Source organism: Triticum dicoccoides, chromosome 4A, assembly GCF_002162155.2.
Source record: "Triticum dicoccoides isolate Atlit2015 ecotype Zavitan chromosome 4A, WEW_v2.0, whole genome shotgun sequence".
Lineage (NCBI taxonomy): Eukaryota > Viridiplantae > Streptophyta > Magnoliopsida > Poales > Poaceae > Triticum > Triticum dicoccoides.
The window spans coordinates 430,274,693-430,346,781 of record NC_041386.1 but is presented as its reverse complement, the minus strand read 5'-3'; the positions used below and the strand labels follow the sequence as shown (position 1 = coordinate 430,346,781).

The following is a 72,089-nucleotide window of genomic DNA, read 5'->3' as shown; positions in this document are numbered from 1 at the left end:
CTGGTCATACGAATAATCAAGGACATGTGTGGCCAAGTTATTTCAGTAAGGTATCCCAACAAAGAAAATCATGACCGTTAAAAGGTCAGACTGACAACAAAGGTATGATGAGTTTTGCACGACCATCAGGGTCCGGATACCCAAATCAGTCGGAGGCTGTAATTCCATATGGATCCACAAAGGCATACTCTCAGCGGCGTACTCTTTTTTACAAGGATTTCATGTCCCGCTGACCCGGTTGGGATGGTTAGTGTGGAAAATCCAAATGGGTATACCGACAATATGAGAAAATCAAAATCCAAACAACCAGCTCAGACCTAGTATACTCACCAACGGAATCAAGCACACGGCCAGTCTATCAGGAAAAGCATTGTCCGTCAGCCCCTGTCAGGCCAGTCTCAAGATGAAAATATTTGAGGTATGACACAGCTATAACTCCATACACCATTATATTGCTCCTGACGAAAGGCAGTCGAATCATTGGTACCTATCTCATGCTCGAACCAAAGGGGCAAATCAAAATAAATCAGTACCACCTATGAGCAGTCAGATCCCGCCAAAAGATGTCCATGATTCTCGACATTTTATTGAAACCAAAAGGTCTGCATTTATTTAAAGCAACCCCATGACAGATGTAAAAAGGTTTTCATGACCAAAAGAAAATGTATACTCAGATCCATTGGATATCACCACAGGTATGGAGAATCAACGTCAGTAAAAAAAGAATTGGTATATGAGCAAAGATCCGTCAGAATCTGGGAAAGGTGAAGCAAACCACCCTAGAGCAAGGGAAAAAATCATATGAAATTCTTGTGGGAACAATAAATAAAGGAAAAAAGGATACCCGAGTTGGAAACGGTGTCCTAAAGTCATACTTGTTTCCTGAGCAACCAAATCTCGAGGACGAGATTTCTTTAAGGGGGGGGGGAAGGTTTGTAACAGCCTGGTTTTTGGCCCTTTTCTTTTTATTTTAATTTAATTGGTTTTTGCTCTGTTTTTCTTTTTGGAGTGGTTATGTGGCCTTGTCACCTGGGAAATCATCTTCATTTCCTCTCCCAAGTGGCTCATCATCCTAAAAACTTTGCCAAGATCATGTCAATCCACTCCTTGACCAAACCCTAATTTCTTTTTCTAGGGAAAATTCCTTTTTTATTAAAGGAATAACCCTATCTGCCCTAAGTTGTGAAGCAACCTATATTTCTGCCCGTCCAAAAATCCCCAAGTAATTCTTATAAATTTTTTGGGTCATATCTTCCTCAAATATGGCCAAATATTTCATTGGCCATATTTCTCATCATGCTCAATAAATTCATTTCCTCTTCTGTCCTAAATGGCACATTGTGAAGCAAGTGCTATTTATCTTTTCCCATTTTACCCCAAACTTTTTGGACATCTTTTCCTGTCCAAATAATTGACCTGTGCCAAAATTCACTTTATTTGCCTAGCAAAACTTCCTATCTGAGGGAAACCTTTGTGAAGGAAGTGCTAGTTAGGGTTATCCTAATGAGTTCAAATTTTGCACCCCCTTCATGAACTCATATTAGCACGTTCCTCCAAATTTAAGCCCCATCCAATTATCTATGTGAGAACAGGACCAAATCTTTGGTTCTGGCAATATTTTCAGATTGTGAAGCAAGTACAGTTTATATTGCTTCATTTTGCCTGAAAGTTTTCCAGAGTATTCTCATGACCATAAAACCTCTCTCTACCATATTTGGGACCAATTCATCAAGAAAATATTCCTCTGGAATTTTTGCAAGTTTCTGTCCAGAGGAGATGTTTGTGAAGCAAGTACCACTTTGGCTTATCCAATTGGTATGAAATTTTTACAGCATCTTACTATGTCCCAATCCCTAAGCCTTGCCAAATATCAGATCAAGTTGATGCTTCATGTGAGTGCATCATCCAAATCCCTAATTCTGGCCATTATAGTGGTTTCTACAGCAACCACTAGCTAAATTCCTCGTTTTGTGCTTAAACTTCGCCATTTTAATCTCCTTAGTGTGTGATCATCACCAGGCAAACTATTTACTGCGTTACCAAGCTGGTGTCCCCACTACACAGCACAAACACTTGGCTGTTGGCTTGCTTTGGGGCCATCTGCAAACCTCTTCTTTGCCACTGGACCGATTTATTTCTTCATTTTGACTAAGGACACTAAGGTCTATCTACTGTACATGGTCGGCCCGGGCAGAATGCGCCATTTGCACCAGTTCGGTGGTGATCACGCTGACGTCACACATAATGCAAGCTCTGGCTCGGTCCGGCCACTATGCTCGTCTCCTCCCTCCTCGTCTCGACCTCAAACGTTGTCCAGGAGCTCGCCCGTGCTCGACTGCATCTCCCTGCGTTGGTGCTTCATCGCCGGTCGCCATCAATGCGCCGCTAGAGCCGTGCCCGTGCCGCGTCCACCCTCTGCCCGCCATTAAAGCTTGGTTGGGAGCTTGTCCGTGACATCTAGAGCCCTCCTCCGTGCCTATGTAAGGACCCCCGAACCCCTCCGCACCTCACCAGCCTCTCCCCAAGCCTCCTCGGCCACCAGAGTGCTCCGATCTCGTCGTTGGTCACTGTCATTCTCCATGGCCACCTCGGCCTCGGCTTGGGCCCGGCCACCGCATGCCTCCCCTCGTCTCCCCACCACCTCCACTAGACCCCCCTCGTCCCACTGAGCCGCCCCAACCCCTCACCCCTCGCCGGAGCGCCCCTGGTCACGCATCCCCATGGCCAGCGCCACCGCCCGAAGCTCTTTGTACCCTCCCGTCTCCGCGCCCTCCACTCCTCCCCGGTGGCAGCCTTTCCTCTGAACGGGTGCGGTGCAGCCCTGCGGTCCCGCCGGTACCCTCACCCGGGCCGGGGATCGCCGGAGCCGGCCGGCCCCTTGGCGGCTTCCTCCCCTGCTCCTCCTCTGTTCACGCTAGGAACAGGGCAAGCGGGAGGAAGAAGACAGCGCCCGTGGCCCCTTCCCCCTATGCCTGGACCCCACGTGCCAGTCACACACCCCCGGGCCCAGGTACGTTAAGTGGAGACGTATTCTTGAGAATACGTTTTCCTCTGGGGTAAGTGTACTTTCGTTCTACTTCAGCCTAGAATATGTTTTCTCAGCTCTGAAAACGTATTCCTCTGAAAGGCGTTTTCTATTTTCAGCCGCCAGGGACTTGTTGGTGATGAAAATATTCACATATTGGTCCCTGGACTTCAACCCTTTATAACTTTTCAACCACAACTCCAAATCCGGTGAATCCAAAGCCCACTTCTTCCTTTCGTCGAGCCCGTTCTGTTGGTAACATTTTCATGATGTTTTGACATTCTGAAAATGTCCTTTTTTCCCTTGCACGTAAACAGCCCCTCCAAGAGAGAACTATTTCCGGCAAATCTTTCCGCGTCTTCAGTGCACTTCTCCCCGGTGCCTTCTTCATCCCCAGGCAAGACACAACCACCATTTGCGTGATAGCCATGAAATAGCATTGGTTTTTCAACTTGAATCTTTAATAATTGTATGTTTGTTTTGCTACTGCTGTCGTAGTTTCGGTCATGCTTGTGGATCAGTGATTATCGTCATGCTATGTTTCTTGCACCTTGTTATCATGAACTACTTGTTAGTATTACTTTCATATTGCTATGCTTGATAGTAGTACATATTGGGTTGGTCATGTTCTTCGGTGCATGACTAACGTCGGTTACCGAGTACTGTTAATATGCATTGTTCCTTTGTTGTTAGTTGGTTAAGTGTTTACTCGATAATGTTATTGATGAGTTCTTGCATGTTATTGATGGTTGATGATAATGGTCATCTTATGCTATGAGTAGTGTTGTACTTGTAATATGCATGCTCATCATTATGCCATGCTCAGTTGGATATGGTTCATTGTTGATATGGTGGATAGTTATGTTGTACCCTCATGATTATGTTGATATCATGCTCATGCATTGTAATTGCATCATGTTATTTTATCATGGCTCAGCATATTGCATTCAAGTTTAATCGGATTAAATTGAACTTGAACAACTGTTGGCTGAGTCATGGTGCCACCATATCGAACTGACCAGTGCAACCACGCTTACCTTTATGGGAAGGTCCTAACTGGGTCTATTGTCGTGCCTCTCGCTGGTGCCTCCAATGAGGGAAGGTTATGGGCGCGCGCTACCCTGATCAGGTAGGCGGACATAAGCCTTGTGTGCCCGTTGTTGTTGTTATGGATCCGGGTCCCCGTTTGGGACCGTTTATGTTTGGCCACGACGGTGGTCATTGGTGTCTTTGGTAGACACGGGGCCACCCAGGACTAGCCCAGTGAGGAGTGAGTCGGAGTGGCCGGGAGAGTGTGATGGCAGTAGATCGGTTTTGTCGAAACACCGTTGGTCCACCTGAATGGGAATGTGAGGCCATGGATTCCGTGGTGTGGGTACAGTGTACTAACCTCTGTAGATTTTATATTAAACCTATCGATAGCCGTGCCCGCGGATAAGGGCCCGGTTCATAGTTGGTCACACTGTCAGTCAACGGTAATTAATAATAATGTGCTAAATAATAACCATGGTTCGATGATGAGATAAGTTGGTTGTGATCACCGGAAAGATCATTGTTTGAGACCAAGTGTTGGTCATGGTTGTGATCACCGAAATGATCACCGTTTGGTTATGAGATAACCCGAGTAGAGTAAATGCTGCATATAGTGTCATCATGTTGCATGCTAGTATCATCAGATTTATATGTTCATGCCATGCTCGTATTGTTCTAGCGGTATTATGTTCATGTTGTTCATGCTATGTTATTCTAATGATCTCATGATAAATTCCTGCTTAATCTGTAATTGCCATGCTATTGTTTGTCTTGAATGCTTCTGGTTATTGTGAGCTTGCAAGTACATTCAATGTACTGACCTGGCATGTCATGCCAGTTTGCAGGTCATGCCGTGATTGCTCGATTGCTTGTCGTGGTTTCCGTTCATGCGAGCTAGGATAAGCGTTCCAGCCAGAGTCCCTGCGGAGTAGAGTTCACCACTGTCGTCATTTTTTCGCTACTAGAAGTTTTTCTGCTGCTTCGAGTTGTTCTACTACTTGCATAGAGTAACTGAGGATGGCGAAGTGTCACCGTACCGATGTTGTTCATTGTAATATCGGAGACCTTGTATTCATATTCGTGTAATAATAGAAAGTTGGTTGTTCTATGCTAAGTAGTGCCATATTCCAGAAGACTTCTCCTCGATCTCTGGGCTGGAATACGGGGTGTTCTGGTTTCTCTGAGCAGGGGTGCCACACGGGAGTGTGCTCGTGCACACAAATTAGCTTTTGGTACTTCTCGGTGGTGCAAAACTCAGAGTCGAACTCATGTTGCGGGAGCCTGGAGTCATGCTCCGGATCCGGTGGCTGATCGCTTTCTAGGGGGGTCATTCAGAACGGATTCAACAGGGAGCTACTTTGGACATGCTAAAAAAGATCGAGATAGGTTGGAACCTGACATGAAGATTCAGATCCATAGTATACATGCCTTCTGATGATCTTAGGCAAGTGCTCGGCGGTGACTGCCGTCATGGCGGCACTGCCGAGAATGGCGATACGAGTAGGAGCAGCCACACCTAAACCATCAGCACCACTCGCCCGCATTCCCCCAATGTCAATGCCATGCGAGGGAATTTGGAGGCTATCTAGGGATTTGGGGAAAATGGGGAAACTGTGGGGATAAGCTAATGGTCGGGAACTTCTTATCGCACTATGTTGTATACGGCACACTGTTTAAACATGTCGTTTATGTTAGGTATTACAACTTCACACACGATTTCCGCACCAAACCGTGTGAGAAGACAACGTAGGTGAGACACGGTTGCCGTGACATAACTGTATGTGATATAGGACCCTGTACATATGGGGGCTGCAATAATTGATTTATAATAATACTTAGTTTAAACAGCCGCTCAACGGATATTCGTCAAAAACAAAACAACCACTCTGCAGATAGAGATGGCGGCGGCGGCTGAGGCAGTGGCTACCGGATAAGAGGTCAATCCTCAGTCGATGGGTTGTGGTGGCATCATAGGAGGTCAATCCTCGGTCTGCGGTGGGAGATAGGAGGAGCTCAACCATCGAGGTCAGCGGCGGTGTGATTGGGGCACATCCATCGCAGTCAGTGGTGGGATTGTGGAGGTTGAACTTCAGGCGGTAGCTGCACTAAGCTTTGCTCTTCGACCCTACTGTCCTGGCGTGCCGCTGCATCGCGCTTCTCTGTCTCCTGCGTGGGGGTCACCGCGCGGCTAATTAATTAAGGTATTATTTTCATGACTGGCTTAATTAAGGTATTCAATTCCTAAGGGTAGTGTTGTAGTACTCTGCATGTAAATTTATTGGCCATTAATTTTTGTCATCGCACAGCTGCATAACAATAATGAGAGCCCTCGGTAATTACGAAAATAAAATCTTGTGATTTATGCACGCATCTTTGGGCATCAGTTAATCCATGTATTAATGTTGTTGTTTTGTTTTTAATTACCCTTCATGTGGTGCAGCTGGAATGATCTGAATGGATGAAGAATCGGAGAAGCTCATATTTTATCAGTGGCGTGACGGAGTTCATGAATTTTGCTGAAAGTACAAAGAAGAGAATTGGTCATGAGGATTACATCCTGTGTCCATGCAGTGGTTATGCCAATACAGAGTGACATAAAGTTACATATGTCGAGTTGCACTTATTCACTTAGGGATTCCTGGATGGATATACATGTTGGACTAGACACGATGAAGAGCAGGTCATGGATGATTATACCCAGGGCTATGAGATGCCAAACCCTGGGTACAAGGATCTGCCAACCATTGATGCGGACTCCAAGAAAGATTTGTATCCAAGTTGCAAAAATAAATATTCCAAGTTGAGTGCCACACCGGCGCTTCTCTGATTTAAAGTAGCAAACGGTCTATCAAACAAGGGCTTCACAGAGTTGTTAGGTAATTTCAAGGAAATTCTTCCAGAAGATAATGTGCTCCCCAAAAGCACGAACGAAGCGAAGAAAATTGTTTGCCCATTGGAACTTGAAGTACAGAAGTAACACGCTTGTGCGAATGATTGTATATTGTCTCGTGGTGAATACAAAGAGTTGTGTACAATGATATATACAAGCGCATGAGAGCAAAGGACAAGTACAAATTGGACTATGAGATCAAGATAGGAATCCCGTTCAAGGTTGTTTGGTACTTGCCTTTAATTCCAAGGTTGAGGCATTTGTTTACAAACCCTAGAGAGGCAAAGAGGTTGAAGTGGCATCATGATGAGCAAACTATGCATAAATATATGAGGCACCCGAAAGATGGGGCTTAGTGGGAATTAATCGATAACAAGTTTAAAGACTTTGCCAAGGATCCTAGAAGTATAAGGCTCGGGTAGTATACTGACGAGATGAATCCTTTTGGCGATATGAGCACCAATCACAACACATGGCCGGTGCTTCTATGCATATATATAACCTAGCTCCTTGGTTGTGTATGGAGAAAAAACTACATTATGATGTCAACGATTATCCAAGGCCCAAAGAAACCTAGAAATGACATCAACATTTACTTTCAGTTACTAGTAGAAGAACTGCTGACAGTGTGGGTAAAAGAGCCTGCTGTAAAATATTATGATGCTTACAAAAAGGAGATTTTCGATCTACATGCGATGTTGCTGCACACCGTTTAAGATATGCCGACATTAGGAAACACATCGGGCAGAAAACAAAGGGAGATGTAGGGTGTGTCACATGCATGGATAGGACAGCTAGCAGATTTCTTCCCAACTCGTGCAAAACCATGTATTTGCGTCATCGTAGGTTCTTGCAGACAAATCACCCATACCGAAAGATGAAAGCTGAATTTGATGGTACGACAGAGGTAAGTTTGGGCCCAAGACCTTATGATGGGGAGGTGTTCCACAACATGGATAAAAAAATTAATGTTGTGCTTGGCAAGAACCACGCTTTGACGGTGAAACAAACACCCAAGGATCAAGTGTTTAAGAAGAAATCAGTGTTCTAGAAATTATGTTACTGGGAGATTCTACATGTACATCACTGCATCGATGTCATGCATGTAGAGAAGAACATATGTGAAAGCATCATTGGTACTCTGATCAAGATTAAAGGTAAAACAAAGGATGGTGACGGTGCCCGACTCAATATGCTTGGTGATCAATCAAAACGTGAGAGTGAAGCAGAAGATGCTAACAAACTCCTCCACGCTTACCAGAGTTACAATTCCAGTACAAAAGAAGCAACAGAGTTCTTCAACTATTTGTTGTCAGTTAAGACACCCTCTTCCTACTCCACAAACATCTGAAGTCTCATGGATGTGAGCTCAGGTAAAATGAAGTTGGGACACATGAAGTCACATGATTGCCATGTAATGTTGACACAAACCCTCCCGGTGGCCATCAAGAATCTGATGGACAAAGATATAAGAAACACACTCATTGAGCTCTGTGACTTCTTCAACAAACTATGGTAGAAAGTTGTAGATCCCGAAGATTGGATTATATGCAAGATATTGCAAGAATATTGTCCAACCTAGAGATGTTTTTCCCACCGTCATTCTTTGATGTCATGGTCCATCTCACTATGCACCTTGTCAACAAGATAAAGTATTGTGGTCCCGTGTTTCTTCGCAACATGTATCCCTTCAAGCGGTTCATGGGAATACTGAAGCGCTATTGTCGGAACCGAAGCCATCCAGAGGCAAGCATCCTACAAGGTTATACCGCAAGGAGGTGGTTGAGTTTTGCACTAAATACATGAAATAAAGACCTATAGGTTTGCCCCTCTCTTTCCATGAGGGAAGGCTGAAAGGCAAGCCGATCCTTGCTGGAATGCAAAAGGCTGCACCCGGAGATTTGGCTGACAAAGCCCATTTGACGGACTGCTTAAAAACCCAGTTCTCAGCGCTTATGCTAACGAACACTTGGCGGAGATACGCCAAAGCTTCTTACCAATGGTGTATCCATTAGATGTGGAGATGAATGAGCACACTAAGAACTATGCCGGATGGCTGAAGAATCGTTTGGCACGAGGATCCATGGATGACACTGCTACATGCACTACTAGGGAAAACCTTATACACAGAATGTTACCAGTAGCGCTTGTTAAAATGAGGCGCTACTTCTACTTAGCAGTAGCACGTCTGCTAGAACGGTGCTACTGTTACCCGCTTAGCAGTAGCACGGCAGGAACAGAACGTGCTACTACTATAATTGCTACACCGTTCCCAACGTGCTAGGTATAGTAGTAGCGCCCTTCTACAAACAACGCTACTACTACGGATTTTAGCAGCAGCGCGTTTTGCCTCCCCACGCTACTATTAAATCTATTTTCACCTAACCCCCCGCGCGGCCTGATTCCCTCTCCTCTGCTTCCTCCCCCAATTCTCCTCTACTATTCCTCGTCGCCTCCGCCTCGCTGCCGTCTCCCCCGACCCCGCCTCGCCGCCGTCTCCCCCGACCCAGCCTCGCCGTGCCTCGGTGCCGCCATCTCCCCCGACCCCATCTCTCTCCCCGCCCTTTGTAAGCACTCTCCCCTTCCAATCCCTCTTCTCTGCTTAGTATGAACCCTAGCTATTTAGTGCTAGTTAGTATGAACCCTAGGCTATTTTTAGTGCTAGTTAGTTAATTACTTACATGGTAATTAGGGCAGTAGTTCCTAGGTACTAATTAGTTAGTAAGAACTATGTACTAATTAGGTATTAGTTTATTTTTATTTATAGTAAGTTTATTTTTAGTAAGAACTAATTGAATTAATAGAACTCGTTAGTAAGAACTTGTTGCTATTTTTTTAGTTAAAGCAATTTTTCTCGCATCGACGTGGACGATGCCTATCCCGCATCCTCGTCGTCGAGTCGGCGGAGGAGACACCTGCTTGACCAGATGGGCCATGTCCGGGACTGGGCTCCGCCGGGGTGGTACTGGGAGGCGCTACCTACCGGGGGCGCAGGTTGGTGAGGAGCCAGCCTGTCGTTGACCCGAACCTTCTTTGGTGGCGGTCGCGTGGGCCAGTGACGGTCCAGAGGCTCGAGGACTCCACGGAGGTGGTGCGTCACCGTGTCAGTGAGGAGGACGCGCACGTCCGTCGCTACTTGTTTGCGTTGGAGCACATGTTCTCCAATACCTGGCAGGTTCTCCAGGAATCTCACTGGAGCTATGATCCCGTGATGGTTCCTCCTCTGTGGGTGTCCACCGCCAATGCCGATACCCGTCATGTGCTAGGGTTTTAGTTATATTAGTGATGTTATATGTATGACACTATTTGGGATGTATTAGTGATAATATTCGACGATGTACGGATGCATGAGATGATTTACTTTTGCTTATTGAATGCATGCTAATTTGAGTCCTATAAGATATTTTGAAATGTATATCTTGTGTTTCTCAATATCCAAGTGGCCGGTCATGTTTGCAGGTTACACCTCCGAGTGGCCTATGTTTTGCCAGAGTGTTGATTCATTTCCGTTCCGGCAAATTTCAGGCGCTCGATATGTCCGATTTTAGCAAAGGTCATGCCGGATTTTTCCGTGAATTTTGGCATGATTGTGCCAGAATATGTAGGAAATATCGAGTGCCCCAGATATGTGTGTTGAGTATCCTGGTAGTTGTCTTTGATCGATTTTCAATTAATGATTTAACTATGAACATAGGAAATGTCTGATGACGAAAAGGATTTCGGTATTTGCAAATACTGCAAAGACGAGCGCGGCCTGTGCGACGGAATCTTCCTAGATGATGATAGGCGCTTCAGCATCAAGCTGGACGAGAACTTCGAAGTGGATACAGTAAGTCACAACGACAAGTCTTTTTTCGTAATTAAGCATGACATCTGCTTCATTTGCTTCAACTTATATTTTTTTAATATTGCACTAGTGTATCCCCTGCCATGCAAGAGTTTTTGTATTGGATAAGATAGGTTTCAGTCATACTATGGAGGTAAAGAAAGTTTACATGAAGACCGAGCATGGTTATATTTTCCGCGCAAAATTATACAATTCAGGCGACTACACCTATTTTGGATGCAAAACATGGCGAGCACTATGCAAGACTTATGCATTTGAGCCTGATATGGTTATCACCTTTGATATTCGTCCGGAAGATGATATTGAAGGTAATACCGACATCTGGGTCGATGTGCAGACGCCTCCAGTTATACCATTATGTAAGTTTCTCAACCATATTTATGTCTATGATATTGTTTATTCAAAAATAGTTGACAACTAATTTGTATTATCAGCTTATTTTGGTGCAAGCAAACATGTCCAGGGCTTGGTAGACAGGACCTACTACTGTCCCGGGGCTGAACTCAACTGCGAGGAGCTAAGTCATTATGTTTCACGGCTTGAGGATCTTGATACTGTCAAGACAAATTTTCTTCCTGCATTTAGAAATGTTAGTACTGAAAACGTGCGACCAATAGTGTTCGTAATGAACTATGGTCACATCTATTTAGGAAGGATGGTAAGATTTTTACTATTTGTCCTCAGTGCATCTTTTCCATACATTATTTTTGAAGCTAAACTTCATTGCTAAGTATGTTACCATACGATGTTCTTCAACAGGGACTCCCGATGAATGTTGTGCCTTATGGGATCGAGACTAAAGGTACCATGAGTATTATTAGCTTACGGCCAAGATATCCTACAGATTACTTTAGTGCATTCAAGATTAGCGACGGATGCTTAATAGTGCAAGACTGGACCAAATGTGTGATGGAGAAGCGCAGAGAAGTACTAGGGGGCAGCAAACAGATGCGCTACCCACGATTAGGAGACAGGTTCATCTGCATGCTCCAACTTGATCAAGGAGGAGAGCTACACATGTTTTATGTTATTTTACCTAAGAGAGAGCAGCAGGAGTGATTAGCTAGCTAGAAATGAGTTTGAGGATGATGATGTGCTACACTATTACTATGATGATAAAATAGCTAGTGTTGGTGGTAATGACTATGATGGTTATTATTAGCTAGTGTTAGTGGTGATTAAATAAATATTGTTGGTGGTAATGACTATGATGATGATTAAATAGCTTGTGCTGGCGGATTAGATTCAAGTGGAGGCAACATGTGGTGCACATCGAAAGTACTACTAGTCCAAACTAGATCAAGTTTGGATTAGTAGTATACTTTTGACATGCACCACATATTGCCTCCACTTGAACCTAATCCACCTTCATTTGACACTGTTATGGACATAATGACGTAAACCTCATAACTGGTATTGTACCAATATTTGTCCTATGGTGCATAAATACACTAAAAATAAAAAAAATAAAAAAAGAATACTAGTAGCGATGGCGAGAAAACACGCTGCTAGTAGTTACATTAGCAGTAGCGCGGGAGTGAACAAACGCTGCAGCTATTTGCCCTAGCAGTAGCGCGTGCGGGCACGCGTAACTGATAAGCAATAGCTGTAGCGCCTTATTAGTAGCGCGCCTACCCGCGCTACTAGTGAGCACAAAACCCGCGCTGTTGCTAGCCTTTTCCCTAGTAGTGGTGGTTTGCACAAAAGCCATCCCCTACGGTATTGATGTACCAAGCATACGACATAAATGGCTACACATTCTACACTAAGGAATGTGATGAGATGACCTCAAATCAGAATAGCTCTGTTTGAATAGAATGCATGAATATAGATGAAGTTGATAAAAGGGTATACTATGGAACCATCAAAGAGATTTGGGAGCTTAACTATGTGAAAGTTAAGGTGGCATTATTTAGGTGTGCATGGATCCCTCTTAGTTAGGTAAAGATTGATGATTACAGGAAGACCTGTGTTAATAGGACAATGATGGCATATCACGCGGACCCCTTCATTCTTGCCAGCGATACTACCAAGATTTTCTATGTGGAAGACCTCTTGCATAAGAACTGCCATGTAGTGATGCATGCAAAGAGGAGGGTACTGGCGTCGAGGATGTTGCCGATGAGGACGAGTACGATGAATTTGGTGGGTTGCCAGCCAAGGGATCACACACCTTTCAAACATAGAAGCGCAAAATCATCAGAAAACCTAAGTTTATTCGGGGTCAACGTAATGATCCCAGTTCCCCCTTGTACATGGGAATTAAGTCATAAGACTAGTTTTTATGCCTACCCTGCAACTTAATTCGTTCAATTTAGAACTGTCGCATGTACTGAATTTGTGAGTTATGCCCGGTCTTCTGCTGATGGTTCGGAGATTTATCAGTGACTTCTTCTTGAATCACTACATCAATCCCACTAGTGGTAATGACGATTTTAGCATGCCTTCTCCTGAAACATTGAGTAAGAGTTAGCCGCTAAACATATACGCATGGATCCATTGTTTTCCATCTAATGAGGTCTTCGTATTTCGTACACTATGATTAATTATGTAATGCATATATATGTTGACAAATCATTGGATTTTATCTACCATTTGTTCAATTGCAAGTGTTGTGAAATCTGATGAATGTTCTACCCGTGGACACTATTTGTTCAATTGCATATTGTGGCGAATTTGGTTTTTGCATGCCGATTCAAATGGGATATTTTTGCTTTAACCTAGCAGTCGCTCCGCGCACGGTTCAACTAAATGAGTGTGTGTGATCCACATCGGAAAGCATACGTCGATCGTGACGGAACCGTCGGTGATGCATAGCAGATCGCAGACGATTTGCAGCACTACTACGTGTGTGTAGGGGCTCCAGAACCGTTTGTGATACCACATTATCACACATGAGAGCTCGGAGTAAATGCCCAATGTAAAATACAATCCCAGTCGTAAATTTTTCAGGAAACATGTGGGATCCCAAACGAAAAGCACACGTCACTTTTACCGCAACCGTTGGTGATACACAACAAATCACAAAATGGTCTGCAGTACTTGTATGTGTGCGAAGGGGCTCTTGAACCATTTGTGATAGAACATTATCGCACACGGTAATTGTTCAGAACCGTGTGTGATGGAGTCATGCATGGAAGACGAGTTCCGCAGAAAAATCGTGTGCGATGGGGCACATATCACACATGGTTCATATGTTGGCCCGTGTGCCTTAGATACTGTTTCCCAAATAGTTTATTATGAGACACTGTTTGGTTTCGCTATGTCATTAGAAACATTTAATCACCGATCCCACACGTGTGACAGAATTTGGTGTGTGATGCATCACATATGATTACGTTTGGCAAGGCGTCTGCATCATGGCTCCCTACCCCCGACGGTTTTTGGGTCCTGTGGGAAGGACCCCCCCCTACCGCACACTCTCTCTTGGCGACGGTTTAAAATGCTTGTTGCGAAAAGGGGTTAAAAACCGTTTGTATAGCAGCTCACTGTACCAGTGCTAGTTTCTAAAAATGTTGCCATCTTATTAGGGGTGCCCTCAGAAAATTATTTGGCACCGCTTCAGCAGTTTGTGCAACCAACTTTGCTCCACACACCGGAGCAGCCAAGCAGTAAAATATTAAAACTTTAGGGCACAAAGGAACTGGGAACCAGAGCAACTAGGTGCTCCGGAGTCTGGTTCCCTGAATTTTTCCTCTGGCATCAGATCGGCAGTGCAAGGCACCGGTGCCAAATGTAGCAACAGTTATCTTGACACCGGTTTTGTCATACATAGTGAACGGCCTTAGTGCTATTAGTTCCATGTTACTAAATTTATGCATGTACACACCTGTTAGTATTGATTTGATGTCATCCAAACACTGTCGCTATGTTGTTGCAGTTATATTTAGCTTCCTCATAAAATGCTCAATTTGTTATTTATAGTACATGACTAAGAACATGTAGCGTTGTTGTGATTAATTATAGCTTGTGATGTTTCTGAATTTGGTTGTTGTCTCAGTAGAAATTAATTCATTTGCACATTGATCTTTTTGAGAAGATATGTCATAATTAATGTGTTTCTTCAGTTTTTCAAAATATATATGTGTTGATTTTCTATGTTGCTAGAAATCCAATTTACTACAACTGTTACTGATTTAGTTTTTAATATTATAGGATGAATGGAAGTTTTCTTACCCTGAGTGGATTGATCAAGAGTGGCCACAGTCTCAAAAATTATGTTTTTATCATTTACCTACTGAAGGACGAGGAGAAATTAAGCTTGGGGGTGTTGATATGTCTCAACGTATCTTAATTTTTGATTGTTTAATGGTATTATAGTATCAATCATGTATGCTTTTATATCATTTTGGGGAACTAACCTATTAAGTCAGTGCCTAGTGCTAGTTCCTGTTTTATGCTTGTTTTTGGTTTTTCAGAAAATCCATACCAAACGAAGTCCAAACACGATGAAACTTTTTGAAAAAAAATCTAGAAAAAAAACCCTGGAAGCTTCGGGAGGAGACGAGACACTACACGAGGGAGCGACAAGGCAGGGGATGCGCCTAGGAGGGTAGGGCACACCCTGGTGCCTTGTGACTCCCTGTTGCTCTGTTTGATCTAATTCCAGCGCTATAAATTCCCATATTTCTAGGAACCCTCAGGCGAGGTTCCGAAGAAATTTTATCGTTGCCGCAAGTCTCTATTCTTCTGAGATCCCATCCAGAGGCCTTTTTCGGTACCCTGCCGGAGGGAGCATCCATCATGGAGGCCATCTTCATCAACCTTGCTGCCTCCCGAATGATGTGTGGGTAGTTCCCACAGGACCTACGGGTCCATAGTAGTAGCTAGATGGCTCTCTCTTTATCTTCAATACATGTTCTCATATGAGATCAATCCGGTGTAAACTTCGCGGTGTGTTTTTTGGAATCCGATGAATTGTGGGTTTATGATTAGACAATTCAATGAAACTATTTGAGTCTTTTCTGATATTTATCAATCTATGATTTCATAGCCTTGTATTTCTCTCTGATCTATCTATCTCTTTTGGCCAATTAGATTGATTTATCTTCAGTGGGAGAGGTGCTTGATAGTAAGTTCAATCTTGTGGTCTCCTTACTCTGTGACAGGAGAGTTTCAAGGCATGCATTTTTATTGTTTCTACTAAGGGCAAAACAATGGGGTTCGAACATATTAGTTGGTCGTACTTTGTCTATATTATGTTATCATGCTTCTAGCATTACTCTATTTGTTATGAACTTAATACTTTGAGTTGCATGTTGGATGGCGATCTTGGGGTGGAGTAATAGTGGTAGACGTAGATGGATGTCGGTCTACTTGTCTCGGATGTAATGCCTATATATTGATCATGCCATGAAGAATGATCATTACTATGTGTTATTCTACCAATTGCCCAACAGTAATTTGTTGCCTCTAGTGAATGCTATGGCCCCCCGGGTCCATTCACTTTATATTACTAAAACCCTGAAAAGTACTTGCTGCAATTTATTTACCTTTATTTTACTTTTTATTTTATCTATCTACCAGCATCATATTTAATCCTTGCAATTTACGAGTACAAGGGGATTGACAACCCTCTTGCCCGCGTTGGGTGTAAGTATTTGCTTTGTGTGTGTGTGTGTGTGCGGGTACCACTTATCTTATTGCCTCGTGTCTCCTATTGGTTCCATAAACCTTGGTTCTTAACTGAGGGAAATACTATCTGCTACTATACTACTTCACCCTTTCTCTTCGGGGAAATCCCAACGCCTATCACAAGTAGCACTACCTCTATTGTGGCGCTTGTTATTCCTATTGTGTCGAGTTTTCCATTTCCATTGCGCACCTCGGAGGTGTCGGGATCGCCACTGTGGTTTCTCTTCAAAGCCAACCAGTTGTCCTCACCAGCGCAAAACCGAGTCATGAGGTGTGTGAAGGCTGCCATTGTTTGCGGCTTTTCTTGTCTGAGCTCTATGGCCAACCATTCGTCACGAATGTTGTGCTCGGATGCGGATATCACCTCGACGTTCGGGAAGTCGGTTTTTCTTAGTTAAGAATCGATTCCAGAATTTTCAGGCTGATTCCCCCCATTTTTTGTGACATGGGCGAGGTCATCAACATCCTAGGGTCGGACGTAGGTGCCTTGGAAGTTTGCTCAAAATACATCTTCGAGGTCCTCCCAATTACCGATAGCGTCCTCTGGGAGGCTGTTAAGCCAGTGCCGAGCTGATCTTTTGTGCTTCAAGGGCAAATATTTGATGTCATGGATATGATCGCCTTCGGCCATGTGTACGTGCATGAGGAAACCCTTAATCCATACGACAGGGTCCGTTGTTCCGTCATATTGCTCGATATTAATGGGTTTAAACCCTTCTGGGAACTGGTGCTGCATCTCCTCGTCTGTGAAGCACATGGGATGGGCAGCTCCTCGGACCTTGGTTGTAGCATGGCGACCATTGGACATGCTTACATTTTGTTCATGTGTATAATCGCGTATATCACCATTCTTGGCTAACCAAGCCATCTATCCCGCATGTCCAACATGTGGGTGTTCCCTGGATTTGTAAATTGATTGAGGTGGAGCCATTGGCCTTGGAGGTAGCTTCTCTCTTAGATCGTATTTCTTCAGGGCCATGGTGGATCTAATCCTCCTCAGCGCCAGGAGGCTTCAAGGACATTCTGCTTTCCACAGCCTATCTCGGCCCTGAGGTGGGCGGTCTTGTTGCTCGGCCCAGCCGCATTTAGATAGCATGCTGTCCTCGCCCTCCTCGTCAAGCTCTGGAAGTAGATTTTTTCGGGGGTAAAATTTATTGGCCCTGGTTTTCGCAAGCTTGTCCTCAAGATCCTGCTCGGTGCTGAGGAGCTCGTCCCATCTACCGGTAAGCTCATCATGTTTGTCTTTAAGCTACTAGGTTTTATGCTTAATGCTCTTCGCCATGCTGGCAAACCGCATGTGGAAGGTTTCAAGATGAGGCATCTCAAGGGGCTCCTCAATAACATCAAATTCATCAGGACCGAGCTTCTATCCTCCTCGGATTCCGGATAATAATCGACGTCCTCGGGGTTGTCGTCACCGTTGATTGGATCGTCACCGTTGTTGTTGGTGGTGCTAGCATCACTACCATCATTCTGGTTATTGTTGTCATCTCGAGTGGCATCATTGTTGGCAGTATCGTCATTTTTGGTTCCGTCATGGCTTGCTTCCCCATTGTCAATGCCTTCATTACGGCAGCCCTTACGTTGGCGCTTGGGGAGGGGGGTCTGCTTCCTCCTCCGTCATTGGGGGTATCCACCATGTAGACGTCATATGTGGAGGTGGCGGCCCACTTGCCGATATTAGTGATGGCGGAAGGCAAAGTGGAGTCTGACATCTCGCCGACATCTTCATCCATGTCAGCGAGATGTCACAAAATTGCCCGGTCACAAAATTGTGACCGACCCGGACTCCCCAAACCAGACGCGGATGTCTGTATTGACCAACACCCCTTGAACCAGTCCAAATCTGGGGCGGTTTGGGGAGGCCCGTACATGCCCGGGCGCATTCACCACTTCAGACCGACCCACCCTGGCCCACCCGGACCCTACATAAATCCCCATCCGTACAAACCCTAGACCACAGTCAAACCCTCACTCCACTCCACTTCTCTCTGTCTCATCCCCTCCTAGTTCACTCCCATTCTGAGCGACGGCAGCAGCGCAGCGTCCGACGGCAGATCCGATGCCGCCGACGACTAGAAGTCGCTGTTGCGTGACGTAAAGCCGGACGACGTGGAGGACCTCATTGTCTGCATCACTTTATGCCGCTTGCGGCTTGACCGCGCGGAAGCGGAAGCAGAAGCAGAAGCTCTAGCTCCACGTCATCCCCTGTCGGCAGGCTTATGATTGACGGTATCATGTGATTTGGTACATGGGAAGGCTTATCGTTCGATTATATCATGTGCAACAATAAATGACAAGCTCTAATAGGAAGAGAACGTGCCTGCAGAGAGAATTGTCATGTTGGCCATGTTATAAATAGTAGAACATGGCAAATGGTGTACTCCCTCCATTCACTATTATAGGATGTTCTAACTTTTTTCTGATGCGGATGTATATAGACTTTTTCTGATGCGGATGTATATAGACACATTTTGACGTGTTTGTTCACTCATTTCGGTTCTTATGTAGTTCATATTGAAATATCCAAAATATCTTATATTTATAAACAGGCCTCAATATCCAAAATATCTTATATTTATAAACAGGGGAGTAGCAGATAAAACTGTTAGAAGTTTGCCACATGATCATGGTGTTAAAATAATTTGAGGCGCACATCGATCCATCGAGGACAAGCAATCACGCAAGCACGACTCATCCCCAGGGCATTACGGACGCTCCTCCCATGTACTATGGGCACCCAATCTTTAGCAAAACCTAGAACATATTTTGTCAAAATCTATACTCCACACTAGTCTACATCACGAAACAGAGCTGAAATTTCTTGTAATTCCTAATACATAGACAAGAAAGGAAAAAATAATACCAAGAGACTTCTCGAAGATCAAGTTAACCGAAAAAATGACGTGGCAGAGATCTGATGCACACATGGAACACATTACTCAACCATTACAATTGATTTGCATTCGATTTGCTTTTCAGTTTTAACCGAAAAGGAAGAAGACCGATGCGATAGCAGCCTTCCTTCGGGCATGCAAATGATGGTACACGTTCACATCTAAAAATGCATCCGGTTTTCAAAAGATCAAAATTTGTATAATCCGAGCACCTGCCTTCTTCAATTGCTCTGTTTTGGTTTGGAGTTGGCTTCTACCCATACTCCAAGCCTTAAATCCTCCATATATAAAGGGAAATGGCATGACACTGTATGATTAACTCTATGTTGGACGGATTAGAAGTTATATGCAAATATTAATATAATTACACTTGTCAGGACCAAATAGAGAGGGAGCATTTGTCGACTCCGTTGCACTAGGCATGTCACTTCGGTGCCGAGAATGAAGTACACCACCTTGAAACCTAACGACGCCACTCTTCCAAGGTTGGTGTTTCCACGCCGATAGTCTTCATATCTCTGATACTTGTTGGGTAACATAAAGCAAAGGCCTTCAGTCACGGCTTAAACTAAATCATAGGAAACAGATTAAAGAGAATTAACAAGTATATTCATTTTCTCTCGACTATCAAAGATGACAAAGATTGCATTTAGCAACACGAGGCATCATTATGCTTGTGTTCTTTACAAAATACCATGTTTTTTTATTTGGAAACAAAATAGTCTGCTTACATTTGTAGAAACAACTCAAAATTTTCTTTTAGTAAATTATGGTGGACACAGATCAACACTTTGAGTGAGTGTGTTCTGGTAACAAAGTGCTTCGATTGTGCCACTTAAACAAAAAACACCTATGCAATAGGGAAAATCAATTGGACAACGCTACTATACATACCATGACTTCAACTGAGTGTAGCTCTTAGTGCATCCCTATGAGAGGAAACAAAGGATCTTGACACGTGAATTTTATTAACATGAAAAAAAATTACATTTCAAGCTTTTCCGGTTATGTCAAATAACATGTTAACATTAGTTTAAACATATGTATAAGGAATCACCAAGAGCCAGCTCTACAAGTATTTCACGTGAAGAGTAAAATAGAAGGGCTAGCATGAAAGAAGAGTATTAAATTCATGCTCCAACCAACTCATCCAAAAGTCCGAATTGATGGAGGAAGACAAGCAATATATTTCAACACTCACCCTCACGTCTAGATTTATTTAGTCCTTAAACGTGGGATCGATGTAAGCCGTAGAACCTTTTTTCAATACTGCGCTAGCAGGGTCTTCAACTCAAGACCTCTTGGCTCTGATACCATATTGAATTCATGCTCCAACCAATTGCTCCAAAAGTCTGAACTATGGGAGAGGGTGGAACATCATACTCCAACAAAGAGTACTCACCTAAATGGATATCTGGCCTTGCAGCAGCTGTTGCATCAGTAAGGACCATAACTTTCTCATAGTCCAATGCCACAGCGTCATAGACAGTCTGTCAGATGAAATTTGGTGTTTGAACACCTAAAAATCATCACATATACACATCTCAATAAATGCAGCTGCCCAATGTGATATTGGACAATCATCAAGCATAAACAAAGGGATCAATATTTGTTCTAAAACCAGGCAATGGAAACAATCTTTGTTCCTTGCAAATTTTAAGAAGATTGTTGCATTGCACAAATTTTCCCTTATGGGATTCATGCTCGTAAGAGCAGAGTTATTGCCATCACATGCAATTTGAAAACATGAGATAAGTTATAAACAGGAAAAGGAGTCATAAGAAACAAGTAATGATACAGTTAAAGAAAAGAGACAGACATTACAGCAATCGATTACCGTTGTAACAAAACAAAAAAAGACTAAGAAATAACTTCTATATCAGTCAGTGTGTATCAGTGCTTACCAACAATTACCAAGTTCTTCATTCCTAGTGTTTTAAGAAGAGAATCAAGGTGTGTCGCAAAAAAAGCACTAAATCTCGTCTTCACCAACTTATAGTCGCCCTCTTTGATAAAAAGCCCGCCAGCCAGCTCTGCACCTTTCAAGCCTTTCACTGTTGGACCCTTTCCTCCAGAGTACAAGTGTCTGCAAAAAAGTTCGACATCCCTTCCAGAAGGGTCATGCTCTCTGACAACCTACATAGTATAGTTCATCGTCAATTGATGCCTCAACTCTAAGAATGGTGGCAGGGCCTAGACATTAAAATTACTCTAGCCTACTTTCTAAAGCACGCTAGTTTGTGAAGAAAGAGGGGAAAGTGTGTGAGGGAGTCCTGGATTAGGGGGTCTCCGGACAGCCGGACTGTTGGACTATGAAGATACAAGATTGAAGACTTCATCCCGTGTCCGGATGGGACTTTCCTCGGCGTGGAAGGCAAGCTTGGCAATACGGATATGTAGATCTCCTCCCTTGTAACCGACTCTGTGTAACCCTAGCCCCCTCGGTGTCTATATAAACCAGAGGGTTTAGTCCGTAGGACAACAAACAATTATACCATAGGCTAGCTTCTAAGGTTTAGCCTCTACGATCTCGTGGTAGAACAACTCTTGTAATACTCATATCATCAATATCAATCAAGCAGGACATAGGGTATTACCTCCATCAAGAGGGCCCAAACCTGGGTAAACATCGTGTCCCCTGCCTCCTGTTACCATCCGCCTTAGACGCACAGTTTGGGACCCCCTACCCGAGATCCGCCGGTTTTGACACCGACATTGGTGCTTTCATTGAGAGTTCCACTGTGTCGTCATCATAGGGAAGGATGGCACGTCTCGTTGTCAAGGACAACATCACCTCTGGGGGAACCCTGGCTGTAGGCCAAACTCTCCGACTAGGCAGCTTCGTCATGACCGCCCGCTCGGCCGCTGCGCCGACGATGACTTCTTGGGTCATCGAAAATAGCCTCCAAATCGGCTAGAAATTCACTGAGCAGATGGATCCAATGGAGCTCTCATCTTTGAACGAGCTCTTGAATCGCATCGCTGCTCTGGGAGTCGCTACGGAATACAATCGGATTGGGCTTAAACCCGACCAAAGGGAAATTAACTCTCCACCGGTCACCCATCAGATAGCGGTGGTGGAAGAGCAATGCGGCGATTCCCCCTGTATCCCGAGGGCGAACTATGTCCGGATTCCCGAGATCTCCGAGTCGGATACCCGCTCACGGGAGGACATCGCCCTAACCATGAACCTAGAATCAGGTTGCATATCGAACCTGCGGGGCAACATCCCGAAGCCCGAACTTGCAAGATCAGAAACTCCCCCGCCCCGGGGTCTCAGATTGGGTCGAGGTCCAGACTTAAATCCACCCACCCACCCATATACAATCGATCTTTCCCACATTAGGCAAGAGCCCAAAGAGACAGTACATCACTATTGGGCCAGATTCCTCCTTGTAATGAACAAGGTCAAGGACTGTCGCGAGGAAGACGCAATTTGTTCTTTTGCAACAATTGCACGGACAAGGGAATCCTCAACGCCATAAGTCACCGTGACATAGCGCACGTCGCTGACCTGGCGGCCATAGTACGAAAGTACTGTGCGATGGAAAGTGCTTGGAAAACCCAAACAAAATTTTGGGATAATCCGTCTCTGACAAAACCCCCAGTCCGAACTAAAAGGGTGCACTCTCATAAGTCACCCGACTCAATTACAAAGAAGCAAAATCCCACTACAGGGCGTGGAACCGTATTGGAGGGATGGCTTAACGAGCCCTGCAAAATTCATAGTACAGCAGATACCATACCAACACATAGCCTTAGAGCATGTTGGGTACTCCGGCAGGTGGCCAAGAGCGGTGAGGATCTCCTCATCCAAAACACCTCAGAGCACCCTCCCGTGGATAACAATACAGTATTGACAGTTGATACGTCTCCAACGTATCTATAATTTTTGATTGCTCCATGCTATATTATCTACTGTTTTGGACATTATTGGGCTTTATTATCCACTTTTATATTATTTTCGGGACTAACCTATTAACAGGAGGCCCAGCCAAGAATTGTTGTTTTTTGCCTGTTTTAGGGTTTCGAAGAAAAGGAATATCAAACGGAGTCCAAACGGAATGAAACCTTCGGGAACGTGATTTTCTCATCGAATAAAACTCAGGAGACTTGGACCCTACGTCAAGCCACGCAATAGGAGGCCACGAGGTAGGGGGGCGCGCCTACCCCCCCAGGCGCGCCCTCCACCCTCGTGGGCCCCCTGTTGCTCCACCTACGTACTTCTTCCTCCTATATATACCCACGTACCCCCAAATGATTAGATACGGAGCCAAAACCCTAATTCCACCGCCGTAACTTACTGTATCCATGAGATCCCATCTTGGGGCCTGTTCCGGAGCTCCGCCGGAGGGGGCATCGATCATGGAGGGCTTCTTCATCAACACCATAGCCCCTCCGATGAAGTGTGAGTAGTTTACCTCAGACCTACGGGTCCATAGTTAGTACCTAGATGGCTTCTTCTCTCTTTTTGGATCTCAATACAATGTTCTCCCCCTCTCTTGTGGAGATCTATTCGATGTAATCTTCTTTTTGCGGTGTGTTTGTTGAGACCGATGAATTGTGGAATTATGATCAAGTCTATCTATGAATAATATTTGAATCTTCTCTGAATTCTTTTATGTATGATTGGTTATCTTTGCAAGTCTCTTCGAATTATCAGTTTGGTTTGGCCTACTAGATTGATCTTTCTTGCAATGAGAGAAGTGCTTAGCTTTGGGTTCAAGCTTGTAGTGTCCTTTCCCGGTGACAGTAAGGGCAGCAAGGCACGTATTATATTGTTGCCATCGAGGATAACAAGATGGATTTTTTTTCATATTGCATGAGTCTATCCCTCTACATCATGTCATCTTGCTTACGGCGTTACTCTGTTTTTAACTTAATACTCTAGATGCATGCTGGATAGCGGTCGATGAGTGGAGTAATAGTAGTAGATGCAGGCAGGAGTCGGTCTACTTGTCTCGGACGTGATGCCTATATACATGTTCTTACCTAGATATTCTCATAACTATGATCAATTCTGTCATTTGCTCAACAGTAATTTGTTCACCCATCGTAGAATACTTATGCTCTCGAGAGAAGCCACTAGTGAAACCTATGGCCCCCGGGTCTATCTTTATCATATCAATCTCCTACTACTTAGTTATTTACTTTGCCTTTATTTTACTTTGCATCTTTATCATAAAAATATCAAAAATATTATCTTATCATATCTATCAGATCTCACTCTCGTAAGTGGCCCTATAGGGATTGACAACCCCTATTTGTGTTGGTTGCGAGGATTTATTTGTTTTGTGCAGGTGCGAGGGACTCACACGTAGCCTCCTACTGGATAGATACCTTGGTTCTCAAAAACTGAGGGAAATACTTACGCTACTTTCCTGCATCATCCCTTCCTCTTCGGGGAAAACCAACGCTGTGCTAAAAGAGGTAGCAAGAAGAATTTCTGGCACCGTTGCCGGGGAGGTCTACGCAAAAGTCAACATACCAAGTACCCATCACATACCCTTATCTCTCGCATTACATTATTTGCCATTTGCCTCTCGTTTTCCTCTCCCCCACTTCACCCTTGCCGTTTTATTTGCCCTCTCTCTCTATCCTCCCTCTATTTGCCTCTTTTTGCCCGCTTGCTTTTTGTTTGCTTGTGTGTTCGTTTGCTTACTTGTCGTTATGGCTAGTCCCTTATCATCTCCATTGTCTCCCGAGAATGAAATTCTAAATTGTAAGCAAAGGGAGGGGGAAATCTAAAAGATGCTTGGTATAGAATTTGCAATGCTCAAAATAAATCTACTAGGAAGCAATCTACTACAGTTCTCCTTCGCAATTTTTATGTAGGCATTACTCCTTGGCACCATTATGTTCTTGATACTATTACCGGAGGGAACTTTTTGGGTAGCCATACTTTTGATTCTTATAATGCTATGTTAGATTTATTTGGATCACCCCCTCTCTTGGTTAATGGAACTATATTAACATTGGATCATGTAATGCAAAGGCTTGATATTATTGAAAATAAGGTTTCTACTATAGAGTTAATTGAAAATTTCGATAAAAAGATCAACAACTGAATCTCTCAATATGGATCTAAAGTAGAAGTTACTTTGAAAGATATTAAAGAAAAGGAACCCATAGTTAATGAGAAAATAAATCACGATTCCGTTAGGATTGATAAACTTGAGAATATTATTACCAACTTGGGAACCGCTTTTTATTCCGTAAAGAATACTCCGAATCCCTCCACTAAAGTTGCCAAACTTATGTACGTTCCTAAAAATAAGAGTGAATAATCTAGTAAGGAAAATGCGGATCTCAAATCTATAAGTGTTCATCCCAATCTTTTTGCTATCATTAAGGAACCATTTGTTACAAATGAATTTTTCGATCTTGTGCCTAAAAGCTTGATAATTAATGAAAAGAAAGAAATTCCTAAAGATGGTAGATGCCTCATTGAAGAATTGCCAACCAAATATGGCAATACCTAGATCTATTCTTGCTTGTTATGCCTAGCTAGGGGCGTTAAACGATAGCGCTTGTTGGGAGGCAACCCAATTTTATTTTTATTCCTTGATTTTTGCTCCTGTTTAGAAATAAATAAATTATCTATGCTCTGTTTTGGTTGTGTATTTTGTGTTTAATTAGTGTTTGTGCCAAGTAGAACCGTTGGGAAGACTTGGGGAAAGTCTTGTTGAACTTGCTGTAAAAAACAGAAACTTTAGCGCTCACGAGAACTGCTGTATTTTTTATTTGGAAAGTGATATTTAGTTAATTCTTTTTGTAGATGATTAATAGATAAATTCCTCACGTCCAGCAATTTATTTTAGAATTTTGGGGGTTCCAGATCTTGCGCTAGCTACAGATTACTACAGACTGTTCTGTTTTTGACAGATTCTGTTTTTCGTCTGTTGTTTGCTTATTTTGATGAATCTATGGCTTGTAAAATTATTTATAAACCATATAGAAGTTGGAATACAGTAGGAATAACACGCATATAAATAAAGAATGAGTTCATTACAGCACCTTGAAGTGTTCTTTTGTTTTCTTTCGTTAAAGGAGCTCACGAGATTTTCTACTTTAAGTTTTGCGTTGTGAAGTTCTCAAGTTTTGGGTAAAGATTTGATGGATTATGGAACAAGGAGTGGCAAGAGCCTAAGCTTGGGGATGCCCATGGAACCCACAATATAATCTAAGGACACCAAAAAGCCAAAGCTTGGTGATGCCCCAGAAGGCATCCCCTTTTTCGTCTACTTCTATCGGTAACTTTACTTGGAGCTATATTTTTATTTGCCACATGATATGTGTTTTGCTTGGAGCGTCTTGTATTATTTGAGTCTTTTCTTGTTAGTTTACCACAATCATCCTTGCTGTACACACCTTTTGAGAGAGCCATACAAGATTTGGAATTTGTTAGAATACTCTATGTGCTTCACTTATATCTTTTGAGTTATATAATTTTGCTCTAGTGCTTCACTTATATCTTTTAGAGCACGGTGGTGGATTTGTTTTATAGAAACTATTGATCTCTCATGCTTCACTTAGATTATTTTTAGAGCCTTAATAGCATGGTAATTTGCTTAAAATCCTAATATGCTTGGTATGCAAGATTAATAATAAAACTTTCTTATGAGTGTGTTGAATACTAAGAGAAGTTTGATGCTTGATGATTGTTTTGAGACATGGAGGTAATAATATCAAAGTCGTGCTAGTTGAGTAGTTGTGAAATAGAGAAATACTTGTGTTGAGGTCTGCAAGTCCCGTAGCATGCACGTATGGAAAACGTTATGCAACAAATTTGAAACATGAGGTGTTATTTGATTGTCTTCCTTATGAGTGGCGGTCGGGGACGAGCGATGGTCTTTTCCTACCAATCTATCCCCCTAGGAGCATGCGCATAGTACTGAGGTTTTTGATGACTTGTAGATTTTTGCAATAAGTATGTGAGTTCTTTATGACTAATGTTGAGTCCATGGATTATACGCACTCTCACCCTTCCATCCTTGCTAGCCTCTTTGGTATCGTGCATTGCCCTTTCTCACATTGAGAGTTGGCGCAAACTTTGCCGGTGCATCCAAACCCCGTGATATGATACGCTCTTTCACACATAAACCTCCTTATATCTTCCTCAAAACAGCCACCATACCTACCTATTATGGCATTTCCATAGCCATTCTGAGATATATTGCCATGCAACTTTCCATCATTCCGTTCATCATGACACATTCATCATTGTCATATTGCTTAGCATGGTCATGTAGTTGACATTGGATTTGTGGCAAAGCCACCGTTCATAATTCTTTCGTACATGTCACTCTTGGTCCATTGCATATCATGGTACACCGCCGGAGGCATTCATATAGAGTCATCTTTGTTCTAGTATCGAGTTGTCATCATTGAGTTGTAAATAAATAGAAGTGTGATGATCATCATTTTTTAGAGCATTGTCCCAAGTGAGGAATAAATAAAAAAAAGGGGGAAAGGCCATAAAAAAGAGAAGGCCCAAAAAAGAGAAAGGCCATAAAAAAGGCCCAAAGAAAAAAAGAAAATGAGAGAAAAAGAGAGAAGGGACAATGTTACTATCCTTTGCCACACTTGTGCTTCAAAGTAGCACCATGATCTTCATAGTAGAGAGTCTCTCATGTTATCACTTTCATATACTAGTGGGAATTTTTCATTATAGAACTTGGCTTGTATATTCCAACAATGGGCCTCCTCAAGTGCCCTAGGTCTTCGTGAGCAAGCAAGTTGGATGCACACCCACTAGTTTCTTTTGTTGAGCTTTCATATATTTATAGCTCTAGTGCATCCGTTGCATGGCAATCCCTACTCGTTGAATTAACATCAATCGTTTGATTAGCCTCGTTGATGTGAGACCTTCTCCTTTTTTGTCTTCTCCACATAATCCTCCTCATTACATTCTATTCCACCTATAGTGCTATGTCCATGATGATAGCATTCTTGTGTGACAAAAATGAAACATGACTAAACCATATGATTTTGTAGGGATGAACTTTCTTCAGCCATGTTATTTTGAGAAGACATAATTGCTTAGTTAGTGTGCTTGAAGTATTATCATTTTTATGTCAATATGAACTTTTGTCTTGAATCTTTCGGATCTGAATATTCATACCACAATTAAGAAGAATTACATTAAAATTATGCCAAGTAGCACTCCGCATCAAAAATTCTGTTTTTATCAATTACCTACTCGAGGACGAGCAGGAATTAAGCTTGGGGATCCTTGATACGTCTCCAGCATATCTATAATTTTTGATTGCTCCATGCTATATTATCTAATGTTTTGGACATTATTGGGCTTTATTATCCACTTTTATATTATTTTTGGGACTAACCTATTAACCGGAGGCCCAACCCAGAATTGCTGTTTTTGCCTGTTTTAGGGTTTCGAAGAAAAGGAATATCAAACGGAGTCCAAACAGAGTCCAAACGGAATGAAACCTTCGGGAGCGCGATTTTCTCATCGAATACAACTCAGGAGTTTTGGACCCTACGTCAAGCCACGTAACAGGAGGCCACGAGGTAGGGGGCGCGCCTACCCCCCAGGCGCGTCCTCCACCCTTGTGGGCCCCCTGTTGCTCCACCGACGTACTTCTTCCTCCTATATATACCCACGTACCCCCAAACGATCAGATACGGAGCCAAAATCCTAATTCCACCGCCGTAACTTTCTGTATCCACGAGATCCCATCTTGGGGCCTGTTCCGGAGCTCCGCCAGAGGGGGCATCGATCATGGAGGGCTTCTTCATCAACACCATAGCCCCTCCGATGAAGTGTGAGTAGTTTACCTCGGATCTACGGGTCCATAGTTAGTAGCTAGATGGCTTCTTCTCTCTTTTGGGATCTCAATACAATGTTCTCCCCCTCTCTTGTGGAGATCTATTCAATGTAATCTTCTTTTTGCGGTGTGTTTGTTGAGACCGGTGAATTGTGGGTTTATGATCAAGTCTATCTATGAATAATATTCGAATCTTCTCTGAATTCTTTTATGTATGATTGGTTATCTTTGCAAGTCTCTTCGAATTATCAGTTTGGTTTGGCCTACTAGATTGATCTTTCTTGCAATGGGAGAAGTGCTTAGCTTTGTGTTCAATCTTGCGGTGTCCTTTCCCGGTGACAGTAAGGGCAGCAAGGCACGTATTGTATTGTTGCCATCGAGGATAACAGGATGTTTTTTTTCATATTGCATGAGTCTATCCCTTTACATCATGTCATCTTGCTTAAGGCGTTACTCTGTTTTTAACTTAATACTCTAGATGCATGCTGGATAGCGGTAGATGAGTGGAGTAATAGTAGTAGATGCAGGCAGGAGTCGGTTTAATTGTCTCGGACGTGATGCCTATATACATGATCATACCTAGATGTTCTCATAACTATGCTTAATTCTGTCAATTGCTCAACAGTAATTTGTTCACCCACCGTAGAATACTTATGCTCTCGAGAGAAGCCACTAGTGAAACCTATGGCCCCCGTGTCTATCTTTATCATATCAATCTCCTACTACTTAGTTATTTACTTTGCCTTTATTTTACTTTGCATCTTTATCATAAAAATACCAAAAATATTATCTTATCATATCTATCATATCTCACTCTCGTAAGTGGCCCTATAGGGATTGACAACCCCTATTTGCGTTGGTTGCGAGGATTTATTTGTTTTGTGCAGGTGCGAGGGACTCACGCGTAGGCTCCTACTGGATTGATACCTTGGTTCTCAAAAACTGAGGGAAATACTTATGCTACTTCGCTACATCATCCCTTCCTCTTCGGGGAAAACCAACGTAGTGCTAAAAGAGGTAGCAACAGTCTTCGAGACCTTCGCCTCAAATAATAGGCGTAAGCGAGCACTCCGCAGCCTTGCCGAAGTCTGCCATGTGGCAGTAGTGAATCCATGAAGTGACACGGCAATCACCTTCAATGCCAGTGACGAACCTAAATTCCAAACAGCCCGAGCACCAGCCGCCTTGGTCCTTAGTCCAATTGTGGACGGCTTTCGGCTGACTAAAGTGCTCATGGACGGCGGCAGTGGATTAAGCCTCATTTATGAGGAGACTCTTCAAAAAATGGAAATAGACAGAAACCGTATTGAGCAAAGCACCACGACCTTCCGAGGAATCATCCCTAGTCGGGAGGCACGTTGCGCTGGGAAAATCACACTAGATGTGGTATTCGGCACTCCGGAGAATTACAGGTCCAAAGAAATTACATTCCAAGTGGCCCCGTTCATTACCGGATACCACGCCCTTCTAGGGCGGGAGGCATTCATGATCTTCCAAACCATACCCCATTACAGGTACATGAAGCTCAAAATGCCTAGGCCCAACGGAATCATCACTCTAGCTAGTGATCCGGACATAGCACTCTGCACCGAGAACAAAACAGCCGCACTGGCCCTCGAGGCATCATCTGAAGCCCTTGTGGCAGAGGAATTAACCGCGCTGCGTTCCACAATGGACAGGGACGACGTGATACTAGACAAAAGATTCAAGTCCACTTCTTTTAAACCAGCGGATGAAATAGTCAAATTCCAAGTCCATCCAACGGACCCCATAAAAAACGAATCCATCGGGGCACACTTAAACCCTGCTGTAGATGCCGCACTACGGGAGCTCCTGCGCGAGAATTGGGGTATATTCGCCTGGCACCCTTCAGACATGCCAGGAATCTCATGCAGGCTAGCCGAGCATAGCCTCAACAGTTTAAAGGGATTCAAGCCGCTCAAGCAGACTCTTCGGCGTTTCTCCGAACCTAAGCGACAAGCCATGGGAGAGGAGCTAGCCAAGTTACTGGAGGCCGGATTCATTAGAGAAATAAAGCATCCGGACTGGCTCGCAAACCCGGTGATGGTACCGAAAAGGGCAAATCCTGGCGCCTATGTGTCGACTTAAAGGACCTTAATAAGGCTTGCCCAAAGGATCCCTTCCCCCTCCCTCGCATCGATCAAATTATCGACGCTACCACAGGACACGACTCATTGTGCTTCCTCGACGCATACTCCGGTTACCACCAAATTAAGATGGCGGAGTCCAATCAAGCCGCAACGGCATTTATCACTCCATATGGCCCCTTCTGTTTTAACGCAATGCCCTTCGGGCTCAAAAACGCCGGCGCAACATATCAGCGCATGATTCAGACATGTCCGGAAAAGCAGATCGGAAAAACAGTGGAGGCATACATAGACGATGTGGTCATTAAAACCAGACACGTCGACTCCTTAATAGACAACTTGAGGCTCACGTTCGACAATCTCCGAACATACGACATTAAGCTCAATCCGGAAAAATGCATTTTCGGCGTACCCGCCGGAAAGCTCCAGGGCTTTATCGTCTCTAGTAGAGGAACTGAAGCAAATCCGGCTAAAATCCGAGCTCTGACGCAGTTGTCTATCCAAACTGACCTCAAGCAAATCTAGAAGTTAACTGGATGCATGGCGGCCTTTAGCCGCTTTATCTCCCGATTAGGAGAAAAGGCACTCCCCCTTTATCGCCTTCTTCGGCGCACCGAACACTTCGAGTGGATCGACGCAGCCATAGCCGGATTGGAAGAAATAAAAGCCATCCTGGCCACCAACCCAATCTTGGCCGCGCCAAATGTTGGTGAACCAATGCTGTTATATATAGCGGCAACTCAGCAAGTTGTAAGCGCAGTGCTCATCATCAAACGAGAGACAGGCGGACACAAATTCCCACTTCAAAAGCCGGTCTATTATGTGTGCACTGTCCTCACTCCATGCAAATCACGGTACCCACATTATCAAGAGATAGCATACGCAGTATTTATGGCATCGCAGAAATTACGACACTACTTTCAAGAGTGTTCAATCATGGTGGCTTCAGAAGTACCACTCAACGACATAATAAATAACCGCGATGCCACGGGCCGGATTGCCAAATGGGCTATCGAGCTCCTCCCGTTCGACATAACATATAGACCACAGTGAGCCATTAAGTTGCAAGTACTGGCCGATTTCGTCGCCGAATGGACAGAAGCCGAACTCCCTAAAGAGTACGGCGCATACTCCAATTGGAGCATGCACTTTGACGTCTCTAAAATGCTGGCTGGTCTGGGGGATGGCGTCGTCCTGACGTCCCCCACCGGAGATACAGTCCAATACAAACTCCAAATACTATATACAGACTCCAACAACGCAGCCGAATACGAGGCCCTATTACATGGTCTCCGGATGGCAGTTTCCATGGGCATTCAACGCCAGGAGATGCGTGGGGACTCGAACCATGCAATATCTCAAATAAATGGAGACTTTGATGCCAAGGATCCGAAATGACGACATATCGCAACGCCGTCCTCAAAATGTCAGCTCGGTTCGAGGGGCTTGAATTCCACCATGTGGCTCGGGAAAACAATCAAGCGGTGGATATCCTCACCCGTATCGGCACTAAGCGCGATCCTGTCCCACCTAACATCTTCTTGGAAAGGCTGTTTAAGCCATCCGTGGTATGGGAAGGGGACACCGGTAACAATAGTATGGACACGACCACAATACCAGATACCGAACATTCTGACACAATCGGAGGCTCTGCCATCAAAATAACATCTTCATCCCACGTGATAATGGTCGTCATCACCCCATGGACAAAACCTTTCCTGGCCTACCTAACCAGGCAGGAACTACGCGAGGACCAAAATGAGGCACGCTGCATAATGCGGCGATCTAAAGCCTACAAGGTCCACGAGGGAGAGATTTATAAGAAAAGCACTACCGGAGTCCTTCAAAGGTGCATCTCCAAAGAGGAAGGGTGGAAGCTTTTGGCAAAAATCCATGTTGGACTCGGCGGCCACCATGCCGCAGCCCGGGCCCTTGTAAGCAAGACCTTCCATACAGGTTTTTATTGGCCGACGTCCCGAGCAGATGCACTGTATCTTGTCCAACATTGCGTCGGTTGCCAGCTTTTTGCAAACCAAAGTCATATGCCGCCCACCGCTCTCCAAACAATCCCCATTACATGGCCCTTTGCGGTCTGGTGGCTTGATATGGTCGGACCCCTTAAAGGGGGAACCCATAAGAAAAATACTTACTGGTCATGGTGGATAAATTCACCAAATGGATAGAAGCCAGACCTGTTAAAACGGCTGAATCCGTACCGGTGATAGACTTCATATCTGGGGTTGTACACCATTACGGCATCCCCCATAGCATCATCACTGACAACGGCACGAACTTTACAGCCGACGAGGTAAAACTTTGGTGCAGCAACATGGGCATCAAGCTCGATTATGCTTCTGTCTATCACCCACAAACTAACGGTCAAGTCGAGCGAGCAAATGGTCTCATCATGAGCGGCATCAAACCCAGATTAGTGTGATCCTTAAAGGAATCAAACATGCACTGGGTAGAAGAGCTCGACTCTGTACTATGGGGGCTGCGGACCACGCCGAATCGCACTACCGGATACACACCGTTCTTTATGGTGTACGGCGCAGAGGCGGTTCTGCCCTGCGACATAATTCATGACTCACCTCGAGTGCGCATGTATGAAGAAAAAGAGGCCGAGCTCGATCGGCAGGATAGTTTGGACGCCCTGGAGGAGGAGCGCGACGTGGCAAAAGCTCGTTCCGCATTCTATCAGCAACAGGCTCGAAGGTATCAAAGCAGAGAAGTATGGGCCAGAACCTATAACGTTCGCGAACTAGTTCTACGCCTACCGGAGAAGAAAAAGAACAAGCTCAAGCCAAATGGGAAGGTCCCTTCATTATTGACCAGGTTCTGACCGGTGGAGCATACCATCTGGGAGATGCATCAGACAATCGACTCGAGCCAAACCCATGGAACGTAGCCAGACTCCGAAGATTCTACGCCTAGTGCCGGACTCTATGTTTGTCTCCTTATGTTCGTCAATTTTTTGCATATCAATTATCTGTCTTTTCTCTCTTTCTCTCTTTTTATTCTCCTCAAGGCCTTAAAAGGCTAAACTTGTGTCTTGGTTACACAATCTTGACGCGCTAACCGCGCTCATTATACCTGGGGGCTTCTTATACAGAAGCTTAATATAACTATTTTTATGGGCTTTATGCCCCACACATGTGTTACTCTTCCGCATGTACCTTTTTTCGCCATTATATGCATCGATATGACTTAAGTTTTGGCCAAGCTGGGTTGCCTGGCTCTTGTATTTATGCCCTATGTTCCCGTTAATTCGGCTAGGGCATACGGGGAGCACCTCTGCGATTGTTACTGCCGGGTCAGCCGGATGTGTACCTCAGACTGGGTGAAGCCGAAAGCTAGCGTTCTTAACGGAATATTCGGTCGGTGAACAAAAGATGACTTTTATTTAATTTGACACATGCCTCCAGATGTTTATAGCATGCGTATCTTTTCGCAGTTCGGATATGCACATTAGGGCATGCGTACCCAGGGAAAGGAGCCCTTAAGGGAACTATTCTCCCTGGAAGATGTTTCTTACTATCCATGTAATATAACATAGCTAGTTGGGTACTTGTCTGTTCAAGCACTTATGACCCCTATGCCTGGTTTCCATGCATACCACGGTTTTTACATAACCAAGTGGGTATTCGGATACACTCCGGACTATCGGGTCTAGAGGTCGAAGCGAAAAGGTCCGCCATGACAAATGATTTACAATCCGGCTAGGGACATTATATATGTCACTTGAAGTACACAATCACTAAGACTTATTAAATTCTTCTTCTATACCATCCAATAGTTTGTCTAGCCTACAATCCTGTTGAGAATACTTTGCGGCTAATTCTACTTGGTCATACACCAAACTGACGGGGATCTCTTTCCCATCGGGCCCCACAGGTCCGACCTCGGCCATGTGGTTTGGGTAAGCTTTGGTATATCGCGTCTTCACTATAGCCGAGGCTTCCCTTGCACCTTGACGGCAGGCTGATATCTTCCATAATTGGAAGCGCCGCCACGCTCCCTTGAGCTTCTCTACAAGCTCCCCCATGCCTCCTGGCGGGGACGCGGAATGCCGCAAGGCTTGGGCAATACCCTGGATCACCTACCGAACTTGTTCGTGTAGTTGTGAGAGCTCCGGTAGAAGATCACCCGCAGACCCGGGCATCTCCTCCGCGGGACGACCCGTCAGCATACCTACAGACATAACTCTGTTAGCTGGCTTCTCCGCCGAACTCGTTCAAAAGTTCGTTCAAGCACTTACTAAAAATGCCGCGTCGAAATCGCTTATTCTCCTTGACGGAGTCTGCAAGCTGGGCTTAGACGTCTTTCAGTTCCACGTCCAGCCGGATATTGGCATCTTGAAGATTATTTTTCTCCTTCCTGACCCGCATAAGTACGCGCTCGCCAGCATTTAGCTGTCGATTAGCACGTTGCGCATCCTCTGGCACGGCCCCCGGATTCACACCGGGGTCATATGCAACATCTACTGTTAGATTTGCATGCATGTCGCATACTATCTGGTACCTGTAATTCTTTGCAATGGAAGCAAATGTTACCAGAGGGGGCCTTCTCGGACTCCTTCAACGCGGCCATCGCAGCCTGTAGCTGGGCTTTGCACTCTTGCAGCTCTTGAGACAATAGGGTATTCTTCTCTGTAAGAACCTGCACAAATAATGATCCTTAAATCAGTTGTGTCAACTGTTTCAAGTCTCAGGGGCTACTGATATATATAATCATCAGATTTTCCTACCTGTATATCCTTTACATACTGGTTCGTGGCTCTGGCAAGACCATTTTGAGCATCACGGATGTACGCGTCTCCTGAGTTGAGGGCATCGAACGCCTCCTGGGAGAAACAAGCGTCACAGAGTACGGCCTGACGACGCCTGTGATTCATGGCACTCTCCACTTCGGAATTTCTAGCGGATAGTCTATCTACATCCTCTGTAGGAGGAGCATCCGGCGTACGCCCCGTGTTAGCTTCTGGCTCTATATCCGGCCCTGGAACCCGACTGGTGGAGGCGTGATCGGCGGCCTCTCCGGATATATTCCGGCGAGCGTTTTTCCTGCTAGGAAACATGGACATCATTATATTTTAAAGAAAGACGGCAACCACTGAGTGAGGTTTTGTGTCATACCTCTGCGCCGACGTCTTAGTCCTGACCGCCTTCCTTTTTGGCCTACCCGGCTTTGCTACGTCTCGTGCTAGCGTTGGTTAGGAGGGGGTGATGCAGCACAGTAGCGTAAGTATTTCCCTCAGTTTTTGAGAACCAAGGTATCAATCCAGTAGGAGGTCACGCGCAAGTCCCTCGTACCTGCACAAAACGGTAGCAACTCGCAACCAACGCTTAGGGGTTGTCAATCCCTTCACGGTCACTTACGAGAGTGAGATCTGATAGAGATAATATTTTTGGTATTTTTGGTATAAAGATGCAAAGTGAAAAGTAAAAGAAAAACAAGTAAAATAAAGTAATGGAGATTGATATGATGAGAATAGACCCAGGGGCCATAGGTTTCACTAGTGGCTTCTCTCAAGAGCATAGATATTCTATGGTGGGTGAACAAATTACTGTTGAGCAATTGACAGAATTAAGCATAGTTATGAGAACATCTAGGTATGATCATGTATATAGGCATCACGTCCGTGACAAGTAGACCGACTCCTGCCTGCATCTACTACTATTACTCCACTCATCGACCGGTATCCAGCATGCATCTAGAGTATTAAGTTAAAAACAGAGTAACACCTTAAGCAAGATGACATGATGTAGAGGAATAAATTCATGCAATATGATAAATACCCCATCTTGTTATCCTCGATGGCAACAATACAATACGTGCCTTGCAACTCTTTCTGTCACTGAGTAAGGACACCGCAAGATTGAACCCAAAGCTAAGCACTTCTCCCATTGCAAGGACTACCAATCTAGTTGGCCAAACCAAACGGATAATTCGAAGAGACTTGCAAAGATAACTCAATCATACATAAAAGAATTCAGAGAAGATTCAAATATTATTCATAGATAAGTTGGATCATAAACCCACAATTCATCGGTCTCAACAAACACACCGCAAAAAGAAGATTATATTGAATAGATCTCCACGAGAGAGGGGGAGAACATTGTATTGAGATCCAAAAAGAGAGAAGAAGCCATCTAGCTACTAGCTATGGACCCGAAGGTCTGAAGTAAACTACTCACACTTCATCAAAAGGTCTATGGTGTTGATGTAGAAGCCCTCCGTGATGGATGCCCTCTCCGGCGGAGCTCCGGAACAGGCCCCAAGATGGGATCTCGTGGATACAGGAAGTTGCGGCGGTGGAATTAGGTTTTTGGCTCCCCCTTTGGTCTAATGGGGGTACGTAGGTATATATAGGAGGAAGGAGCACGTCGGTGGAGCTCCGAGGGGCCCGCGAGGCAGGGGGCGCGCCCTCTACCCTCGTGACCTCCCCGGAAACTTCTTGGAGTAGGGTCCAAGTCTCCTGGATCACGTTCGGTGAGAAGATCACGTTCCCGAAGGTTTCATTCTGTTTGGACTCCGTTTGATATTCTGTTTCCTCGAAATACTAAAATAGGCAAAAAAACAGCAATTCTGGGCTGGGCCTCCGGTTAATAGGTTAGTCCCAAAAATAATATAAAAGTGGAAAATAAAGCCCAATATAGTCCAAAACAGTAGATAAAGTAGCATGGAGCAATCAAAAATTATAGATACGTTGGAGACGTATCAGGCATCCCCAAGCTTAATTCCTGCTCGTCCTCGAGTAGGTAAATGATAAAAAGAGAATTTTTGATGCGGAGTGATACTTTGGCATAATTTCAATGTAAATCTTCTTAATCATGGTATGAATATTTAGATCCGAAAGGTTCGAGACAAAAGTTCATATTGACATAAAAATGATAATACTTCAAGCATACTAATTAAACAATTATGTCATCTCAAAATAACATGGCCAAAGGAAGTTCATCCCTACAAAATCATATAGTTAGGCTATGCTTCATTTTCGTCACACAAAGATGTTCCCAACTTCTATACCCCCGATGACAAGCCAAGCAATTGTTTCATACTCAAATAATCTCAAACTTTTTCAACCTTCACGCAATACATGAGCGCGAGCCATGGACATAGAACTATGGGTGGTATAGAATATGATGATGGGGATTGTGTGGAGAAGACAAAAAAGGAGAAAGTCTCACATCAACGAGGCTAATCAATGAGCTATGGAGATGCCCATAAATTGATGTTAATGCAAGGAGTAGGGATTGCCATGCAACGTATGCACTAGAGCTAAGAATGCTCAACAAAATAAAACTAGTGGGTGTGCATCCAACTTGCTTGCTCATGAAGACCTAGGGCATTTTGAGGAAGCCCATCGTTGGAATATACAAGCCAAGTTCTATAATGAAAAATTCCCACTAGTATGAACAAGACAACTTATGAGACTCACTATATAAAAATCATGGTGCTACTTTGAAGCACAATATATGAGACTCACTACATGAATAACAAGGTGCTACTTTGAAGCACAAGTGTGGAAAAAGAGATAGTAGCATTGCCCTTTTTATTTTCTCTTTTTTTTGGGCCTTTCTTTTTTCTTTTTGGTCTTTCTCTCTTTTTTTTTTGATTGAGCAATGCTCTAATAATGATGATCATCACACTTCTATTGATTACAACATAATGATTACAACTCGATACTAGAACAAGATACGACTCTATATGAATGCCTCCGGCGGTGTACCGGGATGGTGCAATGAATCAAGAGTGACATGTATGAAAAATAATGCATGGTGGCTTTGCCACAAATACGATGTCAACTACAAGATCATGCAATGGCAATATGACAAAAGTAAAGCATGTCATGATGATGATGATGATGGTGGAAGTTGCATGGCAATATATCTCGGAATGGCTATGGAAATGCCATGATAGGTAGGTATGGTGGCTGTTTTGAGGAAGATATAGGGAGGATTATGTGTGAAAGAGCGTGTCATATCACGGGGTTTGGATGCACCGGCGAAGTTTGCACCAACTCTCAATGTGAGAAAGGGCAATGCACGGTACCGAAGAGGCTAGCAAATGGCAGAAAGGTAAAAGTGCGTATAATCCATGGACTCAACATTAGTCAAAAGAACTCATATACTTATTGTAAAAATTTAGAAGTCATCAAAAATCAAGTACTACGCGCATGCTCCTAGGGGGATAGATTGGTAGGAAAAGACCATCGCTCGTCCCCGACCGCCACTCATAAGGATGCACAAGCCAGGTACACTTCATGCTTCAAATTTGTTACACAACTTTAACCATACGTGCATGCTACGGGACTTGCTAACTTCAACACAAGTATTTCTCAAATTCACAACTACTCAACTAGCACGACTATGATATTATCACCTCCATATCTCAAAACAATTATCAAGCATCAAACTTATCTTAGTATTCAACCCACTAAAAAGAAAGTTTCACATATCTTGAATACCAAGTATATTAACATTAAGCAAATTACCATGCTATTAACGACTCTCAAAATAATCTAAGTGAAGCATGAGAGATCAAGTTTCTTTAAAACAAGCCACCACCGTGCTCTAAAAGATCTAAGTGAAGCACTAGAGCAAAGATTATCATGCTCAAAAAGATATAAGTGAAGCACATAGAGTAAACTATCAAGCTCAAAAGATATAAGTGAAGCACATAGAGTATTCTAACAAATTTCAATTCATGCATGGCTCTCTCAAAAGGTGTGTACAGCAAGGATGATTGTGGTAGACTAACAAGAAAAGACACAAATAATACAAGACGCTCCAAGCAAAACACATATCATGTGGTGAATAAAAATATAGCTCCAAGTAAATTACCGATGGAAGTGGACGAAAGAGGGGATGCCTACCGGGGCATCCCCAAGCTTTGACTTTTTGGTGTCCTTGGATTATCTTGGGGGTGCCATGGGAATCCCCAAGCTTAGGATCTTTCCACTCCTTGTTCCATAATCCATCAAAAGAATTCACCCAAAACTTGAAAACTTCACAACACAAAACTCAATAGAAATCTCGTGAGCTCCGTTAGAGAAAGAAAACAAAAAACTACTTTAAGGTACTGTAGTGAACTTGTTCTTTATTTGTATTGGTGTTAAACCTACTGTATTCCAACTTCTCTATGGTTTATAAACTATTTTACTGGCCATAGATTCATCAAAATAAGCAAACAACACACGCAAAACAGAATCTGTCAAAAACAGAACAGTCTGTAGTAATCTGTTACTAACGCAAACTTCTGGAACCCAAAAAATTCTACCAAAATTAGAAGACCTGGGAAATTTGTTTATTGATCATAAGCAATTGGAATCACTATTTTATCAAGTTTTGGTGATTTTTGACAATTCAGGCACTGAGCGCAAAGATTCTGGAAATTACAGCAAGATCAAATAACTATCTTCCAAGAAGATCTAATAGGTTTAACTTGGCACAAACACTAATTAAAAGATAAAACCACATCTAAACAGAATCTAGATGGATTATTTATTCCTAAACAGAACCAAAAACACAAAATAAAATTGGGTTGCCTCCCAACAAGCGCTATCGTTTAACGCCCCTAGCTAGGCATAAAAGCAAGGATAGATCTAGGTATTGCCATCTTTAATTTTCAACTTTTTAGTGGAGTCATGCTCGAATCCGGGGGGTTCTTCCCTCTTCCCTTCATACTCGGAAATTTTTAGATCTAAAGAATCCAACTGTTTATTGCAAAGAGTAATCAACATATTCATACGGTTAAGATTTCCGCTAATATTTTTAAGAGGCTCAAGAGACTTTTGTAAAATCTTTGTTACTTCACAAATCTTCTCAAACACTTGGGTTTCTTCCTGGGTAGGATGAGATCCTCCCTTTTGGGGTGGTGTTCCCACTATTCCCTCTATAATCTCATGCGCAATACCGGGATCAATATTAATGAAATTTCCCTTGGCCATGCAATCCAAGAGTTGTCTATGCGTCATGTTTAACCCAACATAAAAATTGCGAAGAAGAATTCTAAAGTTCACCTCTAGGGTGCACTTACGATAAGATTCCATCATCCTATACCAAGCATCTTTTAAGTTTTCTCCTTGCCGTTGCTTGAAGTGAAGAACTTCAAACTCGGAGACATAGGAGCGGATAAGGAATTCGACATAGCGACAGGTAAGCAAACTAACACACGAGCAAACAAAAGGCAATGGGAAAAAGAGGAGGGCGAATAAAATGGCAAGGGTGAAGTGGGGGAGAGGAAAACGAGAGGCAAATGGCAAATAATGTAATGCGAGAGATAGAGATTGTGATGGCTACTTGGTATGTTGACTTTTGCGTAGGCTTCCCTGGCAACGGCGCCAGAAATGGCTCGTTGACGGGAGAGTAAATCTTAACTTGACTTGGCATAGGCCTCCCCGGCAACGGCGCCAGAAATCCTTCTTGCTATGTCTCGTGCTAGCGTTGGTTTTCCCCGAAGAGGAGGGGGTGATGCAGCACAGTAGCGTAAGTATTTCCCTCAGTTTTTGAGAACCAAGGTATCAATCCAGTAGGAGGTCACGCGCAAGTCCCTCGTACCTGCACAAAATGGTAGCAACTCACAACCAACGCTTAGGGGTTGTCAATCCCTTCACGGTCACTTACGAGAGTGAGATCTGATAGAGATAATATTTTTGGTATTTTTGGTATAAATATGCCAAGTGAAAAGTAAAAGCAAAACAAGTAAAATAAAGTAATGGAGATTGATATGATGAGAATAGACCCGGGGGCCATAGGTTTCACTAGTGGCTTCTCTCAAGAGCATAGATATTCTACGGTGGGTGAACAAATTACAGTTGAGCAATTGATAGAATTGAGCATAGTTATCAGGTTATCTAGGTATGATCATGTATATAGGCATCACGTCCGTGACAAGTAGACCGACTCCTGCCTGCATCTACTACTATTACTCCACTCATCGACCGGTATCCAGCATGCATCTAGAGTATTAAGTTAAAAACAGAGTAACGCCTTAAGCAAGATGACATGATGTAGAGGAATAAATTCATGCAATATGATAAATACCCCATCTTGTTATCCTCGATGGCAACAATACAATACGTGCCTTGCAACTCTTTCTGTCACTGAGTAAGGACACCGCAAGATTGAACCCAAAGCTAAGCACTTCTCCCATTGCAAGAACTACCAATCTAGTTGGCCAAACCAAACGGATAATTCGAAGAGACTTGCAAAGATAACTCAATCATACATAAAAGAATTCAGAGAAGATTCAAATATTATTCATAGATAAGTTGGATCATAAACCCACAATTCATCGGTCTCAACAAACACACCGCAAAAAGAAGATTACATCGAATAGATCTCCACGAGAGAGGGGGAGAACATTGTATTGAGATCCAAAAAGAGAGAAGAAGCCATCTAGCTACTAGCTATGGAACCGAAGGTCTGAAGTAAACTACTCACACTTCATCAGAAGGGCTATGGTGTTGATGTAGAAGCCCTCCGTGATGGATGCCCTCTCCGGCGGAGCTCCGAAACAGGCCCCAAGATGGGATCTCGTGGATACAGGAAGTTGCGGCAGTGGAATTAGGTTTTTGGCTCCCCCTTTGGTCTAATGGGGGTACATAGGTATATATAGGAGGAAGGAGCACGTCGGTGGAGCTCCAAGGGGCCCACGAGGCAGGGGGCGCGCCCAGGGGGCGCCCTCCACCCTCGTGACCTCCCTGGAAACTTCTTGGAGTAGGGTCCAAGTCTCCTGGTTCACGTTCGGTGAGAAGATCACGTTCCCGAAGGTTTCATTCCATTTGGACTCCGTTTGATATTTTGTTTCCTCGAAATAGTAAAATAGGCAAAAAACAGCAATTCTGGGCTGGGCCTCCGGTTAATAGGTTAGTCCCAAAAATAATATAAAATTGGAAAATAAAGCCCAATATAGTCCAAAACAGTAGATAAAGTAGCATGGAGCAATCAAAAATTATAGATACGTTGGAGACGTATCAGGCTTCGATGCCCCGTATTGGCGAGTCACTACGGGTTCGGCATGGCGTCCCGAAGGCCTTCCCTGTAAAGCACCATATGTGTACGGTAGGTGAAGTGCATAAAAGGGGATCCTTATTAGAAGTTGGGACTCCGGTTTTCCCTTACCTGCGATGCAGGGAGTAGCCCAGGATAGTCGGCTATGATGGCCACCATGGCGTCATCGCAGCTCAATTCATAGAACGTCCTGTCTATCAGCTCCACAAATATGTCCGGATCCTCTTCAAGTCCGGGGTCGAGGGCCCGGTCAGGGTCCTCCGGTTGTGGAGGCGGGTTGTTGACCTCCCTTACAGCTTTTCGCAGTTCATGCCGTGAAACGGCAAGGTGAGTATTTACGACAAAGAATGCAGGAAGGTTGGGAGTAAAGAGTGACACCTCACCCAACTTGGAGGGTTGTACATGGAGAATCCATCCCGTGGCTTAATACGGATGAACTCCTCTTCCTGTCCCTTGAACAACTCGGACATAATTTTTGCTAAAGTAGCAGCGGAGTCCGGTCCCTTACGCCCGCAGCGGGTGGCATCATCTTCCCCGTTAAAGCACCACAGGGGGTGCCCTAGATATTGAAGTGGCTGCACCCCCCGCATTATGCATATTCACATAACCTTGATTATTGTCAATCTTGATTGAGCCAACACTTTAATCTGGTCCATCAGGTAAAGGACTTCTCCATTATCTTCCTCCCGGGGCTCCGTGGGCGCCAGCTTCGGTGTTTCTGCAGAGGAGCATTGTGGAACTCGGGAACACCCCTCCGAATAGGATCTGGAAGGGGGATGTCCTCCATGTAAAACCACTCCGAAGGCCAGTCTTCGGACGTCTTCTTCGAGGTACCGGACATGTATCCGGTCCTGGCGATGCGCCATATTTCGGTTCCACCCACTTGATATAGTGACCCCTCCTGTGTATGGGGCACAAGGCAGAATGGCCTCTTCCACAGCTCGAAATGAGCCTCGCAGCCCAGAAACAGCTCACAAAGGGCAACATAACCAGCGATGTGTAATATGGAAGCGGGGGTAAAATTATGCAACTAGAGGCCGTAAAAACTGCAGGAGCCCGCAGAGGAACGGATGGATCAGGAATCCAAGTCCCCTAAGTAAATAAGGGACAAGGCATACCCTCTCCCCCATGGAGGGATTGGGGAAGCTCTCCGCTTGCTCCCCGCCATTATAGGTGGCGAGCCCGTCTCGAACGGGGACCATATATGCTGGAGGGAGAAATCCCTGGGTCTGCAACTCTACTAATTGGCTATGCGGGATGGAACACTTCTCCCAGTCACCGGGCTTTGGGCTACGGGAGCGGGAGGAGGAGCTGCGATGGCCGGCCATGTTGGAATGGATTTTTTCCGAGCGCGCTCCGATGGAAACTCGCCGTGGGAGGATGGTGTGGTTTGGATCTAAGAATCCTCGTTCCTTTAATAGACAGTTTATTTACATGGCTAGGATGGCGAATGTAAAAATGCCCTGACTCCTCACATTCGCTCGACACGTGGAAGATAGCCCTTATTGGGCGCAGAAGCCAAGAAGTGCAACATTTATGGGGAGCCGGACACTACTCAGCAGATATTCAGAATTTGGAGAGGAACCCACCATGCAATGCCGAAGACGAAACTGCGCGCCGGACTCATCGTCATTGAAGCCCAGTTCACGGGCTACTGAGGGAGTCCTGGATTAGGGGGTCTCCGGACAGCCGGAGTATATCCTTTGGCCGGACTGTTGGACTATGAAGATACAAGATTGAAGACTTCGTCCCGTGTCCGAATGGGACTTTCCTTGGCGTGGAAGGCAAGCTTGGCAATACGGATATGTAGATCTCCTCCCTTGTAACCAACTCTGTGTAACTCTAGCCCCCTCCGGTGTCTATATAAACCGGAGGGTTTAGTCCGTAGGACAACAGACAATTATACCATAGGCTAGCTTCTAGGGTTTGGCCTCTACGATCTCGTGGTAGATCAACTCTTGTAATACTCATATCATCAATATCAATGTCAGGACCCCGATTCCAAGTCACATCGATCTAGCCGGTAACACCTCATATCACATTGCGGCCTCACGCACGGTATCCCCACGGGTGTCGCCTTACCATGGCTCGGGACCGTTTGCGCCTTTTGGCTCACGTATATGATAGTGTCGCTAGCATCCCTATGACAGAGAACCCGGGCCGACATGGCTAGTCATGAACCCAAAGCGGCACAGACCTATGGAGACAGGCATACATGAATCACATCGAGCATGTCGGTCATCAGCGAGTGAATCCGGGCTGTAGCACTGGGCTAACAGGACTCCGGGGAACCCAGCTGTAGCAGGCTAGGCAGGACTCCGGAAGTCACGGCGTGACATTTCCGCGAAGGGACAGACATAGGAACGAAGTGAAACACATGCCGGCCAGTCAAGTGTCCTGAGCAGTAGTGCTGGGCTAGCAGGACTCCGGTGAACCGGGCTGTAGCGGACTACTATGGCTCGAGGAGCACTAGACTACATTTCCCCATAAGAAAGGCTGCCAAGGATAAACAACTAGATTGTCGGATCCCACACATACCAAGCATTTCAATCATACACACAATATGCTCGATATGTGCAAATACAACATGGCATCACAACAAAACTCTACAACTCAAGTACTTTATTTAAAGGCTCCAGAGAGCCATACATAACATGTTCATACAGGTAGGGGTCACATGACTCGACACTCAAGTCATACAAGCATACAAGCACATGCGGAAGCAAATAGTTTGAGTACAGACACTAGAAAGAAAGAAGGCTTCTCGAAGCCTGTCTATCTACATAGGGCCCTCCGTGGCCAGGATCACCACCTGGGTGGCAAGTCACTCATCGACACTGAGATCTACATAAAACCCATCGGAGGGGGCGGTGTTGTCGTCTGAAAGCAGTAATTAAAGCAAACATGAGTACAAAGGTACTCAGCAAGTCTTACATCAGAACCGACAATACATGCTCATTCTCAAGAAGGTGGTGGAGTTATTGCAGCAAGCCAGCTTTGACTCTTGGCTAAGCTATCCTACGAGACACCACTAGTAAAATAGTTTTCACACACGAGTCCACTAATCACCAACACAATACTCCACCGGGGATCCTCCCTCGTCATCCTACAAGAGAGCCATCCTCGGTACTCACACTTATCTTGAGTCTTTTAGTAGTAACCATTAACTTGTCTATGAACTGTATAGGCAACCAAGTAGTCCTTTACCGCAGACGCGGCTATTCGAATAGTTTTATACCCTGCAGGGGTGTACTTCGTCACACATGTTTCCACCACTTAGCGTCTGCACAAGACATGTTCTCGGCAGACTTCAAGTGAAAGCCGACGTGGGTGTAGACCACAACCTGACTAACTGCACAAGTCTCTAGTCTAGGTTTATCGCCTATTCGGGTTCCATCCGCAAGGAAATCCGGCCAGGGTGTCCTCAACAGCTCCGAACGATGTGTGTAGGGTTCCCGAGATACCAAATGGGCGACTCGGTACACCGTGCCACGATGTATCTACCGCATCATAGCCCACCCCTAGGGTCAGCACTACGCACGGCCGCCAACGCATAACCTACAAACACCAGAAACTAGTTGCAACTCCTGGACAGAGGACGAGAGGGGTCAGTAAGTCGAGCAGGGTCATATTTCAGGGCCCAGTGTATGGTAGTAGCTGAATCTTAAATCACGCATACAGATCTCAGTTCTTATGGACGGCCTCAATGAAACAACCCACCATGTACTCCTACATGGCCTCTCATCGATACCTTTACCAAAACATGTTCAACACATCCCTCACATTACCAACATAATCATTTCACTCTAGCCCATCACCCAGATGAACCAGACCTGACACAACGCAAAGCATAGCAGGCATAGCAAGGTAGGAAACACATACATGGCTCAATCAACTCCTACACATGCTAGTGGGTTTCATCTAGTTACTATGGCAATGACAGGTCATGCAGAGGATAAGGGTTCAACTACCGTAGCACACAACAGTTTGAAACATTGTTGTCTTAATGAAGTAAATGAGAGTAGAGGCGAGAACATGGGATTGTATCGATATGATCAATGGGGATGCTTGCCTGATGGAGTGGTAGTAGGGTACTGCCCTTCAGTTGGATACTCGGAGATATCCTCGGAGGTAGAACCTACCACGAAGGACACACAGAACATAATGAACACATGGCAATATGCAACAATGTGATGCATGCTATGACATGGCAAAATGATGTGTCCTGCCTAATGCAATGTGAAACAAGTTGAAATGGTTCCATTTGAATCAAAGATTCAAATGAAAGCTTAAGCTCTTATGCATAATAAGTGTATTAGCTTGTTTCACCTAAACATCAAGGTTAAAGTGTTTTGTCATGCATGAAACCATTAGACATGGATAGATTGAATTTTTCTGATCATTTTTCATATATAATTTGTTTGATTTGGAGCTATGGTTAATTTTTTATGATTTTTAGAAGTTTAGGCTATTTTCTGGAATTTCCTATATAAAAATAAATCCAGAAAATGAATAATTGCATCAGCACTGCATCACAGTGATGTCAGGGAGTCAAAGGCGCCAGGGGCCAGTCAAACCTGACCAGTGGGGCCCACTGGTCAGTGACTCTGTGCACTAACTACGTTTAGTTAGCCTAATTAACTGGGCAGGGCCCACTAGTCAGTGACTATACTAATTAAACTAACCTAGTTAGTTAGCACTAACAGAGTAATTAGTCGGGCGGGGCCCGCATGTCAGTGAGATAGAGGGGGAGGTCAACCCGTGTTAGTAGAGTCAACCTCGCCGGTCAGCGGGTCAAAGCCCGCCAGCGTTTAGCTGCCGGCGAGGCCAGACGCGGCGGCGCGCTGCGGGAATCGCCCACAGGGCACCATTTGATGCGCGGAGAGCAGCTACGGGCAGCTGGTGCTCGCCCGCATCCAGCCATGGTGATGGCTTGGCCGGGGAGTGGCCGGAGCATCGCCGGCGACGAGCTTGGCGGAGGCCGAAGCTCGGGTTAGCTCGTGCGCGTGGCTGCAGTGGCCTAGGCGATTCAGCGAAAGCGCCTACCGCATCTACGCAGCGTGGGGAGTGTGACGGGCACAAGCCCGTGACCAAATGGTCACCGGAGCATCGTCGGCGACGTGGTCAGGCAGCGGCGCATTCGGGCACAAGAGGCGCGGCGTCTACGGTATTCTAGGGGCAAAACGGAAAGCACGGGGAGGTTCAGTAGCTCACAGGGAAGCCGCATGGAGGGTCAGTGTGCTCAGGGAAGCTCGGGTGCGGCGGATCGACGATGACGATCAACGGCGGCCGAAGGTTGAAGACGATGGTGGCGGGGACGATGCAGGGGCTCCGGCGTCGTGCAGTTCGGCTGGTCGACGTAGTCGACGACGGCGAACCGTCGGGACACGATGAGAGGGCGCGGGGACGGCGTTGGACGCGGCTGCGGCGAGCAGCGGCGACAGTGACGTCTCGGGCGACGTCGGGGAGGGTGAGAGAGAGGAGCCAGAGGGGAGAGCGAGTGTCTGCGAGGTCGGGGAGAGATAGGGGGTTCGTCCCACGTCGATAGCTCGACGAGGGGAGCGGCGAGGCGGCGGGCAGCTGCGTGGCACGCATGCTGTGCTCGTCGTCGAGCAGCTGCTTGCCTGTGCTGGCGAGTGCAAGCAGCTCGCTGGCGCAGGAGGTGGGCTGGGCCAGTAGGTGGGCCGGCTGGTGGGCTTCCAGGTAAGCCTTTCTCTTTCTGCTTTCTGTTTTCTTTTTTATTTATTCTGTAACTTTAGGGCTTTAATAAAAATACTAAAACATTTTCAAAAATCCTGAAAATAATTGTGGGCTCTGTTGGGATTATTCCTAACAGCCCTCACTTAAATCCAGAATTATTTGGGCATTTAAAATATTTTATAGTATTTAAATGCCCAAATTCAAATACTTATTATTTAATCCAAAAAATCCAGAATGTCCTAAAAAAGAGTGCACCATTTTTCCCAGGGGTTTTAACCCGAACCAGAAATTATGAACATTTTGTGAAGGGCATTTTGGGTTCGTTGAAACCAATTTTAGTAAACCCTAGTTGGTTTAAGGGGGTGCTGGGGGTTCTGTCATCCTCATTTCACCTTTCTGGAAAATTTGAACATGATGCAAGCACTCTAATGCATGAACTAGCTAGGGTGTGACAATCAATCAAGCAGGACGTCGGGTATTACCTCCATCAAGAGGGCCCGAACCTGGGTAAACATCGTCTCCTGCCTCCTGTTACCATCCGCCTTAGATGCACAGTTCGGGACCCCCTACCCGAGATCCGCCGGTTTTGACACCGACAGTGTGACTAGACAAAGAGAGGTTAGCTTGCAGATTGCAAAATGCATGATCCAGTTAGTATCACAAAGCATGTTCAGCAGAATTTAGAATTGCATGTGCTTTCAATACAACCAAGAAGAAATTAATTCAGCAGTTGCACTTGCACATACACCATACCAAAGCAAAAGAGAAGTTATTCAAAATTGAAGTGTGTGCGGCATATTACCAGAAATGAGAAAGACATGTTAGTTAGAGTATTCGTTTTGTATCAGATTTTAATATAACACCATACCATTGCAAACATGTGACAGCAATCAACTTTGTGCTTTTTCTAGATGAAACAAATAAAGCATGCCAGCAACTACTTAATTCAGCAACCCTCTAATGCCCTGATTGGAAACTTCGATTAGAGAGAGTAGTACTATGTCTATTGCCCCACATCAAATTTTGTGTTTGCAATGCTATCATTCCAGTTGTTGCCCTACATGAATAGTAAAAAAGGAAATTGCTCGAATTTGTAACCAAATCAGGGTAGGGGCCAAAGTGAAACATCTCACCATCTGATGAAAAATTGCTGACAGATGGTGGAGACCCAAACAGTGGCAATTGCTTTTGTGCTAGAAAAGTGTTGGAGAAGAAACAGTAATTTATTATGTACTTATGCAAAGCAGGATACTCAAAAGACCAACTGAGTGGATTCTGGAAAGAACGAGACCATTATTTACTACTTCCTCCGATCCATAAACAAAAGCTGTACTAAATTAGTCACAACTAATAGGGAGTGTTTGTTATGAAAGCAGGATTACTTTTTTAAGTGAGTGGATTCTGGATAGAACGAGACCATTTGTTTGGCACAAGGAATTTGTTAGGTCTCATACTGCCATAGACCATTCTTGAACTTGCCAAAGAACTAGCGCACAGGGACTTGTACATTGTTAGGTGTGCGCATGCGAATTCGTCCTTGTTAAGCATACATGGAGAATTGCAAGGCTAACCGAACGGAAGCAGCAGAATAGGAACCGTAGGTAGCACCACGCCAAGAAGAGATTACATAGAACACGAATTAAAATGGACCACTCCTGAATGGACCAAGAAATCACTTAGGTCTGGCTGCATTGAGCCAAGATATTAGACTCGTCTTACAAAAAAATACTCCCTCCGTTCCAAATTACTCGTCACAGAAATAAATGTATCTAGAACTAAAATACATCTAGATATATTCATATATGCGACAAGTAATTTGGAACGGAGGAGTAATAATTAACAATAAATTCGATTCTCATATGCATGTTGCTGTTTAAGAAGAGCCAAACTAGTACTCCTACTAGAAAAGAAAATTACCAAACAAGAAAGATTCCTCCCTTCCGCGCCACGGCGACGGCCTCAACGACGGCGGGGATTACGGCCTCGCCGCCAGTGACCAGCAGTGGGCTGCGCATCTCCGGGTCTACGAAATCCTTCTGCAAGCCATCACCGTTTGCAGCAATAATTCACAAGTAGAGTGGATAGGAAACCCACCAAACAAGAGGAAAAGAGACCCCAAAATAAGAGAATTCTTTTACAAGAGGGAAGGAAACCCCACCTGCATGTCGATGACGAGCATGGTCGTCTCGCTCCACTTGGCGGCGGCCGCCATGGATCGCTGCGACTTGAAGCGGCTGGTCGGGATCCTGGGGATTATGGCAGCGACGCCACCTCCGGAGAACCAGCGCTTCCTGAGGTAGGAGAGGAGTGTTGGAATTGTGTCCTGCAACTATATGCAAATTTCTTGGAACTAATAATATTCAGAATACCTTATTATGGAATTATACATGTATTTATACATGGAATTACTTTACATGATTATCATGGAATTATCACTTGTTGGAATGTACTTAAGTAATATATATGCTTAAGGAAGCTGGTCGATTATCAGTGGAATACAATATACTCCCTCCGTTCCTAAATACTTGTCTTTCTAGGCATTTCAACAAATGACTACATACGGAGCAAAATGAGTGAATCTACACTCTAAAATATGTCTACATATATCCGTATGTAGTAGTCATTTGAAATGTCTAGAAAAGACAAATATTTAGGAACGGAGGGAGTACTATTTATATTGGAAAGACTACCCGCATACACAGATGATTGGAAGGAGCTACATCATATAGTTAGGTTACAGCCCTAATGTTGATCTACGTAATTAGAGGAATTTACACTCTATTATGGCGCGTTGCTCACAAGCGCGTGCTCCGGGGACATAACATGTAGAGTCCGTTAATAGACAAATATGATTGTGGTTGGTAATTTGATCTGGACTCTATCCCGGAAACTAGTGGAGAAGACTAGGAATCTTATATCTGTATAAGAGGTGGACTCTTTGGAAAAACACTATAAGAAGGTCCCTACCCCCTAGCCTCACATATGCGATTTGTGAGCGACACCACGGATAAGCGCAGAGGAATAGTGATTAGACCACAAACCCTGAATTTATAACATTGGTATCAGAGGCTAGGTTCCATCACTGCTGATCGGTTGCTATTCTGCACCGGCGCCGGTCAGGGAAAAGATTCTCCGCTACGCACTCTGCCACCACGTATCTGCTTTGCCGCCCACTTGTCCACGCTCGTCGCGTGCTCACCTTCCCGCTGTATCCGTGACGCGTGGTGCTGCATTGTGTTGCATCCCGTGCAAGAACGCACGAAATCGGTCAAGGCTTCGCCCGATCTGAAAAAGTATTGCAAGTATAATCCTTTTTTGGGGCAGATGGATCAAGGAGGCACATCAAGTAAATCACGAAAGTAATACATCCACGTGCAGTATGTGTTTTTTTTGTTTTGAATAAAAAGGTAGAGCACTTTCTACCTTATACCCGGATGACCGTAGTCATTTACATGAAGGTGATGTTAACGCCGCACATTGTGTGTGGCAGGCCATCACCAGGCCTGAGGAAGGAAACAAAGAATAAGTTGGGGAGGGAAGAGTCGATTTCTCTAAGAGCTAATTAGGAGCAAGGGTATTTGCCCACAAAGAAAAGTTGTTTCTATCTTGCACGCTAGCTCGGAAGCTCCAAAGTCTGAAGAGATCGGCGACGTTGCTGTAGAGCTCCCTCTCCTTCCAAGAAGATCCATTGAACACCAGATCATTCCTGGCATTCCAAAGGGCGACTGCGCATGCTATGAATAGGACATTCCACTTCGTGCCATATCGAACCCTTGCCGTCTGCGAGCTCATGAGATCTTGTGCCGTCAGACAAGATGATGCAAGGTCTTGCAACCCTAGCTCGGCACATAGGGCTTGCGCTAGCTTGCAGCGTAGCAAGAGCTGGTTCATTGTTTCCGCGGTCGGGCAAAGATTGCATCCGTTATGTGATACCAGCCTGTCCCAATGCTTTCTGAGCATATTGTCTCTTGTGTTGTGCCCGTCCTGGAGGGCAATCCACATGAAAACACGGTTCTTGTGCGGTATGATCCTGTCCCAAGTGTACTTGGCTGACAGACAGAGGATCCTGCGGAAAGTGAACAACTTGTAAAAGTATGCGGTGGTGGTAGCCTTGTCTCCCAGGAGAGGTTCTCTGTGATCAGGCGTACCTTCATGTAGCTGAATATTACTCAACAGCACAACTACGTCTTGAAGCTCCTGTGTTGCTATGGCAGAGAGGTTTGGGTGAAGCTGAATATTCCATTGTCCGTCTGTAAACTGGGAAGCGACGGTGCAGCACTGTGATGTAGAGAAAGAAAAAAGAGTGGGAAAGCATGTCTTGAATCGACCACATTCGACCCAGTGATCATGCCAGAAAGCAGTGCCTCGGCCATCACCAACCTTGCATTTGGTCGCTTCCATTACCACACTTATGGTGGATCGAAATCCTCTCCAGATGGCAGTGTCCCGATGCTGTGGAGAGCAGGAGATTTCTCTATGACAGTATGTGCGTGCAAACCAATCATAGTAAGGCACATCGCGTTGCTGCAGGATCTTTGCTGTGAATTTGCATACGAGGGCCCTGTTGTGTGCTGCAATGTCTCTCACTCCCAACCCGCCATGTTCCTTTGGCAGCGTGACATTTTCCCAGGCGACAAGGCATTGCCCTCCTTTTGCTTGATTCTTACCCTGCCATAGAAATCCTCTCAGAATTCGTTCAACCTGGTCGAGTGATTGTTGTGGCCAAAGAAAGCAGCCCATGAAGTAACTGGGAATCGCTGCCAAGACAGCATTGACCAATGTAAGCCCCCCCCCCCAAGACAGATAGCTTGCAAGCCAACCTGATAGTCGTTTGTCCACCTTGTGAATCACCGGCATCAACAACCCATGAGTGATCTTGTTAAGAGAGAGGCGTAGTCCCAGATACGTGCATGGGAAAGCTGTAAGTTGACATTGCAGAAGATCAGCAACAATCTGACTAGTCTGTGTGTCAAGGCAAACTGGCATGAGAGTGCTCTTATGGTAGTTGATCTTAAGTCCTGTGAAATCACTGAAGGCCTGTAAGATCCGTTTGATAATCTGTGCTTGCTGTATGTCCCCTTGCATCAAAATCAACGTGTCGTCCGCGTACTGTAGGAATGGGAAGGGGCCATCACCACCAAGCGGGTGTTTCAGATTCCCCGCTTGGTATTCCTTCCTGCAGAGCTGCTGCAAAACATCGGCTGTCAGGATGAAAAGGTAGGGAGAAACTGCGTCCCCCTGCCTTAGACCACTTTTCGGAATGATCTCATCTCCAACAGATCCGTTGATAACTATCTTGGACGAGCTGGTCGAAAGGATGTCATGTATCCATCTGACCCATCTGCATCCAAAACCCCTGGCAGCCAAAATGAGCTTCAGAGCATCCCAGCTAACACTATCGAAAGCTTTCTGGAAATCTAATTTGAGCACTAGCATTGGCCTGTTTCTCTTCTTCGCTTGTTGAACCAGTTCTGCTGCCAAGGCAAAGTTTTCAGCTATGCACCTCCCAGGCAGAAAACCAAATTGTAGAGGGTGTATGAGGCTCGGAATGAAACTTTGAAGCCGGATTGCTAGAACTTTTGTTGCGAGCTTGGGTATGCTGTGGACTAGAGCAATTGGCCTGAAATCCTTAATATCAGTTGGGTTCTCTTTCTTTGGTAGCAGCACAACGTGTGTAGTGTTGATGCCGCTCAGGTCGCAGGCATGGTCATAAAAAGCCTGGAAGAACCTCATTAAGTCCTCCTTTAGCAGCCCAGCAAAGTTCTTGTGGAATTCATTAGTGAAGCCATCCGGCCCTGGACTCTTATTGTTGGGAGCTTTCTGTATAACTGTTGCTATTTCGGCCCAGGTGAAAGGCAATTCCAGCGCGTTCAGGTCTGCATGGTCATATAAGCTGCTTGGGTCCAAGGTGGGCAGTGACATAGATTGCTCGCCAAAGATACCAGTGAAGTTGGCAATTTGCAGCTTGTCCTGGTCTCTGTAAAACTCAATGCCATCCTTAACCAGCAGTTTAATCCTGTTTTTTCTATGTTGGCAGTTAGCGGCTGCATGAAAAAAAAATAGTGTTTTCGTCTCCCAGTGTGCAGCCTCTAATCTTGGCTCTTCTTCTCCAGAAACTAGCCTGCCATATAATTATTTCCTAGGCCTTTAGGTTGGCATGATTCCTGAGAGTAGCCTCTAGCTTGGATAGAAGTCTTCTTTCCTCCACAGCATTAAGGTATTGAACAACATGGTTGCAGTTAGCTAGGGTTTCCTGCAAGGGTGATTTCTTCCGTTCCCAAGCCCGGATAGCAGCTCTAGTTCTTCTGAGTTTGAAACTTATCAAAGTAGCAGCTGACGCGAGCGGCCTAGTACCCCTCTCCCAGCTCTGTGTTATCAGATTTTTAACCTCCGGGATGTGCAGCCAGTGGTTTTCAAAACGGAAGAAAGAACTTTTGGGTGTTTCCCTTGAGAAGTCAATGCCAATTAGCACGTGGTCAGAGGTTGTAGCAGGTAGTGCAGTAGCTGAGGTGTTGAGGAAACTCAGGTTCCAGTCTATGTTGATGAGTACTCGATCAAGCTTTACATGGGTTGGTTCTGCTCTCTTGTTGGACCATGTAAAGTTTCTGTTAGCAATCTCAATATCATCAAGAGCGTTGTTCGAATCCATGCATTGAACCTGTCCATTAAGGCCCAATTCTTGCTTCTTGACTGAAAACTGGCAGTGATGGTGAATCTGTGCTTGAAAATCTCCAGACCAGAGACGGCGTTATCGTCCCAGGCCAAGATTAGACCTCCAGAAGTTCCATTGGCCGGCATGTGCAAAAAGGATTTGTGAGTTGCAGGGAGGAAGGAGGCTGCCTTGAATGCGTCCACCAGGTGCAACTTAGTCTCCTGCAGGCAAACAACACACGGGCAACAAGCAAGAAGTGCATCTTTGACTAACGAGCATTTGGCATAGTCTCCAAGCCCTCTAACATTCCAATTAGCAATCCGCATGGTGGAAAAAACAACACTGTACTTGGGGAGAAGTAGCCATGGACATGGGAGAAACCAAACCATAATTTTGATTGAAACAAACGGCATGTTGCTCAAAAGAGCTTACAAAGTTCAGAATGCAGATGACAGTGGAAAGGAAACATGTGGTGCAATGCAGATACATAGCCCAGTAGGACCAAACACTAGGTGGATGAACTACAATACTAAGCAAAAGCAGCAGCAGATAGCCCCTGGGGGTGGGTGATGGCATGCATTTGACCGAGACATCAGTACTCAACCTCCTAGCATACCTATTCATGAGCAGATCCGATTGACTCGGAGGAACCAATGGCAGCACCTGACGCATCAGAAGAGGACGAGCTTGTATCTGTGTGGATGGCCTCAAAATTCAGGTCGCAGCATTTTGCGAGCAGCTTGGCCGTGCCCCTGGTCATCGGCTTTGGGGTGTCCTGCAGTGGCACCTGAACGATCGATGCGGCCTTGACGGCCTTGCTCCTCTTTCGCCCGGAGGCGCGGTGGCTGCTTCCCTCCCCGGCAGCCGGGCTGGCGGAAGCCTTGCGCTTGGAGGCGCGCTCGATGGGGTCGACACGTTTCCCATCGTGGAGCTGCCGAATGCGCGGGCTCCGACGGGGAGAGGCGGCAGAGGCGCTTGGGGCCAGACCCGCCGCCGCCTCTACTGCCTCGGCCGTTGCTGCCTTTGCGGCTTCTGCAGCTGCCGCCGTGGGCTCGACCAGCAGGAGTACCTTAGGAGGCCCTCCTGGGGCTGCATGAGTGGCGGCGGCAGCCGTAGCCGGGGGATCCAGAAGCTGCAGGGTGGGTGGGTGGTTGCGCAGGTCGGTGGCCACGGGTGGAAGGGATGGAGTGCGGCAGTTGCAGAAATGATTGGCTATCTCTAGGGGCAGGATTGCGCAGGCCCCGTGCTGCATATCAGTGCATGTGACGGGCGAGATGAAGCCCATGGGCAGCAGGCCAAAAAACAGGCTAGGCACAGGACGAACGGGCCTCGTGCAGATCGGCCTGGAGACCATAACTTGATGGGCATGTGCCTTGATTTGGGCTATGGATCTGTCAAGTCTAGGGAAGCGGTTTTCGCCTGTGAGCGATAGCAGAGGCCCAGTATCTGGGATAAGCGAGTTTGGGACGAAGGCTTTGGGGGGGGGGGTATCTGCAGTCAACAGAGGGTAGTAAGGGTAGTGTGCGGGAACAGAATTCTCCTGCTAGGGTTTTAGGCCATAGCTTGAAGAGGATGGATCTGCAGGTGTGGTGTTCGATCTTTCCAAGGGTGAGATCAAAGCAAAGAAAGTGGTTTTGGTCTGTGCTGGTCGGGCCGACCACCACGACGCCAGAAGCTGTGTGATTATTGCTTAGCTTGACAGAAAAAGTGAAGCTTAGGGTGTCGGCGTCGAAGGCGGCCTGCACATGCGATCGCTGGACCGCAGTGCCGAGGAGGACGGGTTTGAGACAAAGCCGGTCCTCGTCCTCGTGTGCCACCTCGTCGATGGTGGGGATGACGAAAGTGTCTACCCTCCGGATTCTTGGCTTGGTCGAGAGCTTGATCATGGCAAGGATATCGCCAAAGGTGGTGAAGCGAGGGTACTGGAAGGCTCGGAAGGCTCGGTCGGCCATGGTTTCGTTGGTTGCCCGCGAGGCGCGAGGGTTGGCATGCCCACGCCTGATCCCACGAGTCGGGCCGTGGTCACCGTAGTCGGGGAGATGGTGACTGCTAGGGGGGAGGGGTGGTGAGGAGTGAGAGCCCAGCGTGCGTGCCACGTCCCAGACTTCATTGATGACGATGTCGGCGTAAATGCCGGCGCCGTCGATGCGGTGGAAGGCTAGGTGGTGAGGAATGTGCTGGAGAGCTTCGACTTTGACGAGGACAAGAATGCTGGAGAAGCCATTCCCGTGGAGGCAGGCATGGCTTACTCCCAGAAGACTAGCGAAGCCAGCAACGCTGGATGATACCCCTCTGCGATCCCATAGCTCGAGCGGCATCTTCTCGAGGGATAGACTCACTATGTGGCGGAAGGAGAAGGTGAAGGAGTTGTCTCCCGCATTGTGCGGCAGGATGTCAACCCTACGAGAATCAGTCATCAGTGGACTGGCTCGCATAGCAGCCGCTTGTTCTGCCTCTCAGAGGAAGACTACAAACACAGTGCCTGAGGCGCAGCCGGTGAACCGGACATCTGTGATGTTAAGCCGTTCTAAAAGGAGGCGCTTAAGCCATGGGAGAAAGCCGGACATGGGAGGAGAGATGTTCACGAGGCAGACTAGGGCATTCTGATCGAGGAGCAGTGGGTAGTGCACATCCAGGGAAGTGGGGCGACCTCGGACAACAGGCTCCATGGAAGTGGGAGGCGCGTGCTCTGGGTGGGGCAAGGCAAGAAAAGATGAGGGTGAAGGGCTGGCTGGAGGGCTTGGGGGGTGGGAGGCATGGCAGCTGCGTTATAAGGGGGCGAGGCATGGCGGCGTGCGAAGACGATGAGCCGCGCTGGGAGTGACATTAGGATGCCACATGGCCCACCTGTCGGCAGAGCCACCAAACGATGGGGTCTCTGCAGTCTTTGTGACGGTGGCTGTAAGATAGGCATCGATAGCATCTACGGTGCAAGTCTTTAGGCTTTGCAGTCCCCTTTACTGTTTGGGTGCGACGCGTCGATCAGAGCTCGCGTGATTCCCAGGCGCTGGAGTGGACAAGAGGGCATGCAGGTAGGAATTATGGCGCATGACAGGCGTGCCATTAAGTTGGTTTCTGCGATAAATGGCAGTAACGCCCTGGTAAGCCGGAAGACCCGCCTCATCGTATCCGTGGAACGGGCGGTCGGATTGGGTGTCCCGCGCGGCAGTGGGGGCATTGCCATTATCATTGTTGCATGGGGCATGCAGCCTTGTGGTGCCGCCCTCTGCACGTCGCGGGAAATCGGGATCCCTGAGATCTTGCACGCTACACGAGAGATTGGGCGAGCGTTGTGTCGTGCCAGGGCAAGGACCGAGCAGTAAAGGTAAGGGGGAAAGCCGCGTCCTAGCGCTAGCCTCTGGAGGGGTATGTTTACCGTTACACATGGATATGGACACGTACAACGGCCCCCAAGGCCAATATTTCCTACGTACAATCTCCCATGCAACGCCTGCATGGGCAACTTCGAATTCGAAATGGCCAACGGTCAAAGGCCGGACTCTGAACCCTGCCGGGTTTCCCCCAAACCAGTGGGAGAGGGTTTTTTCAAAGAACGCCGGCGAGCAAAAGAGCCCGTTACCAAGGACGGTAGCGTGAAGCACGGCGGCTCTGCCGGCGCCGGCGATGACCGAGACAGTGCCACATCGGTATTGCTCCAACATGCGGTTTTCAAACCGTGTCCCTGCGTCGTCAGGCATTTGCCTAGCCCCTCCAGAATCGTCTCCCGGATCGCTCATGGTATGGCAGGGACCGAGCTAGATGTAAGCATCAACATGCACGTACGAGACCAAAACCCCCAAGAGCAAGTGAATGAAGTTCTACAGGTTGGGTAGCTATTGAGGAAGAGATCACAGGGTCAAGGAGGAAGAAGCTATCATGCATCAAGGCGGAGCATTCGGGTTGTAAAGCCGCAGAGGATTGCTAGCAGCGTAGGGCTTGGCGAACAACAGACGTAGCTAGTTAGGGCAAAGAGCAAACCTGCGGGCCACACCGGTGCGCCACCTACCTTGAGGAGCTAAGGGAGCAATCGGCTGGTGACAGCGACGACGGCGAGCGAAGATCCACCGCAGTACCTGCGGGCGGTGGTGGAGTCGCTGACGGAGCCGGCTTCTTCCGCAACTCTTGCAGCGCAGCAAGGCACACCAAAGTAGGGGTGGTCGTCGTGGCCGGAGTAGCGCACGATGGGCGGGTGGACACTGGTCACCAGCGTGCGGCGGTGTAGAGTGGTGGCTGCCGACGCCGGAGCGGCGGTCGGTGGGGTGTCAAGCTCTCGTGTCCCTCTCTCTCACCTCTCCAGCCTCACCGTGCATGCGCCATCTCTTCGGCCGGTCCATGCAGTATGTGTGTTGTGCTGCGTAATCAATTTTGTTCGGCAGTACAGATCACCGGAGGTTTTACGGAATACACTCGGATCAAGAAATCTGCTATTTCGAGTCGTGGAATCAACTATAAATACTTGGACTGATCTCTCGGGAAGACTCGTGAAGCAAATCCTTGCGTGCGTTGACTGGGTCCATTAGTTGCTTTTCTCGCTGGTTCCCAAATTTCATGGCCGATGGCAGCAAGGAACATTAACCGGTACGTGTACGTATGCATCTACAGACTGATGTCCACATCAACATTACTCATCTATGGATCAGACTGTCACAAGGAAGGCTAGTAATTTCTTGGCTGTCTTATACTTGTGTGAACCCTAATCTGGGTAGGACATCACAAGGAATTAATCTGTGTAATTTCGCCTGCCCCGACGATCCGCACACCAAGCTTCCTGAATTGCTTCGTCATTAATTCTCTCTGTCCCGGTAACACTTTTCTTTAGCAATAGCATCAAAAAATGCATATTGGTCACGGTTTGGAAAATAGAAAAAATATGGATATATTCTCTATAGACCGTACTAATCAAATTATTTAATAAAACAAACTGGAATTGCAAAAAACTAACGTGTCATCGCTGAGGAAAAGGAAATATAGAGTGAAGTGCACTGTAGGTCCTTAAACTATTTTAGGGGTGTCACATAGGTCCTCGAACTATGAAAATCGTCATTTAGGTTCTCGAAGTACAGTAAGTGTGTCATCCAGGTCCAAAATCTCACTAACCCCCTCTAAATGGCTAGCTGGCATGGTGAACAGTGCGAAAAATAAAAAATATGAACAAAAAAATCTGAAAATCTTTGGCATCAAAGATACCCCTGGTGCGTGAATAGTAAAAATGTTCATTAATTCAAAAAAATGTTCGCGAATATGGGAAAAATATTCGCGACTGTAAAAAAGTTCACAAACAATAAATTTGAAAATATGTTCGCGAACCACAAATATTGTTCGTGGGTATGGAAAAAAATGTTCGCGAACCACAAAAATTCCTGACTTTAAAAAATGTTAGTGAACTTTTTATTAAAGTCGCAAATATTTTTTCCGAATTCATCGTTCGCGAACATTTTATTAAAGTCACGAATATTTTTTCCAAATTCATCGTTCGTGAACATTTTTTTAAAGTCATGAATATTTTTTCCAAATTCATCGTTCGCAAACTTTTTTTAAACTCGCGAATATTTTTCCCAAATTCATCGTTCGCGAACATTTTTTTAAAGTCGTGAATATTTTTCCCAAATTCATCGTTCGCGAACTTTTTTTAATTTCGCGAATATTTTTTTGAAGTCGCGAATATTTTTTTCCAAATTCATCGTTTGCGAACATTTTATTAAAGTCACAAATATTTTTCCAAATTCATCGTTCGTGAACTTTTTTTGAATTAATGACATTTTTACTGTTCACGCGCCAGGGTCTTTTCGATGACAGAGGATCTCAGTTTTTTGATATTTTTTATATTTATTCTTTGTCGTGTACTGTTCATCAGGCATAGGAATTCAGGACGGTTTGCCGCGTACTGTTACGGTTACTGTTTATGTGCCAGCTGGCCAGTTAGAGCCTGTCAGGAAGATTTTGGACCTGAATGACACACTTACTGCACTTTGAGGACCTAGATGACGATTTTCATAGTTCGAGGACCTACGTGACATCCCTGGAATAGTTCAAGGACCTACAGTGCACTTCACTCGGAAATATATAATATGACACTAAATATGGATAGCAACTGGTTTGGAATTTTTCTTTCTCTTTCTATTGTTATTTGTCTGCTGAATATGATAGTATAGATTGTATGGAAATTATTTGCAATCTGGAACACGTTCTTGGTGGAACATGACCCACATGCTATGTTTATTTGGGAAGTGCAAGTCATTGTTGTCACTCTATGACAGATTGTTTGAAATAATTTTATAGACACTTTTCACCATGAGTGGTCATTGAATATATCTAACATGGGATACTATTTGTTCCATGGAGGAAGACAGAAAACTCTTTGAGGGAATGATTTGGTCAATTATGATTGACTACACCTTGAAGAGGAAGATACGGTATTTCAAATAGAATTGGCTAAGAGGAAGCGTCTATTATGGAACATCACTTATTTATGGAGGAAGATGGGAACCACTCCGTGGAAAAGGAAGTTTGCTCTCACTTAACGCAACTTTATTGGCATGCAACAATTTCAAAGGAAAATTGATGTACTTTGGATTGGAAATTAAGTCATGAAACTCCCTTGTGGAGGAAAGGTATTATTGTTACGGAACACTCTGTGCAACTTAAGTGAGAAGGTATTTAATTTATTGTTCTATCTTGGAGTCTATTGACTATGCCATTCTATTTGGAAAAGGAAGAGTGAAAATATTGCTCAATGGTAAGATTAGTGCATGATGGAATTTTGTACAATGATCTCTTATTGTTGATGGTCCAATAAATGTTGGCAATCCAAACTGTTTATTTGGGGGAGATAACTCCATATGGAGGAATACCTACAATGGGAATACATGCTTGGAATCTCAATATTTATGCCATGTACGACTTGGACACATATCTTGGAATATGATTAAGTGGTTCATTAATTCTAGAATTCTAAACTTTAGTGGGAGGACTATGGTACATGTGAAACATATATGTTTTTTTATACACCTTGTTTATTAAGGTGGAATAAGATGAAAGGGCTTCACATCGTTTATTTTTTTATATACTTACGGTATATCTATGGACATCCCCACTAGAGGTCAGATTATTGTTTTCATCTCACTCTTTGATGATTACACTTTTATATGGTTATGTTTATCTTTTATTATACAAGTCGGAAGGTTTTATTATGCTGGTCACAGATTATACTAAAGTGGAAAATCAGTTTATTAAAGAATATCATGGTTTAAACAACTGATTGGTGGGGGAAGTACACTTCAGGAATATATCGTTTGTATGTAAAGAGCATGGAACTATTCACTATTGTAATATACAGCGCACTCCACAATTGAATGGAGGAATTAAATGTCTTTTAAACCCCCTTGCTTCCTTTGGAAAGAAGCATTGCATACTCTCATTTGATGATATCATTCTCCATCTAGTATAGTCACTTGATTGGAAGGAAATCTTCTATTGGCATGAAATTCTCGGTTACTACAAATCACACACCAGGAATTTTTCATGGTTATTATAGTGGATCAAATGTTGTTTCCTTAGTTGTCTGGAAAAGGAATACTGGTGGAAAGTAGGAACACAATCATTTTTATGATCAAGGGTGGAATTATTGACAATCATACTGGAATATAATCTTGACCCCAAGAAAACTACAAGTGACACTCCCAACATGACATGCTTAGTATAAGTGGGAGGAATTAACTTGGAATGTAATCTCTGGATAATTGTTTTGTGATTTTTGGGGGAAGTCACTCTAAATACTAGAGGAAAACTCCTAAGAAGGCTTAAATTTTTCGTCACTGTCAACTATGAGTGGAACAAATGCGGGAAGGAATAAACTCAATGTGGAAATATATAGTTTGGGAAGTTATTATCATACCAAACAACCACAAGCCCATTATTTGTAAGCATTTTTTGTAAGAAAATTTGGCTCATTGGAATATTATAATATCACTCTTGTTATTTAGTTTTTTTACACAAAAGGAACACATACTTTGTGGAAACTCTCTTTCCTAAAATTTTGGGAAAGAGGAACTAAATACATGGTTTGCTAATTGAGTCTATTCATGTATGGTCTTATAACAAGCTTCACATCAATGGAATAGCAGGTCATATGGTTTTCTAAATGAAGCAAGGCAGTCATCTACAAATGAACATTTGAAACTTCTTATGTTTTACGAGTGCAAATTCATAGAAAATATTTTGAAGTGTTTCTCTATGGTTTCAAATCTATTAAAATACCTTTGATAAAGGAAATCATACTCAGTGAGGAATTATATTTGAACTCCCGAGGGAAAATGGAATAATAAATGGTACTGGAATTCATATGTATCTTCATTATATTATCATACCTTAGCTACTGGAATTTATGCCGCATTCAAGCAATGGAAGGAAAGACGATTAGCTGAGGGAATCTGACACATCATATAAGACTGTGGAAAGTGCATCACAACCTGTCACTTGTTTTGTAATTTATAATGATGTTAAACACATTGAGGAAGCTATTACTTTATCTACGAGATGAGAAATAAGTCCAAGTACGCATATTCAATTATTATTTTTAGTACTAATATGGTGCAGGTTCACTGACCGAAGTCAGGAATTTCTTTCGGAACATCGTTATTAATGGAACTTCATTTACTAATTGGGTTTGATATTTAAGTGGTTTTAAAATTTTATTCAACATGGTTATCTTATACTTGACTCGATGTGGAATTAATCATATTATTATATGTGATGGAAAATAATTGATGCGGAATTTCACTTGAGAAAACAAAATACTCAAGGTGCCTATAAAGGTGGAATTACACTCGAGGAAATAGTACCCGAGGCGCCGAGGACAGTTATGCTGGAATAATTAGGCAGAAACTAAAGGTCTCTAGTAATCTTAAGTGTCACAGCAAGGAAACATACTGAGGGAAGGTATCACTATATATTTCTTTGGATTTTCAAGATAGTGTTAACCTGGTTGCTGACCCCTTGACTAAGCCTTTTAGTCACGAGGTATATGGTAAGCATGTTAAGGCTATGGGTTTACGAATATTTGAATGATCGTTTTGGATAAGTGGGAGATGTTGGAATTGTGTCCTGCAACTATTTTCAAATTTCTTGGAACTGTTAATATTCGGAATACCTTATTATGGAATTATACATGTATTTATACATGGAGTTACATTACATAATTATCATGGAATTATCACTTGTTGGAATGTACTTAAGTAATATATATGCTTAAGGAAGCTGGTCGATTATCAGTGGAATACAATATACTATTTATATTGAAAAGACTACCCAAGTACACAGATGATTGGAAGGAGTTAGATCGTATAGTTAGGTTACAGCCCTAATGTTGATCTACGTAATTAGAAGAATTTACACTCTATTATAGCGTGTTTCTCACAAGCGCGTGCTCCGAGGACATAACAGGTAGAATCCGTTAACAGACAAATATGATCGTGGTTGATAATTTGATCTGGACTCTATCTCGGAAACTAGTGGAGAGGACTAGGAATCTTATATCTGTATAAGAGGTGGACTCTTTGGAAAAACACTATAAGAAGGTCCCTACCGCCTAGCCTCACATATACGATTTGTGAGCGACACCATGAATAAGCGCAGAGAAATAGGGAATAGATCACAAACCCTGAATTTCTAACAAGGAGAAACTTATCGAGGGAGACGACTAGCACCAGCAGGCACGATAGCAACGCCAGATGCGATGGCATAAATCACATCAGCACCGCAAATGCACGGTAACAAATTCATCTTCTTCTTCTTATTTTAATTTTAATCCCAGAAGCACCGTTTGAACGATTTTGTGGCAGCGCAACCTCAGAAGAATTTGGATGCATGTGAGAGGGTTTGGTTGGAAGAGCGGTTGTCCTGGGATATTGACCAGAGACCTTTTTTTTCAAGAACAAGCAACAAGTGTTGCTTGTCGTTAGAGCATGTCTAACAGAGTCCTCAAATTGGTCAGATCCTTAAAATAACTGTCAGTTTAAGGGTTGAGAAAAAAAAGGCACAAATCGGTATCCTCAAATCCCTAAACCCTAAAAAAAATCCAGACCGAACGTTCAAGTTCGAGGCCAACCTGCACTAGTGAGGGTTGGAGGACAATTTTCAGGCCCAACCTCACTTGGTCAACGAGCTGTGCGGGAATGAAAATTTTCCAACTACCTCTCACCACCGCGCCGCCGCTAGCCTTGGTCTGCGCCGCCGCCGGCGGCCATGGACCCCCTCCAGCCCCCGGCCACCACCTCCGCCGCTCCTCCGCCGCCGGCAACGCCCCTCGCGCCAACACCGGTGCCCGCCCCTGCCCCGCGCCTCCCGCCCCCGGCCACCCCGACCGACGCTGTCGTCGCGGAGATGGTGGCGGCCACCCACGTCGGCCAAAAATAGTGGCGGGCGGGCACCCACGTCGACGAATAACGACGAATTTCGGCAGTGAGTAGCGCACGACGTTGATGAAGACAGAGACGATTCCCTCGCTCCCGAGCGTCCCGGCTCGATTCCCTTTGTCCAGACGAAGAGGACGACGAGACAAATATTTTGAGGGTTGGTTCGAGAGCACTGATCTACGCCAGGGATTTTCGGCCTTCAAAATGACATTTTCTCAGCCCTCAAACTGGTTTTGAAGGTTGAGTTTTTGAGGGCTCTGTTAGACATGCTCTTACTCCGGTAAAGTAAAGTTTACAGGCGTCTCTGTGAGATTATGTCCCGGGGGCCTCTTGAGGACTATGTCTATGTGCGTAAAAAAATGCTAGACATACAAATAAATACATAAGTTTACAAACTCTTTTCATCTATTAACCAATCACAAACTTGCCCTCCTCCCTGATATTTAGGGGACCTTCCCATCTGTTGACCAATCAAGTTAACCCTCTTTATAAAACCCTCTAACTCATTTATACGTGTAGCATTACTGCTCTGTGCATAGTCTAATCTATCCGAACGGCGTGTCAAGGGGTTCATGATGGATGGAGCAGTTTTTGACGCGTCAGTATGCTGTTGCGCGCACGAAGGCGTGGCCGAACCCGTTTGTCGGTGTCGTCGCCCCACGTCGGGCTGGTTCGGTAGCAATAGGTGGGGCGTGTGTCATGCTCGGACAAGTTGTCTACACTGTGGGCCTGCCGGGCTGGTTTGCTTGCGCCAACTAGGTCCTGCGTCATGGCCCCAACTTAGGCTGGCGTGTGGGGCCAGTCTGTCAGGACTGTTGGGTGTGCATGTTCATGTCGTTCGTTTTTTTAGCATCAGTACAAACACAAGCGCTCGTATACACGCGTATACACTCACCTGTATGAATGCGCGCACACACACCTTGAGATTTACAAAGCAACCGTAGGCGTCTCGTCGTCGACGGAAATGTCTTCTCCCACTGAAAATGCATCGCCGGAAATCCTGAAATAAATTAAGGAATAATGCGAGCATCAGAATTTGAACTCTGATGGATTGAAAATACCATTGTCCACTTAACCATCTCAATCACAGATTGATTCGCCCAAGTCATTCGTTTTGACCATTGGTCATGTTCGAACACTGGGGGCTCTGTCGGCTGACACGGACAAGTGGAAAGTCCTTGCCAACCCGGCTGCTCGTCATCGTTGGGCGTGCCCGGCTAGCGCGTTTGGTCATGGTGCCTGGCTGGCTGTGCCGGGCTAGTTCGATCATGCGTGGTTTATTTTTGCCATGTTGTTTCGGGTAAGGCCAGCGATATGCACGTCGGCTCTGGCGGCATAGCATGATGGTGGGCCCACATTAAATTAGTCATTTTCTTTGCACTGTGATGTCATTGGCTGGGGAAAGGCGGTTTTGTGTCATGGAGGAGGGATTGTCGCACGCCGGTGGTGTTATTTTCATATTCTCCTTAACTATGTGTCACAGTGGACGTTGCTTCGGCTTCTCCTATCGCTGTTGCCGGGCCTATACGTTTTTCGGCCCATGGGACAGCGGCTCAGTGTACTTCTATCTATGGTGGGCTAAGAGGGGGACACTAGTGTAGAATCTCACATTAGGGGAGTTCACTGAGATCAACAACAAAAATTCATACTAAGACATTCCGAAAAATTCTGAAATTATTTGACAACATATCTGTGGGGTGTGTCTATAACTCCAAAAAAAAAATTAGCTCAAAACTTGATGTACAGTTAGAGATTCAAAATAGAAAAACACAAATATGAATAGTGGCAGCTTTGGTGGAATAGTATTTTGACAATATTCATATCCAATTTTGTCTTTTTGTTTCTATTAATGTAGGTCAGATTAGAGCTAAAACCTTTTGAGGTTGTACATCAAACACTGATGTGTGCCTACAACTTTTTTTAAGAATGTTTAAACATACTCCCTCCGGTCTTTTTTAATTCGCATATAATTTATCTAAAGTCAAGCCTCGTAAAATTTGACCAACTTTATAGAAAAAAATACCAACATTCACAATATGAAATCAATATCTGTAGATGTGTCATGACTTATATTTTCATATTGTATAACTTTAGCATGATAGATGTTGATCTATACTAGTCTCCCTCGCGATACGAGGGTGATGGTGTCCTTTTAGTCCCCTCTCTTTCCTGTATCTAAATTCCTATTTCCACAACCCTTTCTCGGCATCTATCTCACCCAGAAAAAAAAATCATCCCTCCTTGACTGTTCTTCTACATGGTTGCATGATGGGTTGTTTGCCGAATGCTACGGTGCTCGTGTCACCTGCTAGCCAAGGTTCGGCCTGCATTCTGTTTTTCTTGTGCCAGGTCTCGTCTTCTTCTGTCTGTGTTTTCCTTTTTTTGTTTGGCACAGACGCCATTGTTTCGGCATCTATTTTTGTGCTCGTTTGTGTTTGAGTTCAGGAACGACATGGATTTGAGCTCGCTTGTATTTGCACGCCGTGTGTTCCTTAAGATGCTTGACGTGTAGGTTATTTGTTGTGCAGGTCTTCCTCGCGTTTGCTGACTGCTTGCTTTGTTTAGGGAGGGTGTGATGCCCTTTGCAGGCCTAATTTTCATTATTTCATCTTTCTGCCCGTTCAAGCATGTAGTATATTTCTGTGAGATTTATTGTTGAAACTTGTTTTTTTTATCGGTTTGTGTGTATTTGATGTCTTCCGTCACCTTTTTGTCATACCTATTTTGGAGAAGATTGAGGTGTCTGGGTAGCCATTGCTCCGTCGGTGCAGAGAATTTTTTTTCAAGCGCCTTTCGAGTTGGCTTCCCTGGGGTATTTTCATTTCACTCATTGTTGATTCCTTTTGTTTCCGTCTAGATATCAGGTTGTTGCTCCATGGGTTCCTCGACGCGGATTGTTCGGTTGCTAGTGTGTTGGTTCAGGCATGGCTGGTACCTCTCATGTGATGTGTTGGTAGTTCGACAAAGTTTTTTGCTTTCTGGGTCCGCACGGTCTGGCCGGCTGTAGTGTTCATTTTGCTAGTGTGATTTTTTAGTCGGATAAAATTTATTTCCATGCAAAGTCGAAAAACAACAGAAAATATATACCAACTGGCACTGGGCACTGAATTAACAAATTAATCCAGAAAAACAATATAAACTGGTGCCAAAACTATGTCAAAGTGATATAAATATAGTATGAAACAATAAAAAATTATAAATCCGTCTGAGACATATCACGTCTGCGAAGGATCTACCTTTATTTATTATGTTGAGCCTGTAGGGAAATGTAGTAGAAAACAAAAAAATCGTCTTACGATCACTCAGGAACAATATGAAGATGCACATAAGAGTTTGGATCAGCGATCATTACCGACTATGGAGTGCAGAGGAAGTAGACGAGTTGGTGTAGATCGTATTTGGAGTTCCTCGTACCACAGATGAACAATAACGCGAACCGCCCACAGACAATCCCTCGAACAGAAGACCAAAAGCACGACCTCTCTACTTGATTACAAGTGTATGATCTTCATGATCCGACAACGCTTCGTTGTCCAGAGCTAATTGTCACCGGAGAATTAGAGGGAGGAGATTAAAACCACGTAGGGCTTCTAATTATGAGGATTAAAGGAACTATGTCAAGATCTAATTGATCAATTAGGACAAACTAGAACCGGAGCTAGATAAACCAGAGGAGGCTCCAAAACATATGTGTCTCAATGGACAAAATCCTCTAGTATATATAGGTTTGAGGGGAGAGGAGGGGCTGCCACCAAGGAGGGAAAGTCACTCCTTGATGCTCCTTGGTGCGCCGGCCAAGAGGGGGGAGGAGTCTTTCCCCCACTAGGATTTGGCCTCCCTCAAGCGGAAAGGGGCGGCTCCCCTACATTGGCCGTTGTGGCCCAATTCTCTCTCCACCGTTTGGCCTTTTTAAAGCCCGTTGATATTAAATTAAATATAAAAGTGTCCTAACAATTTCTACAGCCTTTTATTAATTTAACACCTCTAGAAACATTTTTCACATATATATTATTTATCGGAAATACCCGGTATTGCATGATAAACTCTGAAACCCTCTTGGTGACCCCAAAACACTTCCGGTTCCTTTGGAACTATTTCGAGTATTAATGAAACTATTTCACAAATAAATCCTCGATACTCTCGTACTACTAACTCTCATTAGATCGTGACTACATAAAGCTAGCGACCCCATAGGTTCGGTTAGAGATAGACATGAACGAAACCCCTTCGTTCAATGACCGATAGCGGAACCATGGACGTCCATATTCATCCCCACGATTACACGAATGGCATTTGAGTGAACCTTTGGTTATCATGTGATGTTTGATACGTGCCAAATGCATCTACTTTTCCAAACACTTTTTCTCTTGTTTGGACTCTAATTTGCATGATTTGAACGGAACTAAACCGGACCGGGGTTGTTTTCAGCAGAATTGACATGGTGTTGTTTTGGTGCAGAAATAAAAGTTCTCGGATTGAGCTGAAAAATTATGGAGAATATTTACAGAATATATAGAAAATATTGGCGAAGAGAACTACTTGAGGGGGCCACCAAGGAGCCACAAGCTCAGGGGCATGCTCTCAGGCTTGTGGGGCCCTGGAGCCTCTGGCAACCCTAAGTCCAACTCCATAAGTACCGTCTCACAGAGAAAAAAATCAAAGAGAAGGAATCATCACGTTTTACGATATAGAGCCGCCGCCACCTCCCGTTCTCCATCTGGAGGGCTGATCTGGAGTCCGTTAGGGGCTCTGGAGGGTGGAAATCGTTGTCGTCGTCATCATCAACCTTTCTCCATCAACAATTCCATGGTGCTCACCACCGGGAGTGAGTAATTCATTTGTAGACTTGTTGGACGGTGATGGAGTTGGATGAGGATTGTCAGGTAATCAAGTCGATTTGTTAGAGTTTTCTCCTTAGTATCCACTATGTTATGAGATTGATGTCGCTATGACTTTGCTATGCTTAATGCTTGTCACTAGGGCCCGAGTACCATGATTTTAGATCTGAACCCTTTATGTTTTCTTGAATATATTTGAGTTCTTGATCCTATCTTGCAAGTTGTATGCACCTATTATGTGTTATGATCTGCATACCCCAAGGTGACAATAATTAGGATCCTTTCCGGTGATTACCGTAGTTTCAGGAGTTCATGTATTCACTATGTGTTAATGCTTTGTTCTGATTCTCACTTAAAAGGAGGCATTAATATCCCTTAGATTTCCTTATGGACCCCGCTACCACAGGAGGGTAGGACTGTAAGTGCATATAGTGCCACCCCTAGTTAGTTTTGGAGGGCAAACTTGGTTGAGGGACTAATGTGTTTGTGAGATTCAAAGGAGAACACAGGTAGAAGTCCCAATTGATTCGGTTTACCCATCGAAGATGACCCCTAAAAATGTATGAAGACATTGAAGAAATTGATGGTTTGCAAAGACATTCGTGTCGAAGATAATGACATGTGAAGACATTCTCTTGAAGACAATTAAGTGCGAAGACATAGTTTCTTTCGTAGTTTCATTTTCTTTTTTCTTGAGTCATAGGAACCACTGAACTGTCAAGTGGGGTCCAGGTGAACAAAGTCAAAAAACTGATGTGATGCTCAACCAAAATCCTATGTATTCGAGCAAAGACAATGAGAGAAAATCTTATCCTAAGTTGGATGCGTCAGCTTTGCGTGTAGCCCAAGTCAAGCTATCACATGTGTTTGAAATCCGATCGTTGGACACGTGTCGGTTGTCCATTGACCCAGGGTCATTCCGAAAAAATCATGTTGGGTTGCCCCCTGGCTATAAATAGCCACCCCCTTCCACCTTAAATTTGCGGCTTCTCAGAGTTAGTGCACGGCTTTTGTCGTTTGAGAGCAGCCCACTTCCAAAGCCTTTGAGAGAAAATCCTTGCAAGGATAAAACCCGAAACATCCAGAGCCCAAAGAGTGTTTGGCATCACTGAAGTCTTTCTATTCCGCGTGATCCGAAGACTTATTACACTTGAAGACTATGATCTTCCAAACGGTTAGGTGTCGCGTTCTGAGCATCCAAGAGTCATTGTGGATTGCCGATGAACGAAGTCTGTGAAGGTTTGGA

The 72,089-nt window shown here is 44.8% G+C and overlaps 1 pseudogene; it reads right to left on the bottom strand.

The window, feature by feature from the left end:
• Window positions 1-19,788: 19,788 nt before the first annotated feature.
• Window positions 19,789-51,249, bottom strand: LOC119288941 (annotated as a pseudogene).
• Window positions 51,250-72,089: the final 20,840 nt, after the last annotated feature.